Consider the following 72,089-nt stretch of genomic DNA (forward strand, 5'->3'; position numbering starts at 1 on the left):
TAAGCCGATCTGGCCCTATTCAATGCTGACAGGAATAAAAATGATTCAGATGTTCAATCCTGATGTTGCAAGCACAGCGTATTGTTTGTGATCCTGATGTCGTTCAGCCCTGTTACGCCACATCGATAATCCGTGATGCCACACGCCTATAGACAAAGAGGCAGGCTGATTCCAACCGAGGCGACGAGAAGGAACTGCGTCCTCATACATTTATCATACAAAATACACAGAGAAATACCCGAGCACCTGTTTCAGAAAAGGTTGGGATGCCAACCTCGACATCCGCAAGATGCAAGTGAAAGCGGCGCGAGCACGTAGGGGCAGAAGACAGGTGCACCTGCCCAGGATACGCAGTGATTCGACGAGCCGGTCAGCGGGGTTCAAACATGCCTTACCTTTTTCTTAGTCAGCCATAATTCCTCATTTCACGTCGACAACTCAGCCCTCCGGTAAAAATAATATGGCTTTAAAAGATACAGGCCAAAACTCTCCCCGTCTAACAGCCGCTATATCTCCTTCATCCTCATGCCGTTCAGCGATGCAGCAGCAGCACAGTGTCAAAACCACGCCCACTCAGCCGCTCCGTGCCATGACGTCAGCGGGAGACATTAGTCCACGCCCATTCTGTAAAAGCGCCTTCGACTTCTCACCTGTCTGTGCAGTTCCTGTTCATTCTTACCCACATGTACAAATTCTGTTCACTCTTATCACCCTTACCTGTTTCTGTTCACTCCTCTACTCTTACCTGTTCACCATTTACCACTTAGGTACCTTCTCAGGTACCAGGTACATGTTTTTTATACTCCTAACACCCTTTACCTTTTCTGTTCACACCTACCTGAACCATTTCTGTTCACTCCTTCATCCTAACATGGGGACATAACGCTATTTTTGTACTCTAGTTAAACAAAAATAGTATTAAAGCCTAACTTTGTGTTAAATTTACAGTATTTAAAAGTTCTCAGAGTTTTCAGATTGCTCTCACACACAGCCTGGTAGTTAGCTGTTTAGTTGTGTCATGTGTGTTGTGTGCACAATGTGCAGGACAGGGGGTAATCCATGACCAGGCATAGGAATCTAAGGTTTATAGTTTAACAAACGAGATACTTCACAGAGCAAATTATTACTATTATTATCATTATTATTATTTTTATTATTATACTAAACAGTTTCTTTAAAGAAGCCCCCATTTTTAAAGCCCTATTATTAGCTTTCTTTCTTACACACACCAGTCAGGTATAATATTGTGAGCAGTGCCAGGTGAATTGAATAAGACTGATGATCTCCTCATCATGGCCCCTGTTAGTGGGTGGGATATATTAGGCAGCAAGTGAACATTTTGTCCTCAAAGTTGATGTTAGAAGCAGGAAAAATGGACAAGGGTAAGGATTTGAGTGAGTTTGATCAAAAGGTCCAAATGGTGATGGCTAGACCACTGGATCAGATCATCTCCAAAACTGCAGCTCTTGTGGGGTGTTCCTGGTCTGCAGTGGTCAGTATCTATCAAAAGTGGTCAAAGGAAGGAACAGTGGTGAACCGGTGACAGGGTCATGGGCGGTCAAGGCTCATTGATGCACGTGGGGAGAGAAGGCTGGCCCGTGTGATCCGATCCAACAGACGAGCTACTGTTGCTCAAACTGCTGAAGAAGTTAATGCTGGTTCTGATAGAAAGGGGTCAGAATACACAGTGCAGGACGGGTCAGGGCTGTTTCAGCAGCAAAACAATATTAGGCAGGTGGTCATAATGTTATGTCTGATCAGTGATTTACTATAATCAGTCTTAATCAACTGAATAACTCATTGTACTGAGTATGTCTGTAAATTATGTCTGTCATTGGTTCATTGTAAAAAAAAAAAAAAAAAAAAAAACCTCAATACCAATAAAAAAAAAAAAACTTTAGTTGCTGTCGATAGCCTTGTGAGTTCATATGACATTGACAAAATTATTATGTACTTTATATAGGTCTATTGTGTGCTGTAAAGACACAGAGTATACAAAATACTGCTAAACTGTTGACACAAACTTGCAGTGGAAAATCTCCCTCCCTCATTTAGACACGGACTCCACAGCCAGGTTAACACTCTCACCCCCTCTGCTGTTCACATGTTTTAAAGCAGCTTTCAGCAGACCAGACCCAACTTCCTTGGAATATTTCTTTTACAGAAACAAAAAGAAATAATAAAAATGAATGAGCATTATACGGTATAATAGTGATCAGTTGCATCATGTAACTGGACGTATAACTTCTGATAATGTACATGAGAGCAGCTTGTGGATCAGAGAGACCAAAGGACAGAAGCTAGAATCATGCAAGCAAAAGATCGGCAAAACAAAGACATATCATATTTAACTCAACACTGATATGCAGGCCATTTCAGGACAAACCACTCATCAGCTCATCTGAACAATAAAGCACAACACCAATGAGCTCATGAATATCAGATCTTGTGGTTTCCCTTTGTCTGGTTGCACAAACCCAGTTTTGCTTTGCATTATGCTACTGGGAGGATTTAAATTTGTCCTAAACACCATGAATCCACTGTGTCCACATTTTTGAACAGTACAAGGTGGTGGTGCTGGTGCTGTGGGGAATGTTTTCCTGGCACAGATTGATGCCATTGATATCTAGTGAAGAACATCTGAATAACCACAGTTACATATCACTGAATCTTCCAAAAACAGCAGTTTTCATTGCTTCAGTTGTCTGCACAGTCCCTGATTTAACCACCAATAAGCATCTTTGTGATGGAAAAGGTTGTTATAGCAGTACTTCATAACCAACAATTTGCAGCATCTTGCTGATTGAGTTCATGCTGTTTAAGATCTTGCCTCTTCTTTTAGATATGTTAACTACACTCTTTGGAACAAAAAGTGCTCACTCTTACCTTTATAACCTTTATAACATTTTTCCTGAAAGAAAAACACTATTTTCTTCTATTCTACAGTTCTACTTAGAACTTCTAAATGTTCCAGTGCCTTAAAGATGTTTTTTGTTGTTTTTTTCTTCTCTAAAATGAAAACAACAAAATAAACACTAGTTACAGATAACCACAAGGGAAGGTGTGAATCACCTGCCTACCTGCTTGTGTGTGTGCAAACATGCCAAGGTCTTCTAAGACAGTCATATGATGCAGTATTTGCAATAAATACTGCATGGGTTCAAAAAAGGGCACTGGTGGCTCAGTGGTAGGTTTCTTGCCTATGATGCAGAAGGCCCAGGTTTGATTCCCAGCCACTGGATACAGTGCCAGTCCCAAGACTGGATAAAATGGGAGAGTTGTGTCAGGAAGGTCATCCGGTGTAAAACCTGTGCCAAGTTGTTGCGCTGCTGTGGCGACCCCCTCACACATGTAGGGAGCAGTGGAAAGACCAACTGCATGGGTTTGAAAAGATACTTATTCCTGTAACTTCCTGGATCTGGACATAGCAACACCAAGAGCAGGCAATTCTAATAGAGTGGCATTTAACAGAAGGGGACAGCCATGCGGCCTGCATCTGAAGGGCAGATAATGCATCAGTGGTCCAATCTCTGCTTAGACAAGCCACCTGTGTCTCTCTTCCATGGCAGATGAACAGTTGGTCTGAGGACTGAATGGCTGACATCTCTTCTAAATAATAACACTCTTGCATGCTCATATTCATTGAAAGCTGCTCTGATGCACAAGGTTGATTGATATGACCTTGGGCAGGAGCACTGGATTCAACCACATGCTCAGCCAAGAGCACAACTGCATGCAAGAAAATCTTATTGGCAGAGTATGCAGTTCCCCAAAATTTAGCCCAAGTGACTGGTGTGAAAGGCAGATTTCAGTGATCCTACAGAGGCTGGGAGGGGGGATGAACAAACAGTAATAAGAATATGAGAGATCCTATCTATGGTGCCATGTTATGCTGTTATAGTTAAAACATACACCCTTTAGCACAGACAGGGACTTCTGAGCTCCTCTCGCTGTGACATGTTTTTTATTGATAGTGTTTGGGATCCAGCCACAGACTGATAAACTGTCCCAAGAAGATGCAGATTCCATGCAAACATAGACACAATAATATCTGAAGAATTCCTAGTGAGCCCTATAATATGAACAAGAAGGGTGGATATGCAGTATACTGATGCCATTGGTCATGCCATTGTAGAAAATGGCTGAGGACTTTAAAATGAAATTGGCCTCCTTTACATAGCATCTACTGTATGTTATAGGGACAAGAAAAACACTGTCCTTTTGAAACTGTCTCATGAAGGTTTTCAGAATCTAGAACTGAAAATAAAAACACCTTGCTACTTCAGAGCAAGGAATTAAGCTAAATGGAACCCATTGTTTTGGACTGTGGGGTCTACCTTTTCAGTCATATCCCTGTCCATGTGGGAATTAACGTCTTGGGTCAGAAAAATAACTTTTTAATAAGTCTCAAGTGCAAATTTGATGTAGTTGCTGTCCAATCAGAGATGATTTTAGCTAATTTCACTTGTTTTCCAGTGTCCTTCCACCAAGCCCTGTCCTTCAAGGGTGCTCCTCAAGACACTTTAGTATTTTAGAGGGGACACTGTCTAAGGCCAGACTCATGGTGTTGGCAAATGGCTCTCAGATGCCAACTGGAAGTCTGAGGGTATGATTTTTCCTGCTGTCTGAGGCAGATGGAACCATGGTTGGTGATCAGAACCAGACTGTGATGACCTAAAGGTGGAGGAGACATGTGGAGGATCTGTTTGGACCATGCTGGCTTATTGATTTTGAAACCTGCACTGACCGATCCAGGACAAACCTGTCTAAAGCTGCAGATTAATAGAAATCCACCTCACAAAAATACAACACATGGTATGGGAAAAGAACATAATTATAGCAGAATATTTTAAAGATACAAAGAACAATAGAGACACTTAGCAAACAAGCAGTGAGCTGAGAGTTAACAAAGGCTAGTACGGTTAATGTGGGAAAATCAACTGGACATGGTGGATAAGGAATCCTATAGCGTTCTGAGAAAAAATACTCATAATATCAAAAATCTCAAAAACACACTTACGTTGTGTAAAAGGGATGAAAGGAAACTATGCCCAGCTTTTGAAGACAGGACACCTGCAGTTTGGACCACGATCACAAGCTGCATTGTACTGCACTGTATACTCGTTGCAAGAGGAAAAAAGGAGAAATGTAAGGATGTATTACAGTGGAATTTATGCATCATAAACGTAGTATTAAGTCACTTTGTTGAAAAAGACATTGTTCATAGGATATGGTTATAAGGTAGCAATTGCTTAAGGAAGAAATATCAAACATAGATTTTATTTAAAGTATTCCAAACAGTAATTTTAAGAAGACAATTGAATTATTGAACTGCAATTTTACGCTTCAGATAGTTAAAGCGGTGGTTTAGTAAAGAAGTAAACCTGTATATATATATATATATATATATATATATATATATATATATATATATATATATATATATATATATATATATATATACATACATAACCTATACTGCCAAAAGATTTGGGATGTCTGTCTTTCCATGCACATGAATGTAATATGGAGTTGTCCCGCCCTTTGCAGCTAACAGCTTCAACTCTTCTGGGAAGGCTTTCCACAAGGTTTAGGAGTGTGTTAATGGGAATTTTGGACCATTCCACTAGAAGCACATTTATGAGGTAGCACAGCTGCACTGGTGTGCAGTCATGTTGGAACAGGAAGGGGTCATCCCCAAACTGTTCCCACAAAGCATGAAATTGTCCAAAATGTCTTGGTATGAAGCTGAAGCATTAAGAGTTCCTTTCACTGGAACTAAGGGGCCGAACCCAACCCCTGAAAAACAACACCTGAACTCAATGATTTGGAGGGGTGTCCCAAAACTTTTGCCAATATAGTGTGTGTGTGTGTGTTTATATATATATATATATACATATATATATATATATATATATATATATATATATATATATATATATATATATATATATGTATGTATGACCCAAGATGTTATATATATATATTAAACATCAAAGACTAAAACATCTTCTAATCTTCAACATTTTGCAGTGAGTGTTGGTGAAGGAAGCTGGACTCTAGGTGGACCCGCAGTCATTCTGACCAATCCGCTGTAACTGGTGTACAGAAGCAGGGTTTGTTATGAAGCCGGAGCGCTGGCTTTAGCACACACCGCATCGCACCGACCCGCTGTGCAAAGCCGAGATTTCTGCGCACTGAAAATGCGTTTTCGGGCTCCGCAAAAAATGAATGCGGTTTTCAGGCAGCTTTTATTATTACAGCTGAGTTGCCTTTTCATTTCTGTACAAGCAAAGGTGTCGTCCGTGTCGTGTCCCAGCGGTCAGTTCGCTTTTAAAAACCGCTGCGTCTCGTGCCATCCCACCTGCGCCGAGTGTGAGGGCCATGAACTCTTCCAGTGTACCGCATGTGGATCGGGTAAGAGATTAGACACGCATTACTTATTTAAAAATAATGTCTTTCAGCAAGGCACAGTGTGATCGCTGCAAATAAACTTTTAGAAGTTGTCCACATCGCGTAGTCAGTTGGGAATTGCTATAGAACTCTTCTGCGCATGCGCCCGAGTCTTCCGATTTCTTTCTTTCTTTTCCTCCTTCTTTAAATAAAGAGTAAAGACTTTCACACTAAAGTGAAAATAGTTTTAATTTACATGTATTTTCCGCACTGTCATAAACATATGTTTGTCAAGTGAAATTGTTTTTAAAAAGTGTCCTTATAGGTATGCGGGGCATCTTTAAGGTGGCCTCGGTAGCAGGAGGCTAACTGGTGTTATCCGTTATTTGTTACACTCAAGCTCACACACTTAGACTTTCCAGAAGGACTATATTCATTTCTCATGCCACAGATCAACATTAAGATCATGACTCACTTCCTAAATTCCTCCACATGTATTTTTAGCTGTTGTTGGAGGGGTATGAATGGGGGTTGTTGCCTCTGAGTTGGAGGGAAGCACTATTGTATGTATTCACAGGAGAAACAATGAGAAGTAGCCCTTTCCCGTTTCTTTGTTACTCTTTAGTAACGCTAATGTTTACTAGGAATGCATCAGTGTGTCTTTGATTGACCAAACGTAGAGATGTATAGTGGAAAACGTGTTAAAGGAGTAGAAAAGTCAATGTTCTTTCTTTCTTAGGCAATCTTATGCAAAAACTCCATGATTCTCATCATAATGTCAGTTTCAACACTTTTCCTTCAACTGAAACTGAAGCAGCTGATGATTCCCAGTTCCCTCATACTGGAAGTCTAAGGGCAGCTGTAGGGGCAGACGGTAAAGTTTGAGTAAAATAATCAACTAGAGCAAATTCACCTGTACAGCAGTAATCTAACCAGGCAATAGTGCCATGAAATAAATTTATTTATTTATTTATTTATTTATTTCAGTTCATGTTCAGTTACTCAGATTGGGAAAACTTTTACGGTGGTGTGGTTGGTGGCTGTGCAAAACAAGCTGGTTCTGAAATGTTTTTCAGAAACTGCTGATCCGGATTGGTGCAAAAAACAAAAAACATCGATCGAGCGACAGTTCTAAGGGTGTATACCATCTTGGAAGAGAAAAATGGCCAGACTGTTTCAAGCTGCCTGGAAGGATACAGTAACAACACTCTCATCTCTGAATACACAACTGAAGCAGTAGATAGAGTTTAGGTTGAGCAACTTCGAAGTATTCCTTTAACGGTCCAGTTAATAGTCAACAGAGAACCATTGTAAGAGTCAGAGCTTTCAGGGTATCTGATACTTTAGCGTTTGCTCCTGCTTTCTCCACCTTTTTTCTTTCCTCTAGAGTCTAGTTAAGAATAGCAAACTGTAGATTAGCTATTTAACACTTACTCATTACTTCAGTGTACTTGACTTTTGAGTCACATTTGCTTAAGATTACCAATGATTAACAGACGCCCCACCCAGCACCAGACTGAAAGCATAAAGAAAAATCTTTCAGTACTGGATATGACCCAAGATCTTCCTTTTTTTTTATTCTGCAGTCTTCTTTAAGGACTTTAAATGAGATTTTAACCAAAGGATGATGAGAATTTGTTGGACTTGAAGCAGCCCATTAGACACTGGACATTTGACAGTAACTAATTAAAACTTAAAGTAATATAACACTTAATTGAGCTGGTTTAGGATTTAAATTCTATTTCCTGCTTTTTATATACTTTATTTGTTACTCTTTGTCAAACATTAGTTAAAGAAGGACTTGTAATAGGCTTCAGAATAGATTTATCCTAAATTTTACATACCCATGTTGAAGTATAAAATGGAAAGAACCATACAGAGTTTCACAGACCATATAATGATGGTCATCTTTTTTCCTTCAAGAAAAATCTGGAAGCCCCAGTGTATCTAGCAACAGTCAAGACTGTGCTTCTTTCTGCATTTTCTTCCCCAGAAGGCTTCAAGAACTGCCAGCATTTCAGTCCTTCCAGAATGCCTGCATAGCTTTAAGGCTTTCTCAGATAACCCAGGGTGTCTTCACTGCAGGTGGCCATACAGTAAGACTGCTAAAAAAGACCACACTGTCAATGACATTCACTCTTGATTGCCCTTGTTTACTTATTTACCAGTCCTGATAAAGTGTGCCAGTCGGAGCACCCCCACTGTTGCTATTTAAAGAAAACTTTATGACGGACACAGACAGATGACGATATCGTGGTTTGAAAAAATCAAGCTCCTTATTTATTATTGCTAGTTTTTTATCATTCCGTTTTAACCGCATATTTAGTATTCATTTGAAACTAAAGACGGTCTCCAATTTAGAAAAGAAAAATCTCTGAGGTTTTTGTGTGTTTATTTTGGTGCTTATGTCATTCTGTGAATTTGTGATCTTTGTCACTCGGTTAAGTTTTTGGATGTTAGCACTGATGGCATGTTGTAATTTATTAAGCACATACTCCACATACACTACAGGGTCTGTTACACAGAAATAGAGCTTGCGGTTTGGGAAGAGGCTGCCCTTTGACATCAACAACAACCTACGACTAGCATTTAATCCCTGTCTTATTTTTTACTCTTATAAGAAAATCTCACACTTCACTGGTGTAGGTCATTTAATGTCAACAGCCTTGCATCACTGACCAACATTAAACATTAACTGGGTGTTAATGACCTTTCCAGATGAGGACGGAAGGGAGCGCTTTCTATACCAGGGCCACTGCAGAGCCCATTGCCCGCGGGAGTTCTACACTGACCGAGAACAGTACACCTGCCTGCCCTGCATTGCCAACTGTGAGATCTGTGTGGATGGCAACATCTGTGCCAAGTGCAGGGAAGGATATAAAGTCCAGAGTGGAATCTGTCTGCCAGTGCCCTGTGGTGTGGGTAAGAGATCCATTTGCACAAGTATAATGTTTTTGTCATGAACCTGGAACAAGAAGAGTCAAGTAAGGAGAAGAAATTGGCTTATCAGGTAAAATGGGTCTGATAAGTTTGAGGCTCTTTATACTGTACATATTCTTTATATCTTGTTGTTGTTGTGATCTAGTTTCTGTTTGGTCAGGAAATGTCAATTCTTTAACTTTTCTTTAAAAGTACGGCTCTGACCAGTTATCCAGGCTCCACACCAGGGTCATGTCACACCACACTGTTGGTTATTTACTTCTAACTGCAGGCCTTTTCTTTCTATTATCACACAGTTGCTAAAAATGAACTCATTTAAAATCTTAAAAAATGATATCAGTTTTAATATGTATTAATATCAGGCAGTATGGTGTGGTCTCTATAGTACAATATTAATATAAATGAAATATACAGTACGTTGTTCATGGGACATGTGGATGTTTCCCACTTTAGGTGAACAGGCAGTCTATTTTACATGACATTACATTTTGGATCATTGTTCATTTTTAAGTCTCACAGAAAATGGATAGGTGGATGGACATTTCTAGTTTCTCTTACATATCATTTTTACACACATTATGTGGGTTTGTATTGATGCTTCTTATACAGACATCACATTCCTTATTGTACCGCAGGTCAGGTCCAGGATCCAGACTCAGGAGAATGCATTGAATGTGAGACCGGCTGCAGCACCTGCTCTGCTGGTAAATCAGACATTACTCAGTCTCACTGAGGATATCTGTCATTACTTATAAAAAGCGGTACAATTTAAATTAAATACTGATCATAATTTAGTTCTTCCTCTATAAGTAGCTGTGAAGTGACATCGTCATGGATAGTTTTAAATGTTTGCTTGTCACTCTGTTTTTTACACCAGATGACCCAGAGTACTGTAACAGCTGCACAGATGGCTACTTCCTGTGAGTTGATTTGTTACTTTTTCATTTTGTGGCTTGTGGACAAATTGTGTGTTCATATGAAGCGTGCTGTAGTCTAGGTGTTTATGTACTTTACGGTTATCTGCTCTAATGGAATGCTGTGCCTCATAGGCAAGCGCACAAATCCCAGATTCTGAGATTCTGCCTCTTGTTATGGCCTTTTCCTGCTGTGTGCATCAGGTTTCTATTGGCACATAGTCAAGCCTGGTTACCTGAGATCAACGCACTTCTTTGTTAAGCTTTTACCTGCCTCTTAGGGGTTTTCCATTTTCCCTGTGACTTTCTCATTCTTCTTTCTTGATTTCCCTGCTTATCTTTTTCCCTGTTCTGTCTTTCTGTGTGGTTTGGAGTCATCAGAGTCATCACTAATGAAGAACCAACCTTTCACATGCTTTCCTTGTGCTTGCTCTGTTGCTATAGAGCCTTTGTCCACTCACATGGTTTACTGAAAGGTGAAGAACCAGATGAAAGGGCAAAGAAAATGTTCTTTTTTTGCCAGAAACACTGCAATGATTCATATATCGTCCTTCTAGACAGTAGTGTATAATCATTGCTCTACTTAAGAAACGTGACCCACAAACACTTGCCATGAGCAAATAAATGATGATGCACCGGATTCTTCAGTGAAGGAGCAGATGAGTATTTGCACTGAGAGATTTCTCCCCCTGGTGTTCTCTCTGTGTTTCTCTGTGTGTGTCTGTTGGAGAGCTGTGTACTAAAGCAACAACGATGGGCTGCTCTTACTTTACTAATTCCAGCACCACAGCAACACAGCAGGAGGTGCCAAGCAGTACTGGAGTCTTTGCTCCATAGAGAAGTGAAAAGAGCAAACATTACATCATGCTGGAGGCTCTCCCTTTTCTCTCTTTCTCTAGTCGAACCTAAATATGAAACCATTTTTCACATTGTCTTGTATGTGACATCACTGTATTGAGATCCGCACACATTGTTATCTTTCATGTGACCTCTGACCTGTTTTGTAATGCAATAGTCATTTCAGTGAGTGGAAGGATTCATCATTTCTGCAGGCGACATATTCCCCTGCTCACCAAATTTATGATTCTGTGACAATGTAAGAGGTGAGCGGTGGGTTTGAGCTTTTTTTATACTTTGAAGCTTGGCTGAATGGAGTGCAGCTACACTCAGTGAGATGCTTTGTAGGTGCTAGTCTACTCTCTAGTATGTGGGCGGACTGTGTTCTCTGGTTACTGTTCACCCAGTTCAACAGGCTGCCTTAGGCGTCTCTTTGTACCACTCAGCCTGGGAGAGAAAGGCGAGAGCTGGAGTGGAGCGCTGGCCATTTGACCTTTAAAATAACTTATTATTATTATTATTCCCTCTGTTTATTGTTTAAAGAGGACATATAACCTGCACATCCTATTCATAATGTAATACCTGCATTGTCTGGGTAACTCCTTATAGTCACAGCTTATTCTTCTTTTTTATCTTCAATCATTTAATTCAGAATTTACTATAAATTACTGAAAAATGAACCTAGTAGTGATGATTTGAAGTGGATTATTTGGTTTGCTGTTAATTCTCTGTGTGTAGGTACAGACACCAGTGTCGCCAGCACTGCCCTCAGAGGAGCTACAAGGAGCCAAGTAGGGGTGTGTGTCTCAGCTGCCCAGAGTCCTGCTTAGACTGCAGGAGTGAGACGCTCTGTCTAACCTGTCAGCCGGGCCACTTCCTCCACAGTGTGTATAGCATCTTCCGCAAAAAATATTTTGATTTCTGATTTCTTACAGCTTACAATCCTTTTTATGATTTAATAATGTGTATAAGTGTGTGTGTGTGTGTGTGTGTATGTGTGATCATGATGGTAAAGCGAGCACAAGTGCATTGGGGTCATGATACTCATTTTACTTGGAAATACACACCTACAACTGAATGCAAACAAGCAAAATGCAAAGTGAGGAATCGCATATCAGTGCTGTGTATAGCAGTGCAGTGGCACTCGAAATCCTGAAATGCATGGAGAATGTACCCTCACACACACAGATGAAAGAAAGCATACGTATTAGACAAGATTAACGATAAATCCATAAGAATATTCTTTTTATATACTTCCCTTCGCAACAGTACCGTTCATTTGATTTCTCTGTAAGCTTTTGTTCGATGTTTATTTTCCTTTTATGACATGGACAGTCGAAAAGCATTTCACTGCATGTAGTGTGTGTGTGTGTGTGTGTGTGAGACAGATAAAATTTGGATTTGAATATGAGAATAAAGGTTTGTTATGTAATTGAGAGCAATGAAGACATACAGATTTGGATTAAGTTAAAGAAAGAAAACATAGATAAAATACCATATGTTCTGAATGTGTGATCTCTTTGTTGTAATTGCTTTTTAAGAAGCTCAATGGGTTATTTATATATTTTTTAACTTTCAGATGGTGCCTGTGTGAATGAGTGTCCCCAGGATATGTTTAGAGATGCCAGAGGATGGCGCTGCCAGCTCTGTCATTCCTCATGTCTAACCTGCCATGGCCCTGGAGCAAGAGACTGTGACAGGTGCAAGGGCTGGAATCGTCCCAGTTATGGGAGGTGTCCCATCATCAGCTGCTCTGAGGGCCAATACTTTGATAGTAAGTATGACCAGAGTGCCAAAATTATGACAGCACTAGTCTTAGTGCCTCTAAGGAATTATTACACATGAATTATAATACATCTATCCAGTAATATTAATAAATCTCTTTATCAACAAAGTCCACCCTCCTGTCTGAGTAAACAGATTGAAATATTTGTTTTTGTATCTTGCTTCTGTGCCACTACACATGGATTAAAATTCACATTTTTTATTCATCACATACAAAATCATACACAATAAGACATGTAGTGAAATGTTTCTTTATGACTGTCCTACATTTGGAGAAAGAAAAAAGAGTAAAATTAAAGTGTGTGGACATGAACAATATAGGGATATATGTAAAATATATATAGAAAAATAGGAAAAAATAAAAACTAACAAATTAAAGACATGTTAAATTATGAAATACCAATAGTTATTAAAAGCCAATAGTTATCAGGTATGCATATACAAATATATATATAACACTGATCATCTGGTTATAATGGCAACTTTATATCCCTGGTGTGGGATACATTAGGCCACAAGTGAGCAGTCAGTTCTTGAAGTTCATCTATTTTGAGGGTATTTTTAGGGTATGAAGCTTTTATTATCGCCACACATACATTCTTTTCTTCACATATCCCAGCTGAGGAAGTTGGGCTCAGAGTGCAGGGGCAGCTATGATACAGCGCCCCTGTAGCGGAGATGGTTAAGGGCCTTGCTCAATTGCCCAACAGTGGAGCTTGGTGGTGCTGGGACTTGAACCCCGATCCTCCGATCAGCAACCCAGCACCTTAACCACTGAGTGACTTTGACAGGACGACTGGGTCGGAGAATCTCCACAACAGCAGGTGTTTTGGGGTGTTTCTGGAATACATTGTTCTACTGGGAAACCTTTGGGTTCTGTGTTTACTTTGACACACAACACCTAACTAAACCCTGCATGGTAACAGTATTCCCTAATGGCACTGGCCTCATTCAGCAGGATAATCTCACCCTGCAACACTGCAAAAATTCTTCAGAAATGGTTTGAGGAACATGATAAAGAGGTGTTGACTTGGCCGCCATCCACTCAAGCATCACCTGGATGTGCTGGATAACAGATGTGGGATGTGGTAGCTTAGTGGTTAAGGGGCTGGACTACTGATTGGAAGGTTATGAGTTTGAATCCAAGGTCCACCATGCTGCCACCTCTGGGCTCTTGAGCAAGTCCCTGAACCCTAAATTGCTCAGCTGAATAAAAGAATGAGATAACATGCAAGCCTCTCTGGATAAGGGTGTATATGTAAATGGACAAGCAAGTCCATTTCACTGAGGCCAGACCTCACTACTGACAGGTTCTGCTGCTCACAGGGTGGACCTACACACCATTAACCAGTTTTAATGGCAGGTTATTACTGATTGGTGAGTTTCTAGGATATAAATGAACGCCTGAAAATTTGCATATAGTGCAAGCCTGACCTCTGCTGGACACTGTTGCATGTCGTGTAATTTATTAAGTAAACAGTGTTTGTATTACAGGCCATCAGTACCAATACTCTGTGCATGCTTCCATAGAGTAATATTAGAAGAATGTAGAATTTACAGGACCTCCACTCTGTCTCATATTTTAGTGTTTTTCCCCTGTATTTATTAGAACACATGAACAAATACCAGCGGAGTATTTTGAGTTACATTGTACATAGAACAACATTTTGGTACTCTTAAAAATAAAAAATTCTATATAAAATGGAATTTTTTAATATGGTGCAGAGTCAGTGGTGTCATATTTTCATGTCTGAAGGTGGGATTCATGAGTGCCGATACTGCGATGCGTCCTGCAGGACATGCTATGGTCCAGCAGCACAAGACTGCACCACCTGCGCAACTGGTAATGTAGAGAAGACAGGTTCAGTTTTTTTGCTTATTTATTGTTAAGTAAAGAAGCTTTACCAGTGTATTCTACTAACAATAACTTCTTTAATTCTCTGAATGTGTGATTTGCAAATTTATGTATTGTAGTCTGAGTTGCAGTATCTTAAAATGAATCTCTGTATCTCTCTCTCTCTCTCTCTGTTTTTCCACTTCTGTCTCTCACTGTTGTTCTGTGTAGGGTACATGTTGGAGCAGCAGGTGGCAGTGTGTGTCCAGCACTGTCCATTAGGTTTCTATGGGAACAGCTCCAGTCATCAGTGTGAGAGGTGCTCGACTAACTGTGAGACATGTGACAGTGGAGACCAGTGTTTGAGCTGTCAGAGTGGTTCATATCAGCTCTTTCTGTTCCAGGGCAGCTGCTGGTCAGAGTGTCCAGAGTAAGTAATTAACAGTCCCTCAACCTAGCTATTTATGTGATTCATTTAGCGCAATTGTGTTTGTGGAATAGTTTGTTTTTCAGGGACCTTTCATTAACAGTGCCAGCATTTGTGGGTGACAGAGAAGTTATGTGAAGATTATGTAATATTATTACCCAGTATATTAATTATAATTTTTTTTACTTAGCTTATTTGATTTAGTTCGTATATTCACATTTGGGAGACATCCTTATCCAGATGACCTTACATTTATTCCATTTATACAGCTTGTTGGTGCTGGGATTGGAGCTCACAACCTTCCAATCTAACACCTTAATCACTCGGCTACAGCTTTTATTACTTTTAACCGAAGAGGAGTGCAAGAATCTCTTGTGCTATCTATGGAATGTTATCTCTGCACACAGAATAAGGATAAGAATGCCATATAAGCTTCAGCTTATATGGTAGACTGGCCCTGACAAACAGTTAAGATTCCTTGTAACATTCATTATTTGTGCTCAGGTGGGCAGCACAGCTGAACAAATATTAAAATAGTGAGCTATAACAAACATTTACATTTGTTAAGCAGTTAGAAGGTGGTGCTCTGCACAGTCCAATCTTAGGGAATGATATTTGAGTTGGTTGAATGTGATAAAAAGCCAATAAAAAGTCAATAATCACCTCCTTGCAATTAACCATGCAAAACATGTTAGAGCAAAAATATATGTATGTATAGAACAACCATGTTGGTAAACATATCCTGTAGTCATGTTACTCTGGTTTAAAAGACTCAAATTATCAGCCTGAATCAAGCAAAGAAAACAACTACGACTTTGGTCAGCTTTTACAAATTACTCTTGCATCTGTGTTTTTGTGTGTGTGTGTGTGTGTGTGTGTGTGTGTGTCCTGTCAGCGGTTATTTTGAGACAGCAGAGGGGACGTGTGAGCCTTGTGATGACCTCTGTTTGACCTGTGATGGGAGCAGAACTCAGTGTCTTGCATGTAGAGATGGTCGTTTCCTGGAAAATGGCATGTGCAGAGATAACTGCTCAGTGAGGACGTATGCTGCTGAGGATGGCACATGCAGGCGCTGTGGCCCTCACTGTGACACCTGCGCTGATAGCAGTACATGCACTAGTAAGTGCACACACACACGCACACACGCAACAGCAGTATAGAAATATTTCCTTTCCTTCATTTCAAGCACGAGTGATTATCATGTGGAGCATCACGGAATCGGAATGTGTGTATGTGGTTGTGTGTGTGGTGTTGTGTGTGTCTGGAGTGTCCAGTCTTCTCCTCAAAGGGCTGCAGGTTTTCATTCCAGTCACCTGTTTAATCAACTGATATCAGTTTTCATCAGACTCAGGTGTGGCTTCTGCTTGGTTGGAATGAAAAAAACCCGCACCCAGAGCGGCCTTTTGTAGATAGGACTGGACACTCCAGCTTTAGGCCATCTCTCTAATGGGTATTCTTTGTGGATGTGTTTTTCAGGATGTACTTTTCTTTACCTGCTTTTGAATGGCCTGTGTAAAGCCAGCTGTCCAGAGGGTTATTTTGAGGACTTGGACCAGGGTGTGTGTGTGCAGTGCCATGAGTCATGTGCTACGTGCTCGGGGCCTCTCTCTGATGACTGTGAGAGCTGCTCCACTTTGGCTCCGAAGCTGTATGAAGGCACATGTGCAGAGGAGTGCCCCGCTGGCACCTACTACCAGACTGCCAGCATGGAATGCCAGGGTAAGGATACTTCACACCTTATTCCAGGCATAATTATAGTACATAATAATAATAATTAAGCAGAGCACAGTGCGGTTTGGGGACAGTTTGGGGATGACCCCTTCCTGTTACAACATGACTGCACACCAGTGCACAAAGCAAAGTCCATAAAGACATGGATGAGTGAGTTTGGTGTGGAGGAACTGTCCTGCACAGAGTCCTGACCTCAACCCCATAGAACACTTTTGGGAGACTGTGAGCCAGACCTTCTTGTCCAACATCAGTGCCTGGCCTAACAAATACACTTCTAGAGAGGAATGGTCAGAAATTCCCATAAACACACTCCTAAACCTTGTGGAAAGCCTTCCCAGAAGAGTTGAAGTTGTTATAGCTGTAAAGGGCGGGACAACTCCATATTACATTCACGTGCATGTAAATGCAGACATCCCAAAACTTTTGGCAACATAGTGTATGATCTAAAGTCATATGTTTACCGTACAAACTTAGTTCGAAACTAAAAGCATTAACGTTTTTTATTTTATTTTTTTCTTTTATTAAAAATATTGTTATATTAAATTAACTCAATATACTGTAGTCTGATCCAAAGAGTGAAGAAGAGCAAATTGAAAGCTTACAATATTTTAAGCATTACAGTTTAAGTTTGCAGTTTCTGGAATGGGGTGTTGTAACAAAGCATACTGAACCAGAACACCAGAGGGATCCATCGCCCGAGTACTGAACTAACTTCCGGTATACTCGGGTATTTAAACAGCATGCCGCCCTTTGTTCACTGCGAAGTATCGTGACCTCTGCATTGCATACTGAGCGTGCTTACCAAGATCAGGTGGCTGAGCTACAAGCCGGTAACGCCCAGCTACAGACACAGCCCCCTGCAGCCGCTGCTCCACCTGCACCAGCCTCGCGCAGTGAACTACCACATTTCGCATTGCCAGAGAAGTTTGATGGCACCGCCGATCGCTGCCATGGCTTTCTGCGTCAGTGTGACAACTTCTTCGCGCAGCAGCCTGCAGTCTACGGCAGTGAAATCATCAGGTGCGCCTTCATGCTGTCTCTGCTGATGGGAAGAGCACTAGACTGGGCTTCGGCAGTGTGGGACTCGGATCCACAGGTGAAGTCTTCGGCCAACTACTTCGCTAATCTGCTTAAAGAGGTGTTCGAGTACCTGGTGGAAGGAAAGGACATTTCTGTACAGTTGCTGGAATTACATCAGGGGTCTGATACGGCGACGGATTTCGCGATCAAGTTCCGTATGCTGGCGGCACAATCGAGATGGAATGAGACGGCACTAGTGGCAGTGTTTCGCGAGGGTCTCAACGTAGATCTAAAGGCAGAGATGGCGTGCCGGGATACCAACGTCACACTGTCACAGTATATCTCCACCGCCATCCGTCTCGACAATCTCCAACACCAACATCAACTTCCAGCCACTACGCCCCGCCATACTATGGAATATTACAGCCCAAGAGAGGAAACCGCAGAGCCCATGCAACTGGAGAGATCGTGAGTTTCAGAGGGAGAGCCGAATGTCGCGCACAGCTGCGGCTCTGTTTCTACTGCGGACAACCCGGTCATCAAGTCTTACAATGTTCTGAGAAGCCCACCCAGGTAGAACTCGTAAAACTGGCTTCTAAATTTTCACTCCCTGCCTTTTTCTGTCACTGCATTGATTGATTCCGAATCTGCGGTCAATATTATCAACAGCGGTTTGAGCTCGGCATGACCAGCATCCCGTGCCCCTCACCTTTAAGAATTACTGTGATAAATGATCAGCCCATTGGGGAGGGCCTCATTACTCACCATACGCCACCTATAGACTTTCAGATAGGACTGTTTCATCTTGAGAAATTGAGATTCTATGTCATATACTCACCATCCAACCCTGTCGTCCTCGGCCTCCCCTGGCTCCAGCTTCATGAACCAGTTATCTCATGGAAAAAGGGAGAATTAAGAGAATGGTCCATTCATTGTCAAGAGAACTGTTTCGTTACGCAGCTAACCCGTCCATGTCTCTCCACTTCCATTGAAAGTCCAGAGTCATCGCTCCAAGTATCACTGCCCAAGGAATATCAGAATTTCCAGGAAGTTTTCAGCAAAGAAAGGGCTACTAAGTTACCGCCACATAAACCCTAGGACTGCGCCATAGAGCTTCTTCCTAACACCATGCCACCCAAGAATCACGTTTATCCTCTGTCTATCCCTGAGAAACGAGCTATGGAAGAATACATCGAAGAGGCCCTCGCTGGATACATCCGGCCATCAACATCTCCGGCCACCGTGGAGTTTTTCTTTGTGGAAAAAAAGGACGGGGGCCTGCGACCTTGCATTGACTTCAGAGGACTAAACGCAATCACTGTTCCATATCCTTATCCCCTTCCACTGGTTCCCGCAGCCCTCGAACAAGGGGCGCGGATTTTCACAAAGCTTGATCTGCGCAGCGCTTACAACCTTATTAGAATAAGGGAAGGAGATGAGTGGAAAACAGCATTTCATACCACGCATGCCATATGGACTTACCAGTGCTCTCGCTGTCTTTCAATCTCTAATCAACGAGGTGTTCCGAGATATGCTCAACCAATTCGTCATCACTTACATCGACGACGTCCTCATTTACTCTGCCAGCCAAGAGCAACAGGTTTCCCACATTCGTGCCGTCCTCCAACACCTTACAGATCACAATCTCTATGTAAAGCTGGAAAAATGTGAATTTCATCGTCCATCTATAACCTTTCTCGGATGTGTAATCTCGCATAAAGGAGTGGAGATGGATCAAGGAAAGGTATCTGCCATCATGTCCTGGCCTGAACCTACCTCAATCAAGGAGCTACAATGCTTTCTCGGATTTGCTAACTTTTATCGACGATTTATCAGGAACTATAGCTCCATAGCCAGCCCACTAACTTCCTTACTGAAAGGTAAACCAAAGATAATAAAATGGACTGATCAAGCCAGATCCGCATTTCATAGACTTAAGAACTGCTTCTCTTCTGCCCCAGTACTCTGCCATCCTAACCCGGAACTGCCCTTTGTGGTGGAGGTGGACGCTTCCAACTGTGGCATAGGAGCTGTGCTCTCCCAGCGGCAACCAGACTCCGGAAAACTACATCCCTACATCCTACATCCCTAAAGTTTTTTCCCGAAAACTCACACCAGCCGAGAGTAATTATGACGCGGGTAATCGGGAACTGTTATCTATAAAGGCTGCCTTGGAGGAATGGAGACATTGGCCGGAGGGAGTTCGGGAAATCTGTCTTACCTCCAAGAAGCAAAACGTCTCAATCCTCATCAAGCTAGATGGGCTCTATTCTTCACAAGGTTTAAATTCTCTGTTTCATATCGTCCAGGATCCAAGAACAGGAAAGCTGATGCCCTGTCTCGCATCCATGAGACCCTAGATCCACCAGTGAATCCTGAACTTATTTTCCCACCATCAATTTTAGTAGCTCCAGTTCAATGGAACATTATGGAGGAAATCGAACGAGCCCAAGCGAATGAAACTCCTCCCCCAGCTTGCCCACCAGCCAAAGTATAAGTTCCCTCAGCTCTGCGCCAGAGAGTAATACAGTGGATCCATGAAAGCCTCAGTTCTGGACATCCCGGCATCCATAGAACCACTCAGCTTGTACACCAACGTTTCTGGTGACCTTCACTCCACCGTGATGTCGAAGAGTATGTCCGTTCATGTTCAGCCTGTGCACAATCACGAACAAGCCGCCAGCTACCTGAAGGTCTGCTCGACCCTGGTCTCACATATCAGTGGACTTTCTGACAGATCTTCCACGTTCTCAAAGCTTTACCACCGTCATGGTGGTGATAAGTTGCAAGTTGATTCCCATGAGAAGTTTACCCACAGGAAACCGCCATGGCCATCTTCCAGCACATCTTTCGCCATTATTGCCTCCCCGAGGATATTGTCTCTGATCGAGGCCCTCAGTTTACTTCTCGAGTATGGTCAGAGTTTTGCAAACAACTCGGGATCAACATCAGCCTCAGCTCAGGTTATCATCCACAGTCCAACGGCCAGGCCGAACGACTCAACCAAGAACTCGGACGGTTTCTCAGAACTTATTGTAGCCGAGAACAGCACCGGTGGAGTGAGTTTCTTCCTTGGGCTGAGTATGTGCAAAACTCACTGCGCCACTCCTCCACTGGCTTGACTCTGTTTCAATGTGTATTGGGCTATCAACCTCCGTTGTTTCCGTGGTCCGGAGAACCTTCCGACTTGCCCACAGTGGACGACTGGTCGAGGCGAAGCCAAGAGGTCTGGTAAAGAGCCCATGTTCGCCTCCAGAGGGCAATCCGACGACAGGAAATCCAGGCCAACTGGTGACGACGCCCACACCCAGCATACCAAGTGGGTCAGAAGGTATGGCTCCCCACGAGGAACCTAAGACTTAAGCTCCCATGTCACAAACTCAGCCCCAAGTACACCGGCCCGTTTAAAATTCTATGCCAGTTGAACCAGGTTTCCTATCGCCTTGATCTGCCAGCATCTTACTGCAGCTCGCCTACCTTCCATGTGTTGTTGCTGAAACCCTTCCATGATCCGCAGACTACCAGTTCCACAATCATTGAACCACCTCCTTCGCTGGACATTGACGGCTCCCTCGCTTATCAGGTGCACACCATCCTCAACTCCTGCCACCGGGGTAGCTGTCTCCAAAATCTGGTAGACTGGGAGGGATACGGCCCGGACATTGGTGGGTAAATGCTCAGGACATTCTTGACCCATCTCTCATAGAAGAATTTCACCAGAGCTTCCCCAACTGACCCGCTCCTCACCCGAGGGGGCGCCCACGTTGTCGAACACCGGGAGGTGTTCCTAGAGGGGGGGGTTCTGTAACGAAGCATACTGAACCAGAACACCAGAGTACTGAACTGACTTACGGTGTACTCAGGTATTTAAACAGCACGCTGCCCTTTGTTGCGAAGTATCATGATCTCTGCATTGCATACTGAGCGTTACTCATTGATTGCCTTGATTATTCCGTGTATGATCCTTGCTTGTTCCTGGCTTACCTAGAGTTTCGGTTTCGGTTCTATAGTGTTTGTTTACCAGTTTTGACCCTTTTTGCCTGCCACTTTGACTTTTGATTCTTGCCTGCCGTTTTGGATAATAAAGATCTGCATACGGATTCAGCTGCACCTGTTTCGAGTACGTCCTTACAGGTGTGAACAAATAGCAGCAGAAGGTTTGCTTCCAAGGCTGCCCAAGATATCTTCTGACTGGCAGTAATTCAGCTAATAACTGTTTGTTTTGTACATCATCATGCTTAGAGACACACGCTACAAAAATAAACAGCTGCTGAACCACAGGTTTATTTAAGAAATTATGCAAATGAATGAGGTTATACTATGAACTTTACACAATTGAACATTTAGCTCATCCTCATAAACGCTCGTTATAGAGCTGTAAACGTGACAGCTTTCTTCTTCCATGAGGGAAGTAAAGTATCACATAGGCTTTGTTTCCAGACAAACCGTGAAAAATGGTTACACACATTGTGTAGAATCCAACCAATCAGATGAAGACATTAAAATTACAGAGGTGTTTCCAATTCTGTCTGCCGTATGAATCAGACATTCAGCCAACGCTTCATGGGTGTGACATCTGAGGCTCAGACTTCCCCAAAGTAAAACCTAATCACGAAATAATTCTTTAAAACTAAAATTTCTATTTGTCCTGAATCGATGTATTTTGAACCACACTTCAGTTTTACGCAGACTACAAATGATTTTTGACAACAACATGACCCGAGGAAATACTATGTACAAACAGCAAGAGTGAGTGTGAAAGTGACTGAACACAGGTGTATTCAAGTGGGTGATATGGGAGTTGTTGTGTGTGTGTGGGTGTGTTGGGTGAGAGCAGTCTGCTGCAGTGCCTGCTGGGAGTTAGAATTGCAGTTAACGTGAGTTTCATTCTTCTCTGGCTTTAAAAATGACATGCGATTTGATAACAAATAATAAATGCATTGTTAGAGAGTTGTTACAACATTGAAATTAACGTGGACTTTGTGGGTGTTGAGACGTATTTCTCAGAAAATATTTTTTTTCCTTTTGGAAGTCACTGTGATTTTGCTTTAGATGCTTTAATTATGAGAAACATTCCTACTGAAGTCAGTTTTAAACAATGATCTGTACACACCCGATGTTCTTTTGTATTAACTCTACTGAGCAAACATAATTTCTCTTCTGGGCCCTTTCATGTCACTGACCATGTCACATCCGTACGCACTGAATATAAATAGACTTCTCAGCATGGAGCTCATTTGACAGACGGTAATGATCTTTACATTTGATAAGACTCAGAGAATTGCTGTGTCATCGAGCAGAACGACTGCCTTGTTGAATCGAACATCCATCCAATCGAACATCCATGTTCAAACAGTAGCTTTTATGGGTAGGTAAAATAAAATAAAATAAAATAATGAAAGCAACTTGAAGTTTTTTTTAACAACCGAAGATGCAGCAATAAAACAAAACAAAACAGTATATGGACTCACTGTCCACTTCAGTAGGATGACCAGTACACCTGTTCATTTGGGCAGTTATCCAAAATTTAGTTAGTTCTGCAAATACAGATCCCAAGCTCTAGTTAATGTTCACATCAAACATCAAAATGGTAAAAAGTGTTATCTGTGTGATTTAACTGTGGCGTGGTGGCTGGTAGCAGATATGCTGGTAGAAATTCAGATACTGTTCTGGAAATTCCACAGGCTCTAGAGTTTACACAGAATAATACAAGAAACAGGAACCTTGTGTATTTCCGTGGGTAGAGAAGGACTTTACTGATAAGAGAAGTAAGAGGAAACTGGCAAGAAGTCTGTAGTTTCCCATATAACCACTCTTTACAGCTGCGTATTAACCATATTGTTTTCTCATGTCTCTAGAATGCCACCAGACATGTGCACTGTGTACAGGTCCAGAGCCCACCCAGTGCACTCAGTGTGTGAAAGGTCTAGCCCTCGACCCCAACACCATGATGTGTGGTGTGACCGGAGACTCAGACTGCCCACCCAGAACCTTCCTCCACACCAACCAGTTCACATGCCAGGCATGCCATCATCACTGCCAGTCCTGTGAGGGACCTGAGCCTACAGATTGCCAGACATGTGCCCTGCCCCGATATCTCCATAGTAAGAGTCATTCATTTCACTCAGCAGTTGAAAAGTGTTTTTGTAATTTGTCATGAGTAAAGGACTTTTTGTTGTGCCTTACAAAAGACTTACTAAAAAACTTATTCAGCAATACTGAATACACATCCCATAGAACTTAACCATTTTATAGTGTAATATTCGAATCAGTTTGCTGTTTATCTATACAGTTGTGAAATGAGTGCAAGTTTTTATCTGGGGGTTATTTTTTTCAGAATTAAAAGACAACAATTAATTCAGTATTCTTAATTTAGCCATTTGTGCAAAAACTTTAACAGTTAATGGGAAAAAAATATGTGCATAATATCTGAGTGATGATTATGGCAGAAAGATGTATAGTTGGCATTTTTTGTGCTATTGCATGATGATCAGTGGCGGCCGGTCAATAGGGGTGCTGGGGCGCCACCCCCTTAAAGTTAGCCTGATTGGCTTGTCTCAAATTGTCCTTAAACCCGCCCACTTTTGTTGTTAGTGAATCAATATTGTTTTTATATTTTTGGCCTCATGTGATTGGACCATTCTCAATGAGTCTCAGTATCGCTCAGCATGAGGTGATCAGATGAAGGAAAGAAAAGAATCAGATGAAGGAAAGAAAAGAATCAAGGAGCTTGGAGCAGATCAACCCAATTTGTAAATTCAGCAGCAGTCACGTGATGGGGGTGGAGCATCCACTTGCAGTGTTGCCAGATTGGGCAGGTTCCCTGACAATTGGGCTCATTTTGGTGATATCTAACCGGGAAAAAAGGCATTGGGCGGGTTGATAAAATTTGGACTGGTTTTTGATGCAACTGGCAGGTTTTTATTTGTGACTATAAACATGATATTTTATTAATTTTCCATTCAAACAAATTTTTTTAATGAAGTATAATATATAATGTTGACGTTGTAATAAAAACAACCCTATAAAAAGGTAAAAAAGAAAAAAAAAAGCCCCTATAAAAAGGTAAGCATAAAAGGGGGGGGGGTTTAAATGGTGCCCTTTGCAGTAACCCATTTGTTTTGGGTTTTCTGTTTGTTATTGTGTTAATTACCACAGTATGCATTTTGGGATGGTATTTTTTTTTAAAAGAGAAATTGGCAAGCCAGAAAGGTAGGAAGTCTGTGATTAGGCAACTTTCCAGTGTGTGTGTGTGTGTGTGTGTATTTTTTGTTTTGTTTTGTTTGATTATCTTCATTACTTCTTTACTGATAATAAACCCACACTGAACTCAAATTCACTGATTCATAGTACATTTATTGCATGCTTTAACAGTTGACTTTAACAGTAACACATTCACTATTTTATCTTAGCAGTAATGATAAATAATCACCTGATAAACAGCTAGGTACAGTCCTGCATTACTAACAGTCTGATTGGAAGTTTGTTTACAGTTTGTTTATATTCAGTTACGGCATTTCAGTGCTATGTACCTGTACTTTGCAATGACACTAAGATTGTATTTATTCAACTAGATGCGTTTGAATAGCATTAGTTTGCTTTGTGTAAGCAAAGAGCAGAAAGAAGGCGGACTTTTGGCTGTTAGCTTGCTTTTTGCGATTAAAGAGCGGGAAGAAGGAAGAGTTTTGATGGTTAATATTTTGTATGTTCTACTTTTCTTCATTTAATCTCTTGATCCAGATAACACAGGTATGTTTTCACAGATAGCTCGTGTCTGACTGAGTGTACACTAGGCACATACAGCGCTCATGAGGAAGCTGATGGCATTGAGCTGGGGTTCTGTATGCCTTGTGATCATGTATGTGCCACATGCACTGGAGCATCTCCTAAAGACTGTCTGAGCTGCTCTCCTGGTTACTTCCACCTGCTCTCACACTTGTGTGTGCGCCATTGTCCTACAGGGTAAAACTTACTCCACACACACTTCTTCTTTCCCTAATAAAGGCTCCTTGCTCTCAGTTCTTCTTCTTCTTCCTCTTCAGTTCACATAGCACTGGCCAAACTTAGTTAAGATATCAAGAGAATGTTTAATGATTTTAATGATAGATTTATTTGTCTCATAATGTTCTCTCATTATGACTTTCTTTTCAGAAAATCCCATTTTTATAACACATGCATTATTAGCTCGGTGTCCCAGAAAGTATATATCCTTTTAGTTCCTGTTTGGCCTGCTTTAATTATGAGAAACATTACTGCAGAGGGCGTTATTAAATACCCTGAAACATACCTTTCCTTGTAGATCCTGTTTGACCTGCTTTAATTATGAGGAGCATTACTGCAGTGGGCGTCATTAACTACCCTAAAAAATACCTTTCCTTTTAAATGTTTTATCATGTAAAAAAAAAAATACTAGTGAACAGTATGTCAAACAATGAATTAACACGAGATCTAGTTCTTTCATTTTATTTCTACTGAGCAAAGATAATTTGTTAAATGTGCTGTTTTGTGTCACTAGCCATGTCATGTCAGTGATAAATATAATATAGACTCCTCAACTTCAAGCTGATTTGATCATCGAATGAGATTTACATTTGATAAGACTGTGGTAAATAGGTAAGGCTGGGCAAATACATACACCTGATATTACCTGGTACACCCAGCAGGTGCTTTGTCATTGAGCAGAAATCACTGTTCCAGGTGACATTATGACACATTTATATTACTGAATATATGTGACATCGATACAATCGTCTTGTATCAAAAGCTTTACGGGCTGGTGAACAACAATTTATTTATTTATTTTTTAAACAGCTTTTATGGGCAGGTTTTATCTGTAGTAAATGTATTTTGAAGCCTCTTTAATAACTAAAGTTACAGTAAAACTGAGGCTTGGCCTAGAATGCTGATCTTTGCCTTCATTTTGTTCCTCTCAACTTGATAAATATATCCAGATGGGGCAGTGGTTAAGGCTCAGGGTTGTTGCTCGGCAGGTCAGGGTTCAAGCCCCATTGTTGGGCAACTGAGCAAGGCCCTTACCCCTCTCTGCTCCATGGGTCCTGTATCATAGCTGCCCCTGTGCTCTGACCCCCAACTTCCTGATATGTGAAGAAAAGAATTCCACTGTAATGTAAATGTGGTGATAATTAAGGCCCTCAGTTCTTCTTCTTCAGATGATCTAGAATTTCAGAAGTGTGGTTGACCAAATATTGATTACTTCTGCTTTTCTTCACAAGGTACTACAGTACAGGTCTGCGCTGTGAGAAGTGTCATGTATCCTGTGAGATGTGCTCAGGCCCGGGACTGGATGCCTGTCTGGTCTGTGTCCCACCTCTGCTGGAGCTTCAGGGCACCAAAGTGTGTGTGGAGCACTGTCCTCAACGTTTCTACCAAAGCACACACACCTGCACGCAGTGTCACACTAGCTGCAAGAGCTGCTCAGGTACAAGCTTCTTGGACCTTAATAAGACTGATGCTTGTATTAATAGCTGGTATGTGTACAAAATAGAAGGCTTTGTTATTAATACAGATTTTGTAATATGTTGATATCCTTTGTGTGAGTCTTATCACTGACTTAAGTACGGTATGAAGCCATTGTTAGAATTAACTCTCTTAAAACTGCTCTACTTACTGATAGTGTACTTAATTACTGGTTATGTTTCTGTAGAACATTTTGAATTAATTCCTCTTTTAAAAGGTATGTTTTAATAGTTTACTTTCAAAACAAAACAAGTTCAAATCAATTAAATTTTATTTGTATAGCGTTTTTAACAAAGAACAGTTAGTTGCCTGTTCTATTTGCATTAGCAGGAATATATTTTAACAGAGTTGTAACAGATACTATAAAATACTTCTGTAATTTAATATTAACTGTAATAGTTAAGTGACACAGTAAGTATACACAGTAAACCTGGTCTGTTCATTTGCTCTGCAAAGAATGGTCCAGTACCAAATAATATTGGATTAGCGGTGGTCATATGATGGTCCCTTTCTGGTGATGGGCAGGTTAAAGAGCTGCAGATGACATTAATTACACTGAAGCTAATTCATGCAAATATTCAATCATCCAAAAATAAAATAAAATAATAAAATAAAATCATGTAGATTAAGGTCAGGAGCTTTAGTTAATGTTCATGTTGAGCCTGAATGGGGAAAATACTCATAAAATGCTAATACGAAATACTATGAATGTCACCAAGGTCATTTTGTTTGATGTGAAGTTTAACTAAAGCTTTGGCTGATTGAATATACACCAGTCAAACATTACATTGTGAGCAGTGACCGGTGAAGTGAATAAGACTGATGATCTCATCATGGCACCTGTTAGTGGGTGGGATATATTAGGCAGCATGTGAACATTTTGTCCTCAAAGTTGATGTTAGAAGCAGGAAAAATGGACAAGCGTAAGGATTTGAGAGAGTTTGACCAAAAGGGCCAAATTGTGATGGCTAGACCACTGGATCAGCGCAACTCCAAAACTGCAGCTCTTGTGGGGTGTTCCTGGTCTGCAGTGGTCAGTATCTATCAAAAGTGGTCCAAGGAAGGAACAGTGGTGAATCGGCGACAGGGTCATGGGCGGTCAAGGCTCATTGATGCATGTGGGGAGAGAAGGCTGGCCCGTGTGATCCGATCCAACAGACGAGCTACTGTTGCTCAAACTGTTGAAGAATTAATGCTGGTTCAGAATCAGGATCAGGGCTGTTTTGGCAGCAAAAGGGGGACAAACACAATATTAGGCAGGTGTTCATAATGTTATGTCTGGTTGGTGCAAGCATGAATGAGCACGTGTACAGGTGTTCCTAATAAATAAAAAATGGTTAGATTGCATATACAAGGATATATTCGTTTACTACTGTTTTTATGTCATTTCCTTTTTTTCACTTTAAAATGTTTATAATAATATGTGCTTGTGTTATACACCAAATAAATTCTAGAAATGTATGGGGTTCACATTCACATAACAGAAGCAGCTTGTGTTTTAAAACAAGCTATACTTTTTTATGTGAAATCTGTAACTAGTATACCTCCTATTAAAAGGCATTCATTTCAGAAGTCATATGATTGAAAACAAAAAAACCCAATAATGTAAGAAGTATGAAATTTACCTCGATCAGCTAGGAGATTATTTTTTCCATCTGTTCCTATCACAAACAGCTGATAATGGTCAAACAGTGACGTAATAACCTTTATCACCGAGTGCATGACGCTAGTTACAGTTACAGGAAACGGACACAATTAATAATCTAATCCGTGTTACTATTGCATTTTTATTTATCTTTACTTATACAGATTCCTTATCATATCATACTGGGCTCCAGGGCTCCATTCCTTCAGCTGACCTTTGCTGTCCTGTTCACATAATGACTCTTTGTAAATATGTGTGTTTGCAGATAACACACCTCAGAGCTGTCTGACGTGCGACTGGGGCAGTATTTTACAGGAAGGGGTGTGTTATCCTCGCTGTGAAGAAGGACACTACTATTCTCAAAATGTGTGTACCATGTGTGTGTGTGTGTGTGTCCCAGAGTGTTTTAATTCTTGTTGCTTTATAGTGATATTTACAGCAGCGTACACTGTAGTACGAATTTCAACACGTTTATTCAAGACCGTTGCGGCAGTAAAATGGCTAAGATGGCAATAAAATGGTGTAAGACGTTAAGAAAGCACATGATTTCTTGATCTGCGTCATTCATTACTTTCATGCCAGGCTGCTCCGTGGTGTAGTTTAAAGTACTTGTCCTGTGCACACACTGAGGGCAATATTCGCCCCCTACAACAGGAGCTTCAGGAGCACGGGGAGAACATGCAAACTTGCACATGCACAGCTTATTATATTAAACAAAAAATTATCTCTTGATCCTTTTCTCACTGAATTTGACTGATGAGTTGACTGTACACACAAGCTGTAGGCAAAACAACATAAAGATCGTAGAAAAGGCTGGGAGATGGAACTGAGTCAGGAAGACTGCATTGTTGTTTGGTATTCTTCAGTTAATTTTGTTTAACTCATCTGTATATTTGTTAAGATAATATTAAAGTATCATGCTGTTATTTACTGAAGAAGTGTTTGTGTGAATTGTGTTGATCAGGAGGTGTGTGAGGCCTGTGATGAATCCTGTAAGCACTGCTCTGGACTCGGACCTGAGAGCTGTGTGACGTGCCGCTCGGGTTTTGGACTACATGCTGTGAGCCGGCGCTGTGTGGTTTGCTGCCAGCCTGAAGAACCTGCGAAGAACTGCTGCCTCTGTCACTCAGCTTCAGGTGTGCTCTCAGTTCACCTCTTTAAAAGGAAATGGTAGAACCTGTGCAAGGTCCTTAATTAAATATATAAGTGTACTTCACTTTATTTGAAGTATCTTTAACATAATGGAGATTTTTTTTGTTGGTCAGCTGGTTCCTCTCTGAATCAGAATCATCTTTATTAGGCAAGTATGTCTGAGATTATTACCAGTTTAGAGCAAACCAAAGAGTGAACATTTAATATACAGCCACTGGGCATCAGTGCTGGACTAATGCAAACATGACAAGACAGATAGATGACCAAGCATATAAAATAGACACATTGGCCTGTGACAAAGTGACATTATAGTGCAGTGATTGTCCATTTAGTTAAAGAAAAGTATTGTACAACGTAGAGAAATTTGAGTATAGAATGAGGTAATGGGATGGTGTTCAGAATCTTTCTGGCTAACAGGAAGTCTCGCAGTCCTCGATTTGATCTGTCTGTATTGCTTGTCAGAGTCTGAACAGACTGTACACAGGGTGTGAGGGGTCCCTTATGATTATCTCAGCCTGAGACATGTACAGGTGCCCTCTGCTGACCTACTGAACTAATCTGTGAATTCTGCTTTTGTCCAGTGAAGTGTCAGAGCCAAACCAGACAGTGACTGATGAACACAGTATGGATTCAGTGGTAGCCCTGTAGAATAGGCACAGCATTTCCTCAGGAAGTTTAGTTGGTCAACCTCAGTTGGTGGAGAAAGTACACCCTCTGCTAACTAATCTTAGTTTTGTTAGTTTCAAGATTCAATTAGCTTTATTGTCATTTCAACCACATATAGCTGATGCAGTACATAGTGAAATGAAACAACGTTTCTCCAGGACCTGGTGCTACATAAACATACAACAACAAGTTCAACACAAAAACACCACCACAGAGCTAGGACAAGTTTGTCTTAGCCACGTAAAGTGCACAGTGTGCAGCTAGGTGCAAACAGAGCATAGACAAGACAATAAATACAAGAAAGACAACACAAAAGAACACAGGACACTGTGCCAAAAAAGAAAGAAAAGAATATGTGTAATGGAATGTAAGTGAAATAAAATAAGATAAAATGAAATGATGTAAAAAAAGTATTGTGCAAAAATACACAGCAGCGGTTGAGGTAGTGCAAATAGAAATAAACATAAATATGACTATAGCAGCGGATGACAGGTTGAGGTAGTGCAATAAGTAATGAACAATATAAATTATGTGTGTGTGTGCCCACACAGTCAAGAGAGAGTGTGTGTGTATCTGTGTGTGAGAGAGACAGAGAGTTGATATACAGTTCAGTCCTGAGTGAGAGTGTGTGTGTGTGTGTGTGTGTGTGTGTGAGAGTGTAGAACAGTTCAGTCGAGGGTGTTGAGGAGCCTGATGGCTTGAGGAAAGAAACTGTTATCAAAGCCACAATGCTGTTGGCTTTGCGGATGCAGCATGTGGTGTAAATGTCCATGATAGAGGGGAGAGAGACTCCGATGATCTTCTCAGCTGTCCTCACTCTCCGCTGAAGGGTCTTGCGATCTGAGACGGTGCAGTTCCCAAACCAGGCAGTGATGCAGCTGCTCAGGACGCTCTCGATGGTCCCTCTGAAGAACACAGTCAGGATGGGGGAAGGGAGATGGGCTTTCCTCAGCCTCCTCAGGAAGTAGAGGCGCTGCTGGGCTTTCTTGGTGATGGAGCTGGTGTTGAGTGACCAGGTGAAGTTCTCTGCCAGATGGACACCAAGGAATTTGGTGCTCTTGACAATCTCCACCGAGGATTCGTCGATGAACAGCGGAGAATGGTCACTCTGTGCTCTCCTGAAGTCAACAACCATCTCTTTGGTCTTTTCAACGTTCAGGGAGAGGTTGTTGGCTCTGCACCAGGCTGTTAGATGTTGCACCTCCTCTCTGTATGCTGACTCGTCGTTCTTGCTGATGAGACCCACCACGGTCGTGTCATCGGAGAACTTGACGATGTGGTTGGAGCTGTGCATTGCTGCACAGTCATGAGTCAGCAGAGTGAACAGCAATGGACTGAGCACACAGCCCTGAGGAGCTCCAGTGCTCAGTGTGGTGGTGCTGGAGATACTGTTCCCAATCCGGACTGACTGAGGTCTCCCAGTCAGGAAATCCAGGATCCAGTTGCAGAGAGAAGTGTTCAGGCCCAGGAGACTCAGCTTCTCAATCAGCTGCTGAGGGATGATTGTGTTGAATGCTGAACTGAAATCTATGAACAGCATTCAAACGTAGGAGTCCTTACAGTCCAGGTGTGTGAGGGCCAGATGGAGGGTTGTGGTGATGGCGTACACAATGTTAAGTAACAAGTAACAAGTAATGTTACATCAAGTCTTTGCAGATGGTCATGCCAAGGAACTCGAAGGAATCAGTGCTGGACAACATCGGAGAGTTAGTGGTGGTAGAGACCTAGATACTTTTTTTCAGTGGAGATGACAGTCAGCTGTCATCTCCACCATGTCACTGAAGTTCCAGGATGCTTTGTCTGCACCATTAGGAATGCCAGTCCATCCTGGTGCTGCTGCATTGTATCCATACATGCAGGAAAAAAATCTGCTTACCTAAAAAAGCAAATAAAAGTCATGTTACACTGGTCTATCAGGTACTGTGAGTAGCTGAGGCCTTTCTGGTGACTAGAAGTTCTTTCCCAATCCGAACATAGAGCTGCAGTAACGAATTCAACAATTGTGCTCTGTGTCTGGCCTGTCTTTTTCCCTATATCACTTCCCCTTCTATTGTGTACATCAACAATGCAGCACATTCTTTGTTGAAGTTACTTTTCAGGGTTGCCGATCTTTGTATGCCACTGCTCTGTGTTTCACCACAGCTTGTAGTGTGACACCACATACTTTTGTGTTTTCTCGTTTTTATTTATGATGCTTCTCGTGTTTCCTATCAGTATCTATTTTATCTATTACCTTTCATTTTCTTCTATTTAAACCTTTCTTTTATTGCTTTGGGTGATGTAATGCTGTGTTCCCGTACATGAATTCAACAAGCCATTTGATCTGTGGTGTAGATCTTTGTTTTCTGTTTTTTTCTACTTTTTGGATTGTCCCTGGACCTGTTTTCTGGCTGACGGAGAGTGAGTCAACAAACTTTTGAATGTCCACATGCATTTCCGTAGCACAGTCATTTTCAAACTGTTATTCTCTTTTTACAGCTTTGTGTTTGGAGGCTTCAGCACCTAACCAGGCTGAGGATGAGGAGATGAATCTGAGGTCCCGGGTATACCAGCACACATCTGCCGCCCTGCCTGCTGCTCTGATTTTGGCTGTGGTCCTCACGCTCGTCATCTTCGCATTGGTGCAGGCCCGTGCCAGGAAGAGGCTGTGCTGGAAGCAAAGTTACGAGAGGCTGAGCGGGACAGCGGGTACCAGGCCCGATCCACGCCCCATGCCCCACGGAGTGCCCGAGCCAGAGGACAGTGGAGATGATGCAGACGTCGTGTACACGAGTCGAGACGGATCCGTCTATCGCCGTTACGGATTCGTGCACAAACCCGAGCCTGAGGAAGAGGAGGTGGATGAAGCCAACGAGAACACGCTCCTCAACCGAGCATGAAGAGGCCGACCCTTGAGTTTGTAATGCAGAGTTCTGAATTTTATATTTTAATTGTTTACTTTTTTTTCAAGGAAATGAAGGTTAGCACGCAGCATACATGTTTTCTCATTGTAAAATATTTTCTCTGTAAGTAAACACATATAATGCACCTGTTTTGTATCTGAGAATGAATGGTTAGTTCATCTTTTTTATAGTGCAGTAAAATTGGATTGTGTAAATAAGGAACTGTCAGTTGAAAAGCTAAAACTCACCTGTGATTTCCAACAAAATCTAAAGGAAATATTTTGTGTAACTCTTTGTGACTGTAGGTCCATGCTCTAACGTCTCTCTTGGACGAAAATATGCAAGTTTATCATGTGGCATGTTCCATTTTGTAAATATAGCTGTATTTCCTGTTGTAACGAATCATTTGTAATGTTCTATTTGTATAAATAAAACGTAATTTGGATCAAATGCATTTGTGTCTTTAAACGTCTTGTGTTTAAATTTCCCCATATTGTATTTGACAAAGGATTGACAAAAGTAGGCCAGTTAATGTGATTCATTAATGATTATTAATTATGATTATGGTTTTCTACTTCTTGGCTTTTGTTTAGTGACCTTTTTACAGAAAAACAACAAAATCTCCTAAAGTCTATTTAAGTTACAATTACAGTGGGATGCAGCGATGGCGTAAAATAATAAGAAGAAGACATGATAAGAAACTCACTTATGAAATAAGTTCACATCAGCTTTGTTTTATTTTTAGTTATTTTATCATTTTGGCTCCTAGATAGTAATATCAAACTGTGCAAATAAATTAGATTAAAATATCAGTGTTTGTAAATGTTTCTGAATAAAACAATGAGATTATTTTTCGCATATGTATTATTCTATAACAGCATGTGTTTTAAAAAAAAAAACTTGATCACGTCAAATATGGGTTCCTTTAAACTCTTTTCCACAGTTTACTTTTCTGAATTTAAGTATTTACATTAATATTTATTTAAAAAAGTGGACTTAAGATTTTTGTTTACTTACGAGCCTTATTCCTGTTGGAAAGCAAACATACTTTCAATTCTAGGAAGGCCACACCTATAGTGTGTGCACAATAACTGTACTTCCGTCTAGTCCTCCCATAGAGCTCTGTGACCGGCTTGCTGTTAGCTGTTAAACACATACCTCAGTTTTAATGCAGCCTCAATGCCACACTGACTTTATTGACTGCTGGTTTTCGGGAGCCAATTTTGACTTATGATTGCACCTTTAAAAAAATGGCTTACAGGAAAAAACATTTCTTGCGGTCTGTCTGTTTACTTGTTTTCAGCTTTTCACTTATTTATCTTGTAACAAACCCTACAAGAAAAGACTGCTGGAAAAATGGACAGTTTGAAATGAAACACCTGCTGAAGCACAACAGAGGAGAACTGCAAGCTTGTTCAGCCATCATCCAGGGAGACATGGACGGAGTTGACAGCAAACACTTTGGCAAACTCCTTGCTGGATGGAGAAAAAAGTCCCTTTTACCCGAATCCTACTACCTAAATGTCACAAAGGACTGCCAAGCTTTTGTCAGAGACAGGGGGTTTCTGACAGTTCCTCTGAGCATGGAGGAAAAAGACTTTCCAATCGCATACTCCATGGTTATCCATGAGAAGATTGAGATGTTCGAGAGGCTCCTGCGTGCTATTTACACTCCTCAGAATGTCTACTGTGTTCATGTGGACCAGAAGTCACCTAAGATCTTTTCAGAGGCTGTAAGGGCAATTGTGTCTTGTTTGCCCAACGTGTTTGTGGCCAGCAAGTTAGAGAGTGTCGTCTATGCTTCCTGGTCTCGAGTTCAAGCGGACCTTAACTGCATGCAGGACCTTCTCAAGTCTCCAGTCGGGTGGAGGTATCTGCTCAACACGTGCGGGGCAGATTTCCCTTTAAAAAACAACGTGGAGCTTGTTCAATCTCTGAAAAACCTCAATGGGAAGAACAGTATGGAGTCAGAAGCCACAAGTGCATCCAAAAAAGCTCGCTGGATGTACCATCATAACGTCACAAACACCGTGACTCGGACAGGCGTGAAGAAGACCCCTCCCCCCATCAATACCCCTATGTTCTCTGGGAATGCTTACTTTGTTGTCACGAGAGCGTTTGTAGAACATATCTTCAAGAGTCCTGAGATCCAGAACTTTATGGAATGGGAAAAGGACACATACAGCCCGGATGAGCACATGTGGGCAACACTACAGAGGATGCCTTCGGTGCCAGGTTCTAACCCTCCCAATGGAAAATACGACGAGTCAGACATGCTGGCCATCGCAAGGTTGGTCAAGTGGAGTTATCTTGAAGGAAACATGAAGGATGGAGCGCCATATCCGCCGTGCACCGGGTCATACAGACATTCGGTCTGTGTTTATGGAGCAGGAGATCTGAGCTGGATTGTGAAGCAGAGACATCTATTTGCTAACAAATTTGACCCAGAAGTGGACGATATTGCTATAAAATGCATGGAAGCTTTTTTAAGGTACAAAGCCATTTATGGTCAGTCTTTACTTCAAACAAATAAAACCGAAATAATTAAATAGTGCCTCTACACATTCGCAAAAATTGAACAGACCGTGTAGATTTTTAACATATTAACAATATATTAACCTTTATTATTAATAATAATGTGATGATTATGATGGTATTTCTATTTATATGTAAAGTTTTTTTAATGAAAATATTCTATTGCCCAAAGTTCGTGAAACTTAATACAGCAAGACAAGTTTTAACACCACAAAATGCAAATTCTCGGTTTGTTAAAAGAGGAACTTATCTTGATTTATTCCATTCTAAAATTGGCAGGTAACACTAATAAAACAATGTGCTATGTGCGATATCACAGCAAGATAAATAAGTTTGTTGTCAACAATTTAAGGTCTTAGCAGTTGTTACCAGCTTTTAATTTTCTATTATTCTTTGATAATTATGTTTACACAAGGACATTCCTCAAATATGGCTCTGTACTTAAATGCACAGAATCAGCATGAACTGCATCTGTGTTGTATTTAGCTACAGTTAGTTATATTATAGAAATATTCATATACTGATTAGACATTAGAAAACCCTCCACTTCATTTTATGACTTATTTCAAAACAATTCATTAAGCATTTATTAAACACACAGTTAAATCCAGGAGAAATTGTGTAATAGCTACTGTGCAAAATTATGGAGTTTCACAAAGGTATAAATAATAATAATAATAATTATTATAATTATAATGAACTGGTCATCAGAAGTATACAAAATTATGCAAGATTATTAAACAGATTCTTCATCAGACGTATAAAGATATACTGACTTATTCTGATATAACTTGGGTTATTCGTCAGAAGTGAGACTGGATTATTTATCAGATGTAAAGAGATTCACAATAGATGATTCATTAAAAAAGTATTAAAGTCTTCATTCAGGGCTTTAATGACTGCAAGGCTGACCTTTGGTAGTTTTTGTAGGTGTTGGCTGGGCTTTGTCAACTTATCACTAAAAAAACAGAACACTGTGAAATATTCCTTTCTGTCAGATAGAATATCAAACCAGTCTGGTGTTTTCCCATTACACTGCCACCAACAAGGTGTTTCTATCTGTCACTCACTTCATGCTTTTGTTTTTTCTTTTGTTGCTTTTGTTTCTTTTGTTTTTCTTTTGTTTTGATGCTGAGAATACTATAGAGACTGTTTAACTATATAAGCAGATTGTCTTAGCTTTACCCTACTTAGGTTCTCAAATAAGTTATTGCGCCTATATAGCAAATAATCAAAATCTAACACATTTCCCAAAACAGTGTCAAGATTGCACACAGAATGTGTATGTGATGTACAGAACTGTACATATTGCAAAAAACTGGAAGAGGGACGGGGGTCTGGAGTGGATAAGGAGCACAGATCAGTAAAGACTGTGCAGTATGATGCCCTTGCTTTCCGCTCAAAAAAGAAGAAAGGTTTCAGGTATTTTGTCTGTTTTTTTCTTGTCATTTACCATAGCTGCCATTCTGATAACATCTTTTCTTATCAGGTTCAGGAAGAACATAGTTTCAAGAAGCCATAACAAAGTACTGAAAACAAAATCTGTTGTCTGTCTAATACAGAGGTGAAGGCTAATATACCTAACACACCTTGGAGACCCCAAAAATTGCAGTAGTAAAGGGTCCATTGTACATGAAGTAGGGAAAAACATTTTTCCCCAATACACAACATGTCTTGTTTTGTGTAATGTGTAATCATGATCGTTATTACCTCCTCTCAGGTGCAAAGAGTCAAGATTGCTGTCAGAAGGAAGAATAACACAACTCGGGCCAGAAAGTGCTATTTTCAGTAGGAAGTAGCAAGAGACGTTATACTGTTATCAAATCAATCATGTGGCAGCAGCACAATGCTAAAATCACAGAGACAGAGATCAAGAGCTTCGGTTAATGTTCATATCACACATAGGAATGAAGAAAAGTGTAACCTCTGTGACTTAAGCAATCTTTATTAAAGATAGGAAAAGCATCACACACACACACCACATTGAATCTTGAAGTTGATGGGCTACAACAGCAGAAGAGCAGATCAGGTTCCTCTCCTGTCAGTCAAGAACAAGAATCTGTATCTCTCATGGGCACAGACTGACCCAAACTGGACAGATGGAGAGCGTAAAAATAGTGTGTATTGAAAATCCCAGAAGATCAGAAGTTTCTGAAGCCTCACTACCACTTTTTTTTTTTTTTTTTTTGCATTGCGCAAAGTGGACGGTGTTTTAAACTGCTAATCAGAACACTATCACCATCTACTGGCCAAAGTGTAAAATTGCAGCATACTTAAATATACTCTATTCGTGAGAAGCAGTTTTTGTCATCCTCTGGCTGCTCCCCATACCGGATCATCAAATTGACATACTTGATTTTGGAAAAGGTTGGGCACTGAAAGTTAACCCTTCAGTGGCTGGGGAAGTCGTAGCAATAAAAAAAGTACATAGTGATGTATACAAAGTAAAGCAGTATACACTGATCAGCCATAACATTATGACCAGTGCCAGGTGAAGTGAATATGACTAAGTATCTCCTCATCATGGCACCTGTTAGTGGGTGGGATATATTAGGCAGCAAGTCAACATTTTGTCCTCAAAGTTGATGTGTTAGAAGCAGGAAAAATGGACAAGATTTAGGATTTGAGCGAGTTTGGATCAGAGCATCTCCAAAACTGCAGCTCTTGTGGGGTGTTCCCGGTCTGCAGAGGTCAGTATCTATCAAAAGTGGTCCAAGAAAGGACCAGTAGTGAACCGGTGACAGGGTCATAGGCGGTCAAGGCTCAGTGATACACGTGGGGAGTGAAGGCTGGTCCGTGTGATCCGATCCAACAGACGAGCTACTGTTGCTCAAATTGCTGAAGAATTTAATGCTGGTTCTGATACAAAGGGGTCAGAATACACATTGCAGGACGGGTTAGGGCTACAATATTAGTCAGGTGGTCATAATGTTATGCCTGGTCAGTGTGTACAATTTCAATGAATGTGCATCGAATGTGTTTTTGTGTCAGAAAAAACGAGGTGGGATAATTATATAAAACTACAACATATACACAATATGCAGATTATATTAGGCAAACTGGTATGTTTGCCCAATAAGTAAGTAGATAAAGTGCAGATCCTCCTGCATTTATACACAAAGTAAGCTAAACTTGATAAATAATTCCCTTCTTGGACATTTTCTGGACTCAGCTAGTTGTTAAGGGTTAAAACCCTCCGTTCTTCGGGTGTGGGAGAGGCCGAAGTGTGGAAAGATGCAGGAACTGGCACTACAGGATGTTCACAGGTGAGAAGTCAGTTAAAGGTAATGGTAGTGTTTATATTTAACCCTTTGTGCTCAAAGCCATATACGAATAAATCGGCTTTTCTCAAGCGCACATTTGATTTGCGTTCAGTTTGACAGCTGTGTTTGGAGGTGTATCACCATAGTAACGGCTCAGACCTCACCTACACTGCTGCTGATTGTGGACAGGTGTGCTGTTACAGTGCTACATCCAAACACAGGTCTATTATCAAGAACTGGATTAAAAATGTGCATATGACCTAAATCTAAAAGAGCAGGTGAGGGTGCAGGTTTTCATTCCAGCTAAAAGCCACACCTGAGCCTATTAAAAGCCCAGAACCAATTAAACAGGTGGAATCAGGTGTGGCTCCTGTGTGATTGTTGTTCAAACCTGCACCTACACCGGGTCTGTGCAAATACTGTACACCCTAACCTTAAGCCGGGAAATACTTTAAATGACTATTTACTCCGATTATGGATAACAGCTTAGAAAATGTCTGATACAAGATCATCAAAAATGCCTGGTGTGAACGTGAGTTTTAATGAAAGTGCTGTTTTTTGTTTTTAGGTTAAACACCAGACCTAGCATAATATAATGGTACTTGTTTATTGGTATTACTGCACTTTCAAACATACAACAGAATATCAGGATTATCAGCAAAACAGGTGGTACATTCATTGGTCTGATCCGTTTAACAGAGAACAATCCAATGTGCATTTATCGCATGCTGCTTCATGATGCAGCAACACTGTACACAACAATTCAATACATCATGGAGAAAATAAGACAACGGTTTGACCCAAGATGGATGAAGATGATTAGCTGCGGTTAGTGAGGGATAATTACACAACAAAAACCAAAATCTAAAATTTGAGGTAATGCTACAGAAGCAGGCAGACCAAAAGAAATAAGAGGATGACCTTTACTATGACTTTTCTCACTAGAAGATTCTTGAAGAAACAGCTGGGATCATTCCAAACACACGAGACTAACCTATAACCAAATGGGGGATTAAAGCAAAGTGCTACTTTAATGATTTAGTGTCAAAATCGTTAAAATATCCACCAGATTTTAGATGATTTGATTAAGTTGAATGTTTTCTGCAAACTGCTTGTGAATAATAAATTGCCCATCAGTCCACCTAAAATTCTACACGTCATTTTATTCTGTTGTTTCCTGGGTTTTTAAAACAAAAATAGATCAATAATCAATAGGAGAGAGATTCAAAACATGTCAGAAGTAACAAAAAAACTAACCAACCTCTTTTAAGAGCTAAAGAGTCGATGTTAGAGTAAACTGCCACGTTCTTTTATAAACAAGGACATCGGTATTTGGTGAAAGCTGGTGGTTATCGATGGAAGGTCTCGACGTAATAAATAAACGTAATAACTGTGCTAAAGTCCTGCTTTATATACTGCACTAAAGTAACTGTGGTGTGCGCTCCTGTGACATGTAATCATAGTGGAAAAGAGGAAGACGTTTTTTGTATTGTTGAAGTTTTACTTGCAAAAACATAACACACACCATATAAACACCCATCCCAAATGTCTGCTACAGAGATTAACACAATATGTGACTATGAAGTGATCCGTTTCTTGAAGATTGTTCCTAAGTGGCGAAGAGGGAGAGAAGAACACTTTCCTCATACAACATCTCTTATGTTTTTCACCAATAAACAGTAACAAGTATGATGTGAGATTTCAGTAAGTCCAAAGTAACACCATAAAGCACTGTCCAATGCAAAAAATATATATATAGATATAGATATATATTAATCTCTTCTCCTTTATCACCATTTGAATATAAATATATTTTAAATGTAATGTAATAGAACATGCATCACCTAACTTGAAAACCAAGTGCCTTGAACATCAGGGAGAAGCAACAGGAATTATCGACAACAAATGACAACTGCCTCCAAATTTATACATGTAAGATTATAAAAATACTTGAAGCACAGCATTGAGATTTCGACTCGTGTTTGGCACGCTAATACAATACAGAATAAAAGTCCCACCATGTAAATAGGCAATAGAGTCTTGGAAGGCACAAACGTTTTTTTTTCCCCCAGCTGAGAGACACACACACAAACCCACTCGATTTTCCTCCACCTCCGATTTCCTCTTCAACCTCACTCTGCACCTCCCATCTCTCCTTTGCCATGCATTTCTTGGTCGATCCTAAACGGAAAAAAAAAATGACATGTCAGTAGGGAAGATAATCCATCAAATCAAATGATATTCATCTTACAGGCTTTATGCAATAAAGCAGACTTCTAATACCACATGAATGACCAACAGCATTTACAACATGTATGTTGTCTTCACATTATAGCATTTAGATTTACACTGATCAGCCATAACATTTTGACCAGTGCCAGGTGAAGTGAATAAGACTGACGATCTCATCATGGCACCTGTTAGTGGGTGGGATATATTAGACAGCAAGTGAACATTTTGTTCTCTAAAGGGTCCTGGGCAGCCAAGGCTCATTGATGCATGTGGGGTGAAGGCTGGCCCGTGTGGTCCGATCCAACAACTGTTGCAGAAGTTAATGCTGGTTCTGATAGAAAGGTGTCAGAATACATAGTGCATCACAGTTTGTTGTGTATGGGGCCGCATAGCCGCAGACCAGTCAGGGTGCCCATGCACCACCGAAAGCTCCACCAATGGGCATGTGAGCATCAGAACTGGACCACAGAGCAATAGAAGAAGATGGCCTGGTCTGATGAATCACGTTTTCTTTTCTTGGATGGCCGGGTGCGAGTGCGTCTCTTACCTGGGGAACACATGGCACCAGGATGCACTATGGGAAGAAGGCGAGTTGGCAGAGGCAGTGTCCTGCTTTCGTCAGTGTTCTGCTAGGAAACCTTGGGTCCTGCCAGGAAACCTTGGGTCCTGCCATCCATGTGGATGTTACTTTGACCACCTACCTAAGCATTGCTGCAGACCATGTACACCCTTCAATGGAAACGGTATTCCCTGATGTCTGTGGCCTCTTTCAGCAGGATAATGCACCGTGCCACAAAGCAAAAATGGTTCAGGAATGATTTGGTGACCACAACAACCAGTTTGAGGTGTTGACTTGGCCTCCAAATTCCCCAGATCTCAATCCAATCCAGCATCTGTGGGATGTGCTGGACAAACAAGTTCCATCCATGAAGGCCCCACCTGTCAACTTACAGGACTTAAAGGATCTGCTGGTAACATCTTGGTGCCAGATCCCACAGCACACCTTCAGGGATCTAGTGGAGTCCATGCCTCGACGAGTCAGGGCTGTTTTGTCAGCAAAAGGGGGACCAACACTATATTAGGCAGGTGGTCATAATGTTATGGCTGATCAGTGTATATTTCACATATAACATATCACAAATAACATAATAGTGAGTGTTATTTTTTTGATCAAGGGGTGTTTTTTGGATTTGAGTTAAAGTGCTTTGGCAAAAAAAAAAAAAAAAAAAAAAAAAAAACACAAGCAGAGAACAAATGAATCGGGTGTAAATTTTTAGAAAATCAGACGTGGGAAATTTAGCCGTTAGTTACATGGACCCTTTTCATGTGCACAGTATTGTGTATTTAAGACTTCAAATGAAATTCAGGTTAGCATAAAAAATTAAGACTAAGCTTTAAAAGTGAGAGTTCTTCTGCGTGCACAATCTTACGTATGAAGTATATAAAGCAAAATCTGTTGACTGTCACACATCTCTAACTCGAAGCACATGAAAAGGCTCCATCCATGACATTAACTGAATGTGCTCAGACAAAATGTTCTGATTAATCGTGAGCTCAGTGGTTAACCATCCTGCATTGAAACACGGCTAAAGTATTCTGGTTATCCAAGGTTATTACAGTACAGACTAGTGTAATACAAGCTGAACTGGAAGATCTGAACAAACTACACGTCTATAGCTGGCTACATGGGGCTGGGCTGGGCAGAGCTGGTAAAAGGTGAGGCATGCAAACCGGCTGTGAAGCGTGCACTTCAGAAAAATGTTACAGAAAACCAAGACACCAAGAGTGACTAAAGTCCTGAAATCCATCCCTTTTAAAACAGATTTTTTGCTGCTGTACATACCGTTCAGTCTACACTTTACAATGTGGAAATGAGGTCAGCATCCAAATCTGTATCTTTTGTTCAAAGAAAACATGGGCAAGGTGTGTGTGTATATATGTGTATATATATATATATATATATATATATATATATATATATATATATATATATATATATATATATATATATATATATATATATATATATATATATATATATATATATATATAAAGGGGATGAGACAAAAATGAATTCCAGATAGTCATCACTATTTCCTCATCTGTTCACACAATATATAAGAATCTATCCATATTTTTCATCTTTAGAAAAGAAAAAGTACTAGTATCAGAAACAGCAATACTTGAAATCTGTGAATCATCCATCATAAACAAACATGCAGTGCCTGGACATAGCGGTCAGCAGTTTTACATCCAGCAGCAAACGTCACATGCGTGGTTATTTCTTAATAATGTTCTTCAAAACAGTAAGGGTTAGTTTGTGCAATGCAGATAATTGTCACAGAGACTTAGCGAAAGCCCTAGGGTGAATCATACAGATACCTTTTATGGGTTTTCCTATTTTTTTCTTCATCAAACCTTAGAAGAAGGGCAGGGAGAAGGGTTAAGGTACAAGAGAGCTTTTTGAAGGTTTAAACAGCCAACAGCAGACAATCATACACCGTACTGTCGAAAAGAGACGTGCTTTAAGCTCTTGGATGCAGAGAGAACTCTTGTTAAGGTATTACAGAGCTGTAAAAATGATGACGGAAAATCAGCAGCGATGGACACTTACTGAATTTAAACGATTTGGGATTTTTAGTCACGTTTTCCGACATGAAAAAGCCAAGAGAAAACGGCTGCTGTACGGTTTACCACACCACAGAGACAGAAATCTGACCACTGTCTTCATGTCTATGGTAAGTGTATGTGAAAAGGTCTTCACTTGCACGTCACATGATTTCTAGTTATGCTTGTTGTCAAATAAATGTTTAAAAAATATCGTACACAATATCATATTATGTGCAATATGTTCTTAGTTCCCTAGCACCTTTTTTCTACTTGAATACATTTTGTATAAATAGAATATTTCATTTGTTTTTCATTTATATCATCAAATACATTTTGTATTTTTGAATATATAGATTATTTTATTTATTTTTCATTTATATTTATTTTTCTTGTGATCTGAAGCAGTATCTGACAAAGGAGTTTCCTTTGGGATTAATATAAGTTTAATAAGTTTAAAACTAAATTAATAAGTTTTATCTTATCTTAAATTATTTCATTCCTCTGAAAACGGTCCTAACCAATATGCTTTACTGGAATAGGGTAACTGGGTTTGTCTGAAGGTGCAATCCGTAATTCTTGATCATAAAACACGAGCTGTTCATCGGTCATCACAAACACTGACCTAATGATCTCTCAAAGCTTCCAAGTGGCCAGAGTTGTGTCTCTCTCCTTTTACTTTCCTCACAAGGCTTTGAGTTAATCCTACAGCAAGTGTAATATACTGCATAGAAAGCTTGTGGCTACTCATGGCTAACATGGTCTCACTTGCTATGCTGCTGCTCACAGTTTAATCTGCACGTGCAGTAAGACTGCTATATGTGGTACAGGCTCTTGTTGAGTACACTAGGATCGTGAACGTCCCCCTTAATCTTGGAACAAGTTCCCCTGTGCCAATGTGGGGAAAAAAGGAACTACCAAAAGTGGGTTAAGACCACAAGCAGACACGCATCCTTATCTCTTAACTTTCTAAAGACTTGTAGCTTATCTCATGGAAGAGTAGAACACATCAACTAGCTGGACATAACTACATACTGGACATGCCACCCTCTGAGGAAGGTATGCTTATGTGTAGTACTGAGAGGGATGCCACTAGAGGGAGTCTGTGCTGCTGAGACTTGTGCTACTTGTCCAGGATCAACAAGGTCAGCGTCAGCTCTCACAGTGAACTGATTGCAGATGTCGTCTCCTGAACTTTCCAGTCAGTCCTAAAAGTGTGTGTGACATGTGGTCATGTCATTCAGAACCAGCACCAATCTTGCAGGAACACAGCGAGACGTATTTACAGCAAATAAAGCGTATAAAGTCTTTATAAATTTTTGTGTACAGTGTGTAGTCTTGCATAATGTTATGTGTTGCACCATGGATCTGGAGAAAATATAAATTATGTGTAGAAGATATATAAAGAAATGATGATAAATAAAAACCCATCTAACCATTTGATACAGGCACTTTTTCATTTTGTAGGAAGGTTTTTCTATTCAAATGCATTTCAATGTTCTTTTAACTACAAGAATCGCTAAATTATTTCCGAAAAAAAGAAGAAGAAAAAAAAAAAAACAAGGAAGGAGAGCTTGTATGAAATTTACTTACTGCTTGATGCATTCTGGTATTGACACATATTCCATTGGCACGAGCTCAGCGAGGTCTGCCAGACTATACACAAACTTTATTTTTTGGCTAAATTTAGAACTGGAAAATTAACAGACAAAATGAAAGACTGATTAAATAAATCACATTGCGTGTTAAGTAATCAGAGTCACTGACATGAAAAGAATTAAAGCTGACCTTATAAAAGGTTTTGTGATGGTCAGGAGTGTGCGAATGAACCAAGATGGATGGACAATAATCAAAGACTTCAGATTCTTCCTTAGTCTGTAAGCATGATAGAAAAAAATAAACATTTAAAATATTGTTCAAATTGAAAAGGACAACCAATTGAGGCACAAAAAACAATGCAGTTCATAGCATCACATTATTAGTGCATCGCCTGCACGATATAAATCTACATCTTTGCTGCATATTGCTCAGAAATTCTTTTCTAAACTGATAAAAACATTTTTTACATTTTTAAAATACATCAAGACCCAGACAGAACAAATGAGCAGAACTCACCTCCGGTCGATCTGTTGATAGCACTTCCTCAGCCAGCCCACACTGGGCATCTTACGGCGTGAGGTGGCACCATTCAGGTACACAATCATGTAATTCTCAGCCACCAGCAGCTCCAGAGTTCCTATTACATACCTGAATAAAAGAAATAAGCATTATTAAAGTCTTGGAGGTTCTGTGCCATTTCTTGTATTTGCTGTTAAAAAAGAATCTTGGCCATCAGACTGCTTGGAATATTCTGATAAAGCATTAACCCTCTGGGGTCTGAGGCCTTTTTGAAGACCTGCGGTGAATCGGTTCTCTTCTTAAATTTGTGTAAATTTCAAATCTTTACCAGTGTAGTAGCTAATACATTTCAACTTATTTACATAGAGCACAAACTGGGCTTTCATAATATGGCTGATGTAAATATGTTAGATTCATGTGTTACTTTTAAGCTTATGTCAAAGTACACATACATGAAAATAGAATTTTGAACTCTAGCAGACAAACAGTGAAAATGGAGAATAAACAAACAGATTGGCAGATTGTTTTGAACACAGGACTGAGTTCATGAAAGTCTTGGGTGTGGGCCCATAGATAAACAGCTAAATTATAACACTCAGAAAGACCTTTTATTTGGGGTAAAGCGACTGATGTGCCTAACGTTTTTCAGCAGAGCCTCTGTTTCACTGAATAATCCATGACTATTCATGAATATGTAAGACCTATTGACACCTGGCTCAGGTGACACCAGGTTTCCCCAGGACTCCTATTGATGTCTCAGCTGTTCGCACCTATACATTCAGATTCCTCCTACAAAAACAGGGTACACTGAGGCCAGGTTTTGTTGAGAGAAACAAAAAATAAAGCATGGTTTCTGAAATTTTTATTGAAATGCAATTCTTTTGGAACATTTGCTAAAAGGCATATTCACAACCACATTCCAGCCATTCACAGACAACTATGTTGTTTTTCTGGGGTACTATTATATTATTTGTTTTAGCAAAAGTTGCCACTGTTTATGACTGAAATAAAGCTGTTCATATCGTGCTATTTTTTGGTGATCTGAGTATATGATGACTGGAATACAGCTGCTTACATCGGCGCGCGCTTTCACTTTTATTTAGTGTTTATTTAGCGAGTATATATTTGTGCCATGTTTTTCTGTGGTACTGCTATTGATTTTACATTTCATCTGCTCAGCAAAAGTTGCCACTGTTTATGACTGAAATAAAGCTGTTCACATCGGTGCGCACTTTCATCTGACTTTTGATCAAAATGCTGCGGTTTGCAGCGTGGAAGTGCGCGCCGATGTGAGCAGCTTTATTTCAGTCATTATATACTCAGATCACAAAGAGTGGCAACTTTTGCAAAGCAGACGAAATGTAACATAATAAAATCATGGTACTCAGAGAAACAACATAGCACAAATATATACTCGCCTTTTGCACACGCCGATGTCAGCATCTTTATTTCAGTCATAAATTCACAAAACCACATTCCAGACATTCACGGTCAAATAATTATTCGATGCTAGACACAAACAACGATATGGAAGATTTTTTTTGTTTGTTTCTTCATTCAAGCCCTTTTTTTTCTGTTAGACACGGGCAGCATCAGCACATCACTCCCCCCAAACAACACAGCAATTAGCATTTACTTACATCTGAATAGAGTCGTTTACATAAATCTTGCATGTGAATGGAGCGCTAAGTGAGGGGGCGGGTCTCCGGAGAGTGTGGAGACGAGAATTTGACATAGCTTTGTTTTTTATTTTTAACATTAATTTAATAACAAACATTTATTTGGCAACAAACTTTTTGGAAAGACAACCGTCTACCGTTTATGTACATATTTTTTTCTATGTTGCTACAATATAATTTCATTTACAAAAACACTTTCAAAGAGAAAAAAGTTGATTGGCATCGTCGACAATGCCGTCGACCCCAGAGGGTTAAAGCATGAGACCACATGAAAGCTAGCTGCCTTTAGATGTCAAAAGGTTCAGCAAAAAAAAAAACTATGGTGAACTCACTTGAAAAGATGATCCATGATGTATCTATAGTTTGGTTGATTGCTCTCAGGCATAAAGCAAACCGCAAAGACGATAATAGCATTCAGTCCATCTCCATAGTAACCTACAAAAGTAGGAGGCACTTCTGAACAAACACTTACCACAGAATACATTAGCAATAGCACATTATAGTAACATAAGCCATCTGCCAGGGGCAGAGATCAGAGGTCAGCAGAGAACGATCAGACAGAAAAGCTCTCTCAGATAACCATTCTCTACAACTGTGGTGAGCAGAAATGCATCTTGGAATGCACAGCACACTGGACCTTGAGGTGGATGGGCTGTACTTTGGGAGCAAATGGAATATCTACACAGTATTATAATAGTGTCCCTAATAAGTGCTTATTGAGGGTGGTTAAAAGAGTAGAAAAGGGATACAGTGAATTGATAAATGAATAGATTAGAATTAAGAGTGAGTTATCCCCAACAGTACTTTTCTGAACCAGGTTATATTTACTGACCACCATGGCTGATGACTCTTTTGTAAGGCTCAATGGCCCTCATATCGACCCGGTGGTCCTGCTCCCCAATGCGAAAGATCCTCCAGCGTCGGCCATCATCGCGCTCCTCAGAGGCTGAATATTCCGTCACCGATTCCACACCTTTGGGCAGCATGTCAGTGCTTTTGGGTTTTGGGAGATCATCTGAAAAGCAGGACATAAAAGAGTCAGAGACAAACATCTGTGCATTTAATTTCTCCTGTAGTTACTACATCTTCATAAATCACAAACTGCTATTGTGCTCTTCTAATAAAAGAGCTCCCTAACACAAAACTTAAGTTCCTCCCACTTTGAAGATTACTGCACTGAGAAGCCAAGCAGATGAAGAGAGTGTCCTTGTATCATCTATAATTATATGTCCTAAGGAGAAAACCACTTTGTATAAACTGGCTTTGTCTCACAATTTGCTTAGAACATTCATCTGAGAAAGGCTTAACTTACTCAAACATCAGCTTCTAGAAAATTAAAATCATAAAGCTTCAAAGAAACCACTACAACCAAAGACAATTTATCACTTCAGAAGGATTTCAGAAGAAATGCAATAACTCCTAATGTAAACCTCTGATTCAAGGAAAAGACAAAAAAGTAGTGTGAATATATTGAGATTTTAAATTAAATTATGTTGATAGTTTCTTTAAAAATTAACATTTTCTCTTAGAAAAACAGACACATCCTATTCCATGAAATTTACTGGGTGATTCACAGATACTGATTAGGAACCATGCAACAGGGATACATACCAAAAACATAACATAACAGAAAAATAATCAAGGGACCACTGAATGGGCTAGGAATCACTGATGGTGCTGAATGTGTAAATCAAAAATAGTGAATAAATAATTAAGAGGAATGTGCACAAATCAAATTGGTATGGATTTGACATGAACAGTCACCCAGGTAAACCTTACCAAAGAGGGCAGGCCAGAGGCCTACTCCCAACCACTAGGAGGAAACAATCCATCCAGCACAGAGAAGATGGCAGCAAGAGTGGAAACACAAAACAAGAACACTATTTAACCATGAGGTAATATGGAAGGTCTTCCTGGACTCACTTTCCCTTCTTTCCTGATGGAAGACCAATTGAGAAAAGTTGCAGGTCTTAAGGAGAATGCTTACGAGCTTAGAGCGATACCTACAGCTAAGTAAGGTCATTCAGGTGTGTTAGGAACTCTTTATTTATCTGTAGTTAGGACTAAAAGAAGACCTTAAGATACTGTCAGACCTGAGAAACTATCCTTACCTTCCCATTCAAATTCGTTGCTGTTGTCTGACGGGGTGTCCATACCGTCCAGGTCCAGCTCTGTGCTTTCGTCCAGTTCATCGGAAAGCACAGAGCCGTCACTGCGATCGAGGTTCAGACTGATTTCTGGAGCCAGCAGTCTCCTCTTTGTGTTCTTGCCATTGTTTGATTCATACTGCTGACCTACAGAATAGTTGATAAAAAAGGATGAGCAATACAGGTACTTAATATTACACCCTAAAAGGAAACAAAGGCTGTCCGATGTTTTGGAGATGCATGCTCTAATAAAGTGTTAGGAAAAAATGCCATTTTAGGTCAAAAATGCCAGTAGGACATTTTTTGCATCATCACTAATGTAAAGGCAAGCTATTGCTGAGCAAAAAAAAGAATAGACATCATTTAAAATCTAGACAAAACATCTATGGCCCATACCAGAATCTTCCTCTCCAGGTGTGTGGGTGAAGAGATGTTCATCAAGCTGAATCTCTCCTTCTTCAGGTAGCGGTCTTCATATTTGGTAAGAACAGTAAAAATTAATTGCGAATTAACACAAAAGATGTGTTTAATATATAGGGCTCCACAGAGGAGATTTATGACCAAATAAAAGGTTTTGAAACGTATTGCGAACCCTCCATCAAATATAAAAACAAATATAAAATATAAAAATAAAATCATTGAATAATATTATCTGTACAGTCTGTTGAAAAATAAAAAACAAACATAAATAAGCTTTATCTAAATGCGCCTTCATTTAGCATTTAGTAATTAATTACCTGGGGAAGTCCTCGTCTTGCCACTCCTCTTTGAACTCCATTCCTTCCATTCGCAATCGAGCTTCTGTAGTGCTGACCGACTCCTGACGATCGAAACTAAAACACAAAAAGATACGAGAACTTATGGAGCTAGCTTGGCTTTGAGAGATAGTTGGCTTCCTTTGAACCAGAGCTTTTGTTGCTGTCACTGTCTGTGGTTTAGCAGGTAATTCACACAAACCTAGACTTGCTAGGAGTCAGTGTGAGTCACTGCTGCTTCTCCACCTGAATCAGGAACAAGTCTCTGGAGTCGAGCAGGTTTACTGCTTCCTAGAAAAGCTTTTGGATTTAAGTGTCTCAGACTCTGAGACACATGGCATTAGTGTCAATGCTGTCATCCAAAAATTACTTAAACTACAGGCAGGCTAGTGCTAACATACACACAAGCTTTGGAGCCTGTACAGTTTACAGCGTGTACCAAGGAATAATACAAACTTCCACTTCACAAAAAAAAAACCCACCAAAAATATTTAACCTTTAACTGATGAAGACTGTCATGACAGATCCTTCCACATAGTTGCACACTTGTGCTGTAATTGCAGCAGTTACTAAAGAGGATTAACATATTTGGACGTTTTGCTGTTTGGGATTACAGCAAGGACAGGATGCAGCAGGCTATTTCTAGATTGCTCTGTGGTCAGAACTGTACATTATAAGCTTTGTGGATGTTTTCTACTACTGTATGTTTGTATCACACTATTACTGAACAGTGCTTTTATTAAATGGAAGGAAACACTGTTTTATTTAAGTAAATTGTTGTGTACACCAATCAGGCATAACATGATGACCAATGACAGGTGAAATGAATGACACCGATGATCTCCTCATCATGGCCCCTGTTAGTGGGTGGGATATATTAGGCAGCAAGTGAACATTTTGTCCTCAAAGTTGATGTTAGAAGCAGGAAAAATAGACAAGCGTAAGGATTTGAGCGAGTTTGACCAAAAGGGCCAAATTGTGATGGCTAGACCATTGGATCAGATCATCTCCAAAACTGCAGCTCTTGTGGGGTGTTCCCAGTCTGCAGTGGTCAGTATCTATCAAAAGTGGTTCAAGGAAGGAACAGTGGTGAACCAGAGACAGGGTCATGGGCGGTCAAGGCTCATAGATGCACGTGGGGAGAGAAGGCTGGCCCGTGTGATCCGATCCAACAGACGAGCTACTGTTGCTCAGATTGCTGAAGAAGTTAATGCTGGTTCTGATAGAAAGGGGTCAGAATACACAGTGCAGGACGGGTCAGGGCTGTTTTGGCAGCAAAAGGGGGACTAACACAATATTAGGCAGGTGGTCATAATGTTATGCCTGTTCGGTGTATCAAACAAAACATGAGTGAAGTAATTATGCCTGCCTTTAATTTGTCAGATTCTTGCAAAGTATCATTAAACTTATCCAAGAAATCATTATCTAAATAAATAAATAAAACGCATTCACGTAACAGCTGGTGGTATTTAAAAGGTGGCCCTCAGATGTGAGGATGGAAGAAAGAACACAAACACTGGCTCGCTGTCTCACACAGCTAATTATCATGCCATCCATGTTCACCATCACGCACACTGTCACTCCGGGTAGAGATTAAAACGAGGCTGATTAACAACCTTTAACATCAACACCACCATCTTTAAGCTCATATACTACTGAGAAGCCTAGATTTTTCCTGGAAAAGAAACTCTAGACAGCAGTGAGTGTAGTAAGATTAAGTCAAGATGCTATAACAGAGCAAATGACATTTTATCTGATGAAGCCTGATTAGGAATTATTTATCTCCTCTTGCAGTACTTCACAGGTTGATTTCTTGATATTGCTGGTCTAAAACAATACAGAAACCAATGATGATAAAAGCTTGTATTTATAACTTAGACATTATATTTTGCCATTGGGTTTTGCTCAACATGTTCAAATTGACGAATTTGCTCAACATGTTCCCACTGGTTCTGGACATCACATAATTTTCCAGAAATGGGAATTTTGCACTTCCTGACCACCCTACAAAGGTGAAGAAATAAATAAACCATTAAACAGTTTACACGCTGCAGTTTTACTGAAGTGACTCATGTCACAGAAATATGCACGAGTAAACAGCTGCATGCACGTTTGTCACGCTTCATAATAAAGAACCTGTGTATTTGGTTCTTTAACCATACAACACCGCTGATGACATAATGCGACAAACTGACTGTTTAAGCACGTCTTAGCCATTTCTGCACCTTAGTTTGTCTAGTATGATCACGTAATGCTTTTAGAAAAAATTGTTTACACACACTATAGTACATATCATGGTACCATCCTAGAGCACAGGTTCCCTGGAGTACCCTGTCTTGCACTTTTTAGTGTTTTCCCTGCTTTAACACACCTGATTCATTGAAATAGAGAATAGTTGAAGCTGTACATATATACAATTGTGCTCCACCATCACTTTAGAATTGCTCCATTTATTTTAAAATATATCTTCTCTCTAAGGCTATGATGGGCAGAGACTCACCCAAACTGGACAGTTGAAAATTAGAAGGAAAATAAATATCACCTGATGAGTCTGTGCCCATCATAGCCTCAGATTCTTGTTCTTGTCTAAAAGGAGTGGACCACTGATGTGGTCAGCTTACTTCTGCTGTTGAAGCCCATCAACCTCAAAGTCTGACATGTTGTGTATTCTGTGATGCTTATATGCTCACCACAGTAATAAAGAGTGTTTAGCCTGCACTCTGACCACAGCTTCCTAACAAAAAAGAATCTCACTGTGCTGTGATGTACATGTAACAAATAACATTATACGTCCTGTCAGCTCAAACGGGTCTGGTCATTTTCCTCTCTCATCACAAGGTTGTTGTCTGCAGAGCCTCCGTTCCCAGGATGTATATACACTTTCCTCTGAGAGCGTTACACTGCCCTGTGTTACAGCATGAGCAGCAGTGTGTGACCTGGAAGAAGCAATATCCTTCTCCCTCCAGGGATGGTGTCTGTATGATAAAGAAACCTAAATGTAACTGAAGTCCACCTTCGTGTCTCAAGTGGTCATCTAAGATTTCCTGTCTTACTCTGCCAGGGGTTAATTAAGCATATACTCTGAGAAAAGGTTCAAGCCCCAGCACTACAAACCTCCCCGCTGCTCGTCCCTGGAGCCAGGAACTTAATCCTCTCTGCTCGCACCATGGCTGACCCTGTGCTCTGACCCAAACTTCTCAAAAAAAGCAGGGATATGTGAAGAATAGAATTCCACTGTGTTGTAATGTAATGTGTGGCCGTAATAAAAGTTTCTTTTTCTTCTAAATGGCATAAATGTCTGTAGATTTGAGTAAGCTGAACATTCTGGTATGTTACCACTCTTTGGTGCCTTTAGAATAAATCCTTTCAATATAATGTACCTTTAGTAATTAAAGTTTAACTTTATCCCTTAAAATATTAATGAAAGAAATTCTTATTCATGTGAAAGATATATATTAACGGTACAAAATATTCAATTCCAAACCTCAACAAGACGTAGGCCAATAAATAATGACTTTGAAGGTTCTGTCAGTGGAAAGTTTATGAGGAGAAAGCTACACTATATTGCCAAAAGTTTTGGGACACTGAAATATGCCGAGTGTGTTAGTGGGATTTATTTTACAGTTAAAATGATGCAAATATCTGAGACCCATGTGTTAGAGAATGAACAAATAAACAGTGACAAGGGTGTGTGGACACAGGCTTCTTTTTTCGGCTTTTCCCTTCAGGGGTCGCTACAACAAATCATCCCTCTCCACCTATCCCTATCTTCTGCATCCTCAACACTTCACTGTGTTGACACAGTACCAAGTAAAAAAAAAAAAACCCTACCTGATATATCCAGTGCCGGGATTGTGATGAACTTCGAGTTATGTTATCAGGTTAAGTCTGTACACAGAGAGGATGAAGGTGTAACAGGTAGATGACTGACTCTCTTACCTGCCATTGTGTTCCAGGGGAGAGTGCGCGTGCGGAAGATTCACCGGCGCGCTGCTGTGAGTCGACTCCTCACTTCGCCCTTTGTGTGAATCTTCTTCTCGCACCCCTTCTGTTTTTCTCGGACTGGACCGGACAGGTTGGTCACCATTATCCGCAGAAGTCACGCGCTCTGTGGGAGTGCAGTCCGCTGTCACCGCGCTTCCTTGTTCACTCGACTTGTTTTCCAGCGTCGCACTAATTCTGGGTGTGTCTGATTCACCACTGCTCTTATTAATAACCGTGTTATTTGTGTCCGTCTGCTTCAAGCTCCCTTCACTCTCAGTCGCATCTGTAGCCATGAGCGAGCTGGACGGTCGGTAATATGTCAGCAAAACAGCCCGGCGAATAAGTTCAGGAAGCTGCACCAGCACCCCGGCCAAAACAATCCAGTGTGACCAGTTAGCTTAGCCTAGCTAATCCGAGTCAGACTGGAAAGAATTCTTCAGCTCGGCCTACCAGCTAGTCAACTAACAATAACACTGACTTTCAACAGTAAACATTTACAATTAACTTACTCGAAATAAGCCAACCGACATGTTTAACTATCATATGACATGAGAAACACGTCGTTTTTTAGTCAAATTCCAGTGTCCGGCTTTGTTGGGCTACTTTTCTGTCTCTTCCTTCCTGCAGCAGAAATGTTGACGCCGCTTCAGCTAGTCTGCTAGCCCTCGAGTTCACGGAGTGCTGACGGACAGGAACTGACAATTAAAGCAAAACCCGACAGCGAGATCTCCGGGAACCATGCGGTCAAAAAATATTAACCAGATTCCACTAATGGCGTTTATCTTTAAGACATTATCCACTGCTGGACGCAAGAGTAGCCGCACTGACGCTGTCTCATCTCATGATTAGCTGCGAGTCTTCCTAAAGCTCGACAACTGCACTGCATCGAGCCACAACAAAAAGTGTGCGGTGTTTGCGCCAAAACAAAAGTCCCTGTGCTGACCAGTCAACATGTCCAGCACAACTTTTCAGTACAACTTTTCTCGATCCAGCAAAAAGCTTTAAAAAGAGTGAAATAATCCCTGCTCTTGGTTGTCCAACACATATACCTCCAAAATTACTTGCATTTTTGGAAACAGATATAGGTAAACATGTTATGAAAGAATGTCTAAAATTTTATTAAATAGATTTTTTTTTATTTTAATGAAAAAGCACACTGCCCACCAAAACATTTTCCTTTATTATTCATCATTATCAAGGGTGCTGATAAATCTGGAGCTGATTGTGTGTGTAAGTCATTTAGATTATATTCAGTGTCACTTCCCTGGGCCTTCATAATATTTATAAGTTCAGGAGTCCATCATGTTGGCAGAAACCATACTTTTTATTTTGTTATTTTAATCATTTTATAGACGTTATACATTATATGAATTTTTACTTAATTGTGACAACTTCCTGTTTTTCTATACAGCATTAGGATGCGTACACTGGTGTGTGACAGAGCCTGGGTAATGGGATCGCTGAAATCGGGATATAGCCATGTATTTTCAAAAAAAATAGCAGGAAAAAAGTCATAATCCCAATAGTTTAATCCATTGTTTAACCAGTATAATAATCTGTTATCACTTAAAAGTGTATATGCTTAAATAGTTTCTGTTAGCTCTTCTTATTCCTACTCTCATTACAGAGCCTTGGTGATTAGTAGAAATCCAATAGAATATGTTAAATTAATGAATATAATGTATATAACTAAAACAAATGAGTAACGAAACAAACAAAGCAACAAATAAACGTGTCTCTGATGTGAAGGCAGTTGCACAAACATTTCTCTACGTGTCACACTGTGTATGGTTATGTATGTGACAAATAAAATGTGAATTTTACAGGACATTAAGGGAGGAAGGAAGTGATAGCTACTAACTAACTGAGGAGGCCACAAGTTCAAACAGCAGCACCGCTAAGCTGCCGCTGCCGGGCCCTTGAGCAAGGCCCTTAACAACTTAACCAAGTCACTCTGCGCAAAGTGGGGTGGTGTGGGAGAACTTAGGCAGGTTGAAAACAAGTCACACAGCTGCATTTTAGACCATTTGCAGTGGTCAAATAGCATTCAGGGTTAGACCTGCCAGTAGAGAGCTGCAGTAGTCCAGTTTCCAAAAGACCAGAGACTGAACAAGCACCTGAGCGGCCTGTGTGGATAGAAATGGCCGAATCTATCTGATGTTGTACAGAAGAAACCGGAATGAGCGTGTGACATTCTGAACTTTAGGATGGCTGTCCAGGTACAAAATGTAAAATACATGTAAACAAAGCCTGCAGTTCTTCATTATAGTCCAAACATTTTATGTCATTGGCAAGCTTGACTGATCAGCAATCGCATTGAAAAGCAAAGTCGCCTTGCTGCGCATTATAGACAACATGGACCATGCCAAAAGGTCTAAAACAATAAACTTCATCATCAAGGAATAAAAATATTGTTGCATGAAACAAAACAAAACAAAATGTACACGTCTAATAAATACAGTCAGCACACCTGATTGGACTAATCAGGTAACTGGAGTGGGTGAAGCAGGATAAACAGCCAAATGTACAGGACAGAGTAATGGAAGGTTCTAATTCCCGGAAGTCCCAGCAGGAAGAACAGGAAGAGTAGAGCCGGCTAATGAGTGGACTTCCCGGGATAAGTGCGAGAATTGAGACACAACCCGGATTTTATCGTTCAGATTTCTCGCCAGCATGAAACACAATCCTGTACCAGCAGGTGGCAGTATTGCTCAGAAAGACAATACTATTACTCCCCCCCCCCTTAAAAACAACTTGTTTATGATATTGCATTAGTAGTGGAAACTATCTGGTTTCTACCAGTACTTAGCAGCTGGCAAAAATAGTTTACCAGTTTGACCAGTTTGGCCTGTTCTTTGGAGTTGGTAGATGGCTGGACTTAACTGGATTTTCAGCACGTATATAAACTAGGTTAATGAAGATGCAGAACTGTCATGTCGTGGTGTTTTTGTTTTCTATCGTTGGTCATGTCTCTATTTTATTTCAGTCCAGCACAAGCTCACGCATCATTTCACTGACAAATGAAGAATCACTCAGTGTCCACTAGATGGCAGCAGTGTACTAAGTAAACCAGGCTGAATAAATGAATATACATAATCAAGGACTGGTTCAGTAATTAGTGGCCTAAGATTTATATTTAATAAGATAAGATTTATACATTCATACGTAAGAAGAAAAAAAATGAAGGTAGTTTATAAACCCGTGCCTTGTGCTGTAGATTTTTTTGGTAATTTCATTTATTCCTGTTTCACACAATACAAACGTGAATTTTACCAACAGCTGGACAGCTGTTTTAATTTCTAATGGTGCATTTTAATGTGAAACCTTACGTTTGAACATATACACAAATAAAATAAGGACTATTTTAACTATTTATTAATATAACAACGATGAATATTTGATCGCAGAGAATGGAACACTGAATTGTCTCGCGCTCCAAATACCAAGAAGCAATTAGACGAACATGCATTTAAAAAAAAAAACCCTGAATTGAAATGATAGACATGAATTGTGAACTGAAAAAGTTTTTATTTTTTCCTTTCAGCAAAGCGAATAGTAATAAAAAAAAAGACAGGTGCGTATTTCTTTGCAATTATTCCATCATCTTTTGATTTTTTTTTTTTTTTGCACGATTAAGTTTATGATTTATTATTCTTGTCTTATTATTAAATGAGCTTCGTTCATGCTGCATGATGAGGACTAGCAATTAGTGTATGCAAATTAGGAAGGACTACAGGAAGCTTTCACTAATTTCTTGACAGATGAACAAAGAATTGTGCACACAGCTCTGGCGGCTGCACGCGCCTAGTTTTTCTCCTGGTGGGCCCGGGTCTGTCTTTAGTGCCATAACAGTACCTTTACATTGCATTGTTACAGGTCACCTCAGTGTACCGGTATTCCTTTATTTTTAATGGATAGACGGATTGGTTTTTAACTGTAGCTCTTTGCTAAATCCGAACATTTCTCCATGCCTCGTCCGTGTGCACAGGATCATTTGCTATAATCTCTAATTAACACACTGCTATTTGCTCTGTCTGATCAAGCGGCCGCATTAATCCGACAAAATTGAAAGTTTACAATACCATTTTATCTCTCGCTATGGTAATGTTTGCACTGGTTCCTTATTGGTATAATTCACAAATAAAAGCTGGTGTAGACTTTGAAGTTTAGGGGTTTTGCTATTATGTGCACTAGGAGAATTATTTTTGGGCGTTTGATTGTTGGCCTTGTCTTTCTCATCAACTAAAGCAAATTTGCTGACGGAAACACTAATATGCTTTGAAGAAGATGTAGCAAACAGTGATATTCTTTGTGGATGAACAGGAAACTTAGTGAGAAGTCTCAACACCAAGAAAACCCAACATTTTTTTAAATGGAAAAAGTGAACCTCCATTTTGATTCGAATGCTAATTTCATTTCATTGTAGGATAAATTAGCCTGCACAGTAAAAATGTGTGTTTTTCTTCTACGCATCAAGCGACCTCTTGACAAACATTTGCAGTGACAGAATGAAAGTGTGTGTGTGTGTGTGAAAAGAGAAAAAACATTTCAGGTAGAATTGATTCACCTGACCGTAGAACTGAGAGTCAGATCCAGCTCATGTTAGGAATGTTCCCCAAATCGAGTACTGAAATGCTTGATCTTATTTTTTATCTAGAGCAGACTGAGATGAAGTGAGTGAGTAATTTATGAGGACATAACAAGGAAGCTATTAAGCAAACAGTTTTCCCAGCTTCAACCGACACCATGAAAGAACCACTCAGGGCAAGGAACCCTAGTTTAGTTTTTAAAGAATTAATGGCTAAATGTTTACAGCTAAAGATTTACTGTTTTAGGAATACATCACCCAGCCTTTAATGTGTTTGTACCAAATACACACTAAGGATAAAAAGGATTGAGATGGAATGCAATTTCTTTCTCTCTTTTTTTTTTCTTCTTCACCTTTTCTTTTTGAATGAAGCCGTAATCCGTTCGTGAAACCTGTACAGCGTAAGAGAATATCCAATTTCCACAAGTGGAGCATTGGGAAGTGTTTAGGCTACTTGAAGTATATCTCTTAATGAGAAAAGGCGAGAAGGAATTCATGTGCATGTTTTATGCAATCCGTTTCTGGGTGCCCATGAATAATGATGTGTGATTGTGAAGCCAAAAAAGGAAACCGTGGAAAAAGAGAGCGAGCGAGGAAAAAGAGAACCTGGTAAAAAATGTAAAAGATGTTAAATGAATATTTAAGGGAGGATGAAATATTTAACGGAAACAAATGAGGCAAAACATTTAAAGCAGTCTGATAAATAATAGTGGGAAAAGAGGGTCCAGGTGTTAGAGAGGGTCCTCAGAATTCGTACCATGCTCACACTCCTGTCGGACCCCTGCCTTGGCTATTTATTTATTTATTTATTTATTTTCCATATGGCAGTCGTTAGAAGGGTTCGACAGGTCTGGCACTTTGCGAAGGAATATTGGCTTTTTTCTTGATGGTGCTTTGGATGGATGCCACAGGCCAGTCAGAATTTAATGCCTCTGCTAGTCTTGTACAAGTTCAGGGCAGCATGTTGGCACTGGCCAGAAGGAGAGATAATATTTTAAGCCAGAGGAGAGGACATCCTGTTAGAAGGCTAAATTAACTCAGAGCACTAGTGAAATTCAGCAGACTGTACTCTTGTATCTCTCAAATGAAATAATATGGTCATAGTCTTTATTTAAACACCACTTGGAGAGGTCCAATAAGTCAAAGAAATATTCCTTTAATGCAGAGCATAGTCTATGTGTTTGGCCAGAAGCATTACATGAGGTGTGGACACATTTGGTGTTGGACCTGTGAGTCGTATTTATATTCATACTCATGTTATACGAGTTTCTAGATTCGTATCAGGGTTGAAGATAACTGCTTAGGATGACCAGCATTCTCCATGGGCATTTTATACACTCTGGGCATCTTAGTGTTTAATAGATGAAGAAGAAGCCTTTTTTTGTCAGATGTACATTACAGTAGGGGCTGAACACAGGATCAGCCATAATACAGATAGAGCAGATTTAAGGGCCTTGCACAAGGGCCCGACAGTGGCAGCGACCTTCTGATTAGCAACCCAAAGCCTTTAACTACTGACCAACCCGCTGCAAAAACTGACTGGCCCATACGGGTCCACTTAAAACCTAACATTTTAATTAAAAGTCTAATAATAATATTTAGCCTGATTATGGACTGGTTAAATTTGTATAATTAACTGGAAAATGGCTGAATTCGAATGGGATAGGATATAATTGGGTTTTTTTGTCCATGCTATTAAATTCCATTTGATCCTGATTTCTTGTGAGTCAAGCCACTTTAAGCATTTTTTTTCTTATATATAAATCTGTGTTAAAGCTGTTAAACTCATCACACACCTTGTTAAAGATTTTCCTCTTCTTCTTTTTTTTACCAGTCACTGCCCTCTTCTTTAATTTCCATTTTTTCAAGATCAAAAAATAATTAAACAAGCAAACAAATAATTAATTGAGTCAATGAGAACAATTAGTTCAAAGACACCTTAGAGAATTGACTGTGCATAGTGAATCGGTTAATTACCATGCTACAAAATAGATGAGTGGCGCAAGTGCTCTCTTTGCTTCCTGCGTGCGTGCGTGCGTGTGTGTGTGCACGCATGCTCCCACATGTTTGCATACGTGTATGTGTGTGTGTGTGTGTGCACGCATGCTCCCACATGTTTGCATATGTGTGTGTGTGTGTGAGAGAGAGAGAGAGAGAGAGAGAGGGAAACTGCTTATTTTTAATTTTTTTGTAATTGCATTTAAATTCACTCACATTGAAGATACTTTAAGATACATACATGTCTTTTGTTGACATTTTATTACACTCCCTCACTCCTGAGATTGATTTCTGTTTACTATCTTTATATTGTGTAACACAGGGATCCTGCATTGGCCCATGACAAAAGTGATGCGCTGCCACCTGTGTTTAGCTGGATTATAATGTGTATTGAATGTTGTGGCACTAATGTCACTGACCTGTGTGCATCATACATCAGTGTGTGTGTATCAGTGTGTGTGTGTGTGTGTGTGTGTTTTGACAGCTTCAGGGGCCCTGCTGCAGCCATCACTCTAACCCTGCCTTCAGCCCAACATCATTACCTCGTGACTTACGGCCGAGCTGCCCCGACTGAACACGTTTATTTCCCTCTGTGGTTAGCGCAGGGGACAGAGCCCTTCACATTCTGTTAGTGTGCTTATGGCTCTAACGTAAGGATGAGGCCCTCTTTCATTCGCTTGCCTTCCTCCATCTTCATCGCCAAAGTGAACCTCTCAATCTTCCCTGACTGGCCAAGGGGGATGTTAGCTGTTTTAGTGTTAGGCTTTGCTCAATGGAGCATGTGTTTTAGTATTAGGCTTCACTCAGTCAGAGGTAAAAAAAATTCCCCCTGTGGTTTGGTAATCAGTTCAGGTTTGTATTCCTGTGTTTAAATGGCCAGAATGGATAGCATTTATTTTCATCACACTAACTAACTTTCAGTATTAGGGGCTGTAAATCTCCCTTAGTAGTCTTTATAGGTTTCTGAGAATTTAGGCCTAATTATTAAGCATAGCTCGGAATAGTCTTTTCTGGCTCAGGTGAACACTCCTGGTTGACCTTTTACTTGCTTTTTCTAGTTGCAGTAGAACATAATGCAGAGTTTTGGTTTCTTTTGCCATTCTGTGCTTTACGAACAGGAAAACATACACTATATTGCCAAAGGTTTTGGGACGTCTGCCTTTACATGCACATGAATGTAATATGGAGTTGTCCCACCCTTTGCAGCTATAACAGCTTCAACTCTTCTGGGAAGGCTTTCCACAAGGTTTAGGAGTGTGTTTATGGGAATTTTTGACCATTCCTCTAGAAGCACATTTGTGAGGTCAGGCACTGATGTTGGACAAGAAGGTCCACAGTCTCTGCTCTAATTCATCCCAAAGGTGTTCTATGTGGTTGAGGTCAGGACTCTGTGCAGGCCGGTCAAGTTCCTCCACACCAAACTCACTCATCCATGTCTTTATGGACCTTGCTTTGGTCGCTGGTGTGTAGTCATGTTGGAACAGGAAGGGGTCATCCCCAAACTGTTCCCACAAAGAGCATGAAATTGTCCAAAATGTCTTGGTATGAAGCTGAAGCATTAAGAGTTCCTTTCACTGGAACTAAGGGGCCGAGTCCAACCCCTGAAAAACAACACCTGAACTCACTGATTTGGAGGGGTATAATATAGTGCATTTGAAGAGCTTAATCATTAATATCCCACAATATTATCTTAGAGATTATTATACTGCAAATAGATTATAAATGTCTTTATAGGGAGCAGCTACTCCTAAGTACAGATTGGTTTGTGGTTTCTGTATTTTATAATATTTCAAGATTTCATTGATAATGCCACAGCCTTTTGTATTAAGCTGTGCTTATTTCTAACTAATTACTGAACCAAAGCTGCAATGGACCTGAGCTCAGCACTGCTAGCAGGACAAACAGCACAACTCTCTAATGGAGCGTGTTAATTAAAATTAGCTGGTGAACAGGGCAAGTTGCACCAAATCAGTGGCCAGCTGCACGTGCCAAGTTAATGCCTGATGTTCAATAATTATGTCCACTACCCGTAGGGCAGCTGGCTGAATCTCTGATCTGCAGATGCCTCGGAGGACCGAGCGACTGCAGCTCCGACTCATTTCTCCTGCCATGACACCAAATGTAAGTGAAGGTGAATCTCTCTTTAATTTACAGGCCAGCCTGGAGTATAAACCTGAAGGCACATTTTACGGCTAAGATGAAACGCGACTGCACAAGCTGGAGAGACATACACTAGTTGTTAAACTGCGAGAAGTGTGTAGTATTTTAACCCAAGCTCATAAAGCAAAATAATGGCAGTGTTTGCCTCTAAAAGACAGATGCCATGGCAGGTATTTCAGATCGATGTGCATGACTTTTTGAGATTTTTTTTCTTCTTAAGAAATGAGCATGCACACTGTGAGTAGGACACAGCAGCATTTCCATTTCTCTGGCAATGCCATCCAAAAAAAAAAACCTTTGCACCGATTCAGCATTTTTAAAACGTGCTACTTAATTTCTCCATTTATGGCCCACGTAATTAAAATTTCCGGCCCTGCGACCTGGGATCATTCTGCAGGATAATGAATGGGTTGAGGGCACGAGTGGAGTAGACTCCTGCGTGCCCTGTGAAAGCTTGCAGCTCCAAACACTGTCAAGGTTAGCCAGACACCAGCAGGCAGAATATGGAGAGAGAATTTAAAACGATGATCTTATCTCTCCTAAACCCTAAGCGCACATTCAGGAGATTTTTTTATAAGGGGAGAGTTTACTGACAAAATGTCAAAAAATTTAGTTAGACCTATATAAAGTAGGATTATATAGACACCTATATAGTACTTTCAAACACCCTTATACCGTCTTAGAACATAACAGAATCTGTATAATATGAAAAAATTACGAAACCTGGGTCGTCTTAACGCTCTAAATGTTTAATAATTCACTTTTCAACTTTCAGCAGTTAAATGGATACTGTATGCAGATGTATGACCAGTGTCCTATGGATATTTGCATATAAACGGTACGTGTCAGAAGATCTGGAGCTTTGAATGAAATTGTTATATCGAATCGACAAGCGGTATGTCGTCATCTCACATTTACGTCTCCTCACTTTCACCCAGACTACAAACCTGTTTGTTCTGTTTGAGGAAAATCTATGAATAATCTGCAGCTTGTCCATTGATCTGATGTGATCTGAGCGATGGCTTGGCAGCTAAACCTGCAGTCGCTCTATCGTGAATGTTTTACTAATTGCCTAGGCATCGTTCCAAATAAACTGCATAGGTGAATTTTCTCACTTTCAGCCCCTGTAGTTCTATGAAGAATTCATCAAATCCCGTACAACCAAACATTGCACCAACCGCAAAAATACTTATTCCCTTCTTTGTGGAAAAAGACAATTTTTTCTCTGAGACAATTCTTTTCCTGAGACCTCTCTCTGTATTTCAAGTCATACTGACCTAAAAAGGTTGATCAAAGACCGTTGGAACGTCTCAGCCTGCAGCAAGCAATAAATTGGACCGTTCGGTGTTTTTCCACTGACAAATTATTCTCCTGAGCCCTAACATTCTTACTAGCATCTCAATTAGCTGGAGACAGATGCACTCTGGATTCAGAAATGTAATGTTTAATGTATTTTTTTTTTTCAATATTTTAACACCACTCTTCATAGGTGGAATAGAAGTTCTTAATTTTTTGAAAATAATAACTATTTGCTACCATTTGAAGTTTGTGCTGCGCGCGTGACAGCGTCGAATCTGCTCGAGCCGAGCGCCTCGGTTTAAATCCCTGCAGGCTGTTCCACAGTGCTGAAGTGGCTTGCAGCATCTCTCCTTTTATGTGGCTGTTAAAAGACAATATTTCTCCTCTTTCAGAGAGGATAGACACAATTCCCCAAGCTTTAACCGGAAGACGTAATAAAAAGAAAGTTTACTGTAAAGAGAAAAGTAACAAATCTAACAGGCCGTGACAAGACACATATTAACTCGCCTTTGTTTCTGCAGAATAAGACGCACTTATTTTATTTTAGTTCATTTTAGTTCATTTAAGCACGTATATTATTTTCAGCTTGCATATGACACCAGTCACAGTGTGTGTATGTGTACTGGAAACTAAAATTGTCATCATTATCAATATTATAATAATAATAATTGTTGTTATTATTATTATTATTATTATTATTATTAATAGTAGTAGTAATGTTAATGCTCACAACAGCAATATTAAAAATAACAGGTTCTTTGGTACACATATTTAAAAGAAATATAATTATTATACATTAATATAATATTATAATATTTAATATGTATTTAAATGTATAACAGAGAGTATGTTAAAGAGTAATAAAATAATCTTAAAAGTGTTATTAGTTGTAGAATTTTTATAATAATAATAATAATAATAATAATGATAATAATAATAATAATAATGAGTCAAAAACACCAATATTAAATTTTTGTACAAAAGAATTTTTGTACACATATTGTTTAAAAAATATATATAATATAATATTTAGATAATGTGTTAATGAGAAATAAAATAATCTTAAAAGTGATTTCAATAGCAGATTTTTTTATAGTAGTAGTAATAATAATAATAATAATAATAATAATAAAAATAATAAATCAGCGCAGAATATTCTGTGTATGTATAAAATCTTACTTTTCTGTTGAATAAGACAGTAATGCATTTTGATTGAATGCTGTTTGATTAGAGCAGATTGCTAAGACGACCAAACCTGGCTGTCTTTGTCAGTTCCTGTTGTCTGAATGCTGAGAGACCCAGAGTCCCCGGTGTGCTTGAATAATGGGCAGGAAGAATAATCCCATAAAGATGTATATGACATTGTAACATATAAGCATCAACCTCTCCCATCGATCACCACACCAATGACCCAAGGTTTCCAAATGACAGACTGATATGCTTAAATTCCTGTTGTTTTGGAAGAGGGCATGTCATATTAACCCTTGGAAATAGACTTGTCCCAGTGCGCTTGAAGTCAGATTCTTAACAGTGACTGATCCGAGTGCTTTTCAAGCATCATTTATCACAGACGGCTCTCCAGCAGTGTGCCATGACACAGGGTTGTAACCGATCTTAATGTGTAAGAATAACAGTCATTGACAACCTATTAGAATCGTACAGCTGGGGAAAGCTAGTAATGACCGACCGAATCTTTTTAATTATCAAGATAAAACAATGGCAAATCATGGAATTGGAAATGAATAGGTCTATTCATTAAACCATTTTTCCTCAAAATAAAAAAAGGAAAATTAAGGAATATTAAGGTGTTGCCTGATTTTAGAAGCAGTTGTATGTCCTGCCGTAAATCCATTCCAAAACGTTATATTATGTCAAAGCGTACCATAAGCACCAGAGCACCAGCTTGTTTTCTGTTAGTTATCGTGTCACCCATGCCATTCTTTACCAAACGATGAGTTTTGCTCCATCCATCACACATGGGAAACGAAGATAATTCTAATGGTTTATTTAATAATAATTAACACACGTTGATATGCATATTAAGTATAAGAGTAAGCAAGTGTAAACATTTCATTAATCTCGTTTAGTGATTAAACTCATTTGTATTCATCTCTCCTTTTTCTTGCTAGAATGAGAAAAAATAGCAGGAGGTGAAAGTCAGTAAATTTAGTTAGTGAAAGTCATTAATTACGTACATAATACAGATGTCTTCTGGAGAGAACTGCAATACAAACAAGCCATTTACTAGGCCTGCAACAACAAAATGATCCCCCTGTCTCAGAGGTTAAGTGGAATGCCAATATAGTATTGACAAAATGTCACGTTCTTGCTAGAAGCCCTTATTCACACATGACTCTATGCCTCTTTATTAGGATCCCAACACGGCGAGTGCAGCCAGACTCCTCGCTCAGGGTCAAACCATTCAGCATAGTGACAGCCTCAGTGTCGAATGGTCCACTATAACGTCTAAAAAAAAAACAACAACCACAACTATAGCTTATGTTTGACTAAAATGAGCATTCTTAGAATTTATTACCTTTTTTATATCAAGGGATGAAGTCATGGATTGTTTGAGAGTATATCAGCACCGGTCTGGCCATGCCCTGAGAATGACCCCTTCATACAGAGCGTCTATTGCAAGAATGCCGTTCTTTTATTGTTCCTTTGTTCGTCCTGGCTCAGAAAACGGACGAGCTGCAACTCTCTGAGGTAGCTGCACGATTGCAGAGTGCTCCATTTCTCTTCAGTGAGTGTCTCTCTGGCCTTAGCAATATGCACAAGCGTTGGATTTAACTGTGTGTATGGCCATGAGTGGGAATTGTCAGGACTATAACGCTTTTATGGCTTCACATTTGCTCAGTGGATCCGGGACTACCATTGCGCATAATTAACTACCGATGAAGTGCTCCCCAGAGTCAATCTGTCTGCTTTATTAACAAAGTAATGCAGTTATGCTTTAATTGGCCCTTTTATTGTTAGGCAAATTAGATGAAATGATAGACCACATGGTTATGGAAAAGAGACCATTAATGGTCACCGTGTCCATTAGAATATGTTATAAAGGATATAATGCTGTGTGTTTCTTGATATGTCGTGTTTGTTTCAGCAGCTAAGCATTGTTGGTCCTCGATGCAGTGTGTGTAAATACTGTTGTTGGAACTATTTTTTTTTTTTTTAAGAACTGTGTCCTTTCATGCGTCTAGAACCTTCTGTAAAATGCAGTCCAGACTGATGATTTTAGTAGACTGTGTGTGTGTGTGTGTGTGTGTGTGTTTTTTCTCCCAGTCTGTCATACCAAGGCAATAAAAATGACACTTTCCTTCTCCTCTTTGTCACTGCTGCTTAGGGCAATGTAAAAGTATGTCATTTTGTAATGGATAGCACCAGTTTAATACTTCTTCAAGGTCTTTTGTAAACTAATTGAACTGAAAGGCAAACATATTATATCTCCCTGCAAAATTTTTATTCAAGCACAGTGAAAAAAACTGACATTTGCTGTAGTCAAAGGTTCTACCTGAGGCAGAACTGGTTCTTTCACCTATGGAATGATGTACAGATTATATGTTTATACTGGCCAATTAATTGTTTTGTCCATCATGGATGTTTCTATTGTTTATAATAGATAAAATATACATTTATTCATTTGTCATTTGTTAAAACATATTTTCTGTACCAGCTGTGTCCTTATGGCTTGCTCTTCACTCAGGATACTTTATATAGCTGAAAATATTCAATCAATTATTTACTAAAAATATCTTAGATTTTAGATCTTAGTCTCAGTATTATGATAGTCTGATTATTATTGTTTTCTATTATCTATAGGTATTCCCAGAGGGGGAAAAAATCTTGTAGTGTTTGGTTAATTAAGGACATCAACATCTCCTCGTGTAAGCATGTTTAAAATTTGCAGGATATCACAGAAGTCTCCTGGATTATGTCGCTTATCGAGTTAGCATCCCCAAAGTGTTTTCTTTTTTTTCCCACAACGAGAGCAGCCAAGCATAATCAGCAGTTGGAAAATAGCTTCAAAGTATTATTAAGGGGCATTAGCATAAGGTTTGCTTTGTTAGACTTTTATTATTCAATATATGGATCCCGAAAGTTGAAAATGGAGAAGGAGTGAAAAATGGTAGTTTCAAACCAGACTCCAAAGCATAGCTCAGAGTAGACAACCACAGGCTTGAACCGGGGCTGTGAGGACATCAAACACATCGCCTGTGTCTTGAAGGGATACTGGAGGCTCTTTTTTTGTTCCTGTGGTTTTCTACTTTGCTGGTGTAAGGCTTCAGAGCTGAGGGAACAGCTGAGAATTACCTGCAAACTGGGTCTTAGCACAAAGTCTCCTCTGTTTTAGGATGCATCATTAGTGTTGTGCTAGAGATGGATGGTGACTTTCTGCGCCAGTTGCAGGCCGCCCGAGAGAGAGAGAGCAGGGGGCACACGCTCGTCCTGTCCCCAGCCTGCATGCTGACATTACCCTGGTTCTTATTTAACAGCCAGGAGGCCATGACCTGAAGTGGTAACATTGCAAAAGGGCAAAGAAAAGGGGGGGGGGGCTTGGCAACAGCACCCGAATCCCATTCTCCCCAAAGAAATTAAAGGTGGTGATGTTTCAGCGGTGCCTCGGTTATCCTCTGTGACCAGCTAAACGTTATGGATACATACAGCTCTGTCCTCCATCCTGATTCTGCATACTCGTCTGCCTGTGTCAGGACACAGATGCCATGGTTGGAGGTGTCCAATTTCGCCGCGCGGCCCTTGCGCCCGACACTTCAGGAGTGAAAAATGGAAGCTGTGTTAAAAAGAAGGTTACAGTTAAAGACAACGCGAGGAATACCGACTGCTAAATCATTGTCAGGGAAACTAATGATAAGATATCATAAGACAAGTGGATACCATGAAAGATAGAGTGCACTTTCTTGAACCTTAATCAACTGCTGTCTGTTCTCTCCCTACATTCATCTTGATTTTGCATAGACATGCACATCTTCTGCCCAACGCTGAATGGATACATCAGCTTGTCATGGAAAGTGTCACACAAAGCCTTATTTAAATTGTAAGTAGAGAGGCTCTTTGTTGTGCTCTTAGTGATGAATGGAAAGAAATAATCATGACAAAGAACACTGAGGCTGCCTCATCCTTCTAGACTGAGGGATCCAGGATTCCCTGGGCAGCGCTGACTACAGAGGGAACGTAATGCCACATCTCTAGCGGAAATTTAGATTAAAGGCCCGTATTAGTCTCAGACCTAAGACTCTTGTGTGTATATAATTTGTCATCGCAACGGATGATTAATAATCTGCCTATGTGCACAGAAATGCTCAAAGAAAAATTGGTTTTACATTGAGAAATAAAACCGTAATCTCCTCTTAGTGCAATGAGTCAAGCGACGGCTCATTAATTCACGAAAATAAAATCACTCCTTGGATGTGATCCGTTATACCTGCTGAAGTAATTTCAAAAACACACATGAAAGCGGAATAACAAACACTGAAAGCCAGGGTACCCAAGAAGTGATGATAGGAGTGCGTTTTTAAGTATTTTCACCAAGAACAAACATCCCATGGCTCTCTGATTTAATTTGGGCCGAAAAAAAGCAAAGCAAAACAAAACAAAAAAAAATGTATAGGGCATAATTATTCATTTCTTCTAACCTAAAGCACCAAATAATGATGCATAATTCCCTGTAGACAATGCTTTCGTTCACACTGAAAGAATAAAAATGTTTCCGCTTTACCGTCTCTTCCCTGTCCATAACACACACACACACACACATTTTCATAGTAGTACTACTCATTAGCCACAGAAAAACAACCTTCACATGGCTGCAGGTGATGTGGACACAGGATGTTCAGGAATCTCAAGGACATATCAGCTCTCCCAGATTAAACAACAGTCATTCTCTCTTGTCGAATGCCCCCGCTCCCAAAACTGCTACACCAGAGCAAAAAAAACCAGGCCCCGTGTGGCCCCGCTGCATGACTGAGAAAAGAAAATGGAAGACGACTTTAGCCAGAAGGAGACACGGGATAGTGAAATAATCTTTAATCTCTGTCCCTCCCAGGCACAGGCAACACCTGTTATCCTTGCCGGTGTTATAAAAGGGCGGCACACAGCTTTGTTTTAGGGTCGGTAATTATTGCGCTAATTATTCACATAGGTGCCGGGTGATTATGGGCGCTCGTTCAGGTGAACAGGCATCCTGTTCGGCGCCAGATGAGTCGCTCGCCTCTCCGTTTTCTCCCTCGCAGATATTTGACCTCTTGTGCTGTTTGCAGTCTGCACTTGGGGAGAGAAACAACAAGCAAAAACTTTTAATTGCTGCCGAGAATCAGCGTTTAAAGACATAGGCTTTGGCCATCTGTTAACTGTTTAGATAGGCTGGTGGTGTTTTTTATCCTGGTGTCCTACAGAGGAGAAGATGTGTTGTTTTTGTGTAAAACAAAAGAGCAAAGACGTCCTGCTTCTGTTTTTCCTGCCTTAACTGATGCCCCCTGTTAACACGGCTGACGTTAGTATTTGCATTGCAGTTTATATCGATCGGTATTTACGAAAAAACCTGTTTTGTTTTGGAGTATTTTGGAAGAACATAACAAGCCTTTCACTGTCGTATTAATATTTAATGTAGTCAGAGTGTATATTTAATATGGCCTGGAGGGAAGATTTGGGAACCTTTCAATCAGATTTATCAACCGTTAGACTGGATGTGTGTAAATTGCTTTGAGAAAACAGTGCATAGAATTTTTGTTTTCTTAACTTGTTATATGTCTGAATAAAATTTGGGGGAAAAAGCTGTGTGTAGAATAAATGCCATATTGATTTTTGTACAGTCCAGTTAGAGGCTCTAACCCCATTTCTGTTCCTAATATTCTAGGAAAGAATCACTCATGAAACAACTCAAACTAAACCTTTACATCTTCTTCTTATAGTTTTTGTGCATACTAAAGTACTAAAGCAGACTCATTCACCAGCCCAATTAAAATCATTGACAAGCCCATTTTTTCCAATAGCATCTGTAGTG

General features: G+C 40.1%; 4 protein-coding genes across 9 annotated transcripts in view; 2 read left to right on the forward strand and 2 right to left on the reverse strand.

Moving 5' to 3' along the window:
* The window catches only part of otud7a (OTU deubiquitinase 7A), an 81,025-nt gene extending 80,450 nt beyond the window's left edge, over positions 1-575 (reverse strand). For both annotated transcript variants that reach the window (XM_058408974.1, XM_058408973.1), the window contains exon 1: positions 396-575. The gene's annotated coding sequence lies outside the window, so the exon portion shown is untranslated. The remainder of the gene's footprint in view (positions 1-395) is intronic.
* Positions 576-6,090: 5,515 nt separating this feature from the next.
* Positions 6,091-34,139, forward strand: LOC131365034 (proprotein convertase subtilisin/kexin type 5). Its single transcript, XM_058408606.1, has 16 exons — positions 6,091-6,417; positions 9,112-9,315; positions 9,969-10,037; positions 10,211-10,253; positions 11,823-11,968; positions 12,664-12,858; positions 14,626-14,712; positions 14,935-15,133; positions 16,026-16,249; positions 16,607-16,849; positions 23,740-23,985; positions 25,645-25,843; positions 27,115-27,320; positions 29,269-29,369; positions 29,968-30,139; positions 33,300-34,139. Exons 1-16 carry the CDS (start codon positions 6,204-6,206, stop codon positions 33,698-33,700), a joined length of 2,949 nt encoding a protein of 982 aa, XP_058264589.1. The 5' UTR covers positions 6,091-6,203; the 3' UTR covers positions 33,701-34,139.
* Positions 34,140-34,810: 671 nt separating this feature from the next.
* On the forward strand, positions 34,811-41,255 carry gcnt3 (glucosaminyl (N-acetyl) transferase 3, mucin type). Of its 3 annotated transcripts, XR_009206546.1 has the most exons (3): positions 34,811-36,194; positions 37,498-37,660; positions 37,959-41,255. XR_009206546.1 is itself a non-coding variant. In XM_058408611.1 (2 exons), the coding sequence occupies exons 1-2, from the start codon at positions 34,954-34,956 to the stop codon at positions 37,526-37,528; spliced, it is 1,272 nt and encodes a 423-aa protein (XP_058264594.1). In that variant the 5' UTR covers positions 34,811-34,953; the 3' UTR covers positions 37,529-41,255. The 3 variants fall into 3 exon arrangements, 2 of the variants coding, with proteins under 2 accessions (XP_058264594.1, XP_058264593.1); XM_058408611.1 differs by having other exon boundaries at positions 37,498-41,255; XM_058408610.1 differs by lacking the exons at positions 37,498-37,660; positions 37,959-41,255 and having other exon boundaries at positions 34,812-37,440.
* bnip2 (BCL2 interacting protein 2) lies at positions 40,095-55,915 on the reverse strand. 3 transcript variants are annotated; one of them, XM_058408609.1, is made up of 11 exons: positions 54,979-55,915; positions 51,022-51,117; positions 50,681-50,754; positions 50,249-50,431; positions 48,970-49,152; positions 48,470-48,572; positions 46,456-46,587; positions 46,129-46,215; positions 45,934-46,032; positions 43,577-43,629; positions 40,095-41,682 (listed from the first exon to the last, which is right to left on the reverse strand). In XM_058408609.1, the coding sequence occupies exons 1-10, from the start codon at positions 55,314-55,316 to the stop codon at positions 43,611-43,613; spliced, it is 1,314 nt and encodes a 437-aa protein (XP_058264592.1). In that variant the 5' UTR covers positions 55,317-55,915; the 3' UTR covers positions 40,095-41,682; positions 43,577-43,610. The 3 variants fall into 3 exon arrangements, with proteins under 3 accessions (XP_058264592.1, XP_058264590.1, XP_058264591.1); XM_058408607.1 differs by lacking the exon at positions 43,577-43,629 and adding an exon at positions 44,116-44,151; XM_058408608.1 differs by lacking the exon at positions 43,577-43,629 and having other exon boundaries at positions 54,979-55,914.
* Between the last annotated feature and the right edge of the window lie 16,174 nt (positions 55,916-72,089).

Source organism: Hemibagrus wyckioides, linkage group LG14, assembly GCF_019097595.1.
Source record: "Hemibagrus wyckioides isolate EC202008001 linkage group LG14, SWU_Hwy_1.0, whole genome shotgun sequence".
Taxonomy (NCBI): domain Eukaryota; kingdom Metazoa; phylum Chordata; class Actinopteri; order Siluriformes; family Bagridae; genus Hemibagrus; species Hemibagrus wyckioides.

Coding starts and splice junctions, on each gene's coding strand:
- LOC131365034 (XM_058408606.1), top strand. CDS start 6,204: ATGCGTTTTCGGGCTCCGCAAAAAATGAATGCGGTTTTCAGGCAGCTT. Junction 9,316..9,968: donor GCCAGTGCCCTGTGGTGTGG/GTAAGAGATCCA, acceptor ATTGTACCGCAG/GTCAGGTCCAGGATCCAGAC. Junction 16,850..23,739: donor TGCCAGCATGGAATGCCAGG/GTAAGGATACTT, acceptor TCATGTCTCTAG/AATGCCACCAGACATGTGCA.
- gcnt3 (XM_058408610.1), top strand. CDS start 34,954: ATGGCTTACAGGAAAAAACATTTCTTGCGGTCTGTCTGTTTACTTGTT.
- bnip2 (XM_058408607.1), bottom strand. CDS start 55,316: ATGGCTACAGATGCGACTGAGAGTGAAGGGAGCTTGAAGCAGACGGAC. Junction 51,118..54,978: donor CCCCTGGAACACAATGGCAG/GTAAGAGAGTCA, acceptor TTTGTGTTTTAG/TTTCGATCGTCAGGAGTCGG. Junction 50,432..50,680: donor ACCTGGAGAGGAAGATTCTG/GTATGGGCCATA, acceptor ACTATTCTGTAG/GTCAGCAGTATGAATCAAAC.